We start from the raw sequence: 72089 nt of genomic DNA, 5'->3' as shown, positions 1-72089 counted from the left end.
GGCTTGTGTGAGGCTCGTGAGGGAGTCTTCAACTCGAGGCAACGGGAAAGCATCTCTTTTGGTTACTTGGTTCAGCCTTCGGTAATCCACACAAAACCTCCAGGAACCCGTTTTCTTTCGAACCAGTACTATCGGGGCGGCCCAAGGGCTACTGCTCTCTCGAATAATTCCCTTGTCAAGCATCCCTCGCAAAAGGGTGCGGACCTCCGAGTACAGGGTCGGGGGCACGGGTCGATAGCGCTCTCGGCTGGGTGCAGCGTCCCCAGTTGGGATTTGATGTCGTACTACATCCGTGCGGCCGTAGTCCTCATCGTGAGTGGAAAACAAGTGCTGCCATTCCCTCAGGAACTCTTGGAGTTGTCCCAATTGCTCTTCCCCCAGTCCTTCACCCCGTAATGACTCCCCCGTCAGGTGGGCAGGCAATCCTCTTCCTGCCTCTCCTACCCCCGGACTCGCTCGTGCCAGGGCCACCTCGACCACTGTTGGGCTCACTTGATTGAAGTTAACTTCACCCTGTTCACGAATCTGTTGGGGCCTCACTGAGGTCACTCGGGCCAAACGCTGATGACGGTACAAGTGAACAGGGAAGGGGTTCGTGTTCCTGACTCGCACTAATACCCGGCCTCCCTGAGCAGTCGCCAATCCCCGTGCGACTTCCACCTTGGGACCATCCTCATGGGGTTCCACCATGACCCAATCTTCCGGACTATAAAGTCGAGGAGGCAACCTGACCCAGACCACCGCCTCGCTCTGAGCTGGGATGGACAAGGCGTAACGGCAGACTACTCTTCCCGTGCTTTCCCGGTCCCCCTGTTGTTCAGCCAGACATACCCGGCGGCAATCGGCCCTGATGCGATCCCACTCCTGTCCGGCCGAGGTTGCAGCTGCTCGAGCCGGTCTACCCCGGAATAGCTCTTCCCAACAGTCCGAAATGACATTCATCCCAAGCAGGGCACGATGAGACCCCAGGCATGTATCTCGTACGACCACCACTCCTTTCTGAGGCACTACGACTCCATGAATCTTGAGATCGGTCACCAGATATCCCACATACGGGATGTCGAGACCATTCGCCCCACGTAGCGTCAACCAGGGGGCTTCCGCAGGCGGTCGACCTTCGGCGCCAAACAACTCATGGGCCAAGCTTTCGGAAAATAGGGTCACTTGGGAGCCTGTATCCAAAAGGCACTGCACTTCCTGTTCATTGACCTGAACCACCACCACCGGGCAACAGCCCACCAGGCGGCTCCTAGAAGATGTAAGCAGGGAGGGGTCTGACAAGGGGGTCCCGACCACTTGACCCACAGTGGCCGGAAACTCTAAAAACCCCCTTGCGATGCACGTCGAGCAGGACACTGACGGAAGTAATGTCCCGGCTCTCCACAGCCATTGCAGATGGGACGCCCATGCTCATCCCACTGGAATCGAGAGCCCGAAGGTCGGGATGGGCGGCGGTCGGGGGGACGATTCCCATCGGAGTAAGCCCGCTCCCGGGGTAAAGAGGACAACTGGAGGCGTTCTCGACGAAGCTCCTCCATAAAAGATTTCGACAGGTCAGACATTTGTTCCCGCACATCTCTCTTCAGCTCTTCCCGGAGGGCCTCCTTCCAATCGGGTGCCGTAGTAGCCGAAGGGGTGCCAACAACATTCGTGGCTAAACAGCTGGGAGGATCCACACTCTCCGTGAGATCATGCTCAAGGGCCAGTGCTTCTCGTCGAAGCTCTTCAAAGGTCAGATTCGGAGTTCGTCGAAATTGCACCCGCAGACTCTGACGCACAGGGCCTTCCCGTAGCCCCAATAAGAATTGATCTCGTAGTAGAACCTCTCCTCCCTCCAGGCCATGATCCTGTCTCCCCGAAAGTCTAGAAAACTGCTCTCGTAGTTGCAAGGTAAATGCTCGAACAGATTGGCGAGGGCCTTGCCGAGAATTGAAGAACTGCGTCCTCAGAACAGCTACCGGGGTGGTGTCTCCATATTGTCCCGTGAGAAAGTCAAAAATGGCCTGGACAGTCGCTCGAGTTGCTTCCGGTGCTGCCTGAACTTCTCTTCCCGCTTCCCCTTCCAAGGAGTTTAAAACAAACTGAACCTTCTGCAGGGCACTCAGACCTTGGAGCCCTGCCAAGTACTCCACCTGGATCTTCCACATCGACAAGCTCATTTCAGATCCCGGGCCTCCATACTTCGGAGTCCACGGGGAACCCATGAAAATCGGCATGACAGGTTGCCGAGCCCCAGGCTCTTCCTCCTCCGCCATCTCAACCTCTGATCGCTCAACTCAAGGTGAACCCTGCCGACTACGCCAGAATATGTCACAGGTCGAGGTGGGCCAAGCCAGACTGCACCCACCCCTAGACCAGGATCACCCTGAGGAGCGTGTCAAAGGAGGAGGCAGGAGACAGGAATAAAAAGAATGACAGGCTTTATTAAATATAAAAACAATTTGAAAATCCTAATCTAAAATTCCCCTTCCTTCCTCTTCCCAGGAATCCAAGGCAAGTGGGGGGTCAGGCTCACTTCCTTCTGGCGCTGGTGCCAACTCGCAGTGGCAGGTACTGAACAGGTGGGTATCGCCGGTGAGTAAATGAGTCAGGCTTACTTCCTTCTGGCGCTGGTGCCAACTCACAGTGGTAGGTACTGCACAGGTGGGTATCGCAGGTAAGTAAATGAGTCAGGCTTACTTCCTTCTGGCGCTGGTGCCAACTCACAGTGGTAGGTACTGAACGGGTGGGTATCACAGGTGAGTGGGGGGTCAGACTTACTTCCTTCTGGCGCTGGTGCCAACTCACTGAACAGGTGAGTATCACAGGTGAGTATCGCAGGTGAGTAGGTGGATCAGGGCTCACAGGAGTTGTAAAGGGCGGGCACTTCGCACCATACAGGCGGGTTTCAGGGCTACAGCAGACTCAAGTCGCCAGCGGAGCGGGGCTTTGGCTGGCCCAGACAGAGTCAACACTTCAAATAGAGGTGAATAGCTCTCACATGGGTGGCAGGAGACAGAGTCAATAGCTGAACAGGGCTTTCACTGGGACAGACAGCATTCAAACTTCAAGCAGAGGTAAACAGTTCTCACGTGTGTTGCAGGGGACAAAGTCACAAGCTGGGCGGGCGTTCACTGGAACAGACGGAGTCAACACTTCAAATAGAGGTGAACAGCTCTCACGTTGGTGGCAGGAGACAGAGTCATAAGCTGAACAGGGCTTTCACTGGGGCAGACAGCATTCAAACTTCAAGCAGAGGTGAACAGTTCTCACGTGTGTGGCAGGGGACAAAGTCACACGCTGAGCGGGCGTTCACTGGAACAGACGGAATCAACACTTCAAATAGAGGTGAACAGCTCTCACATGGGTGGCAGGAGACAGAGTCATAAGCTGAGCAGGGCTTTCACTGGGGCAGACAGCACACAGACTTCAAGCAGAGGTAAACAGTTCTCACGTGTGTTGCAGGGGACAAAGTCACAAGCTGAGCGACGTTCGCTGGAACAGACGGAATCAACACTTCGAATAGAGGTGAACAGCTCTCACAAGGGTGGCAGGAGACAGAGTCATAAGCTGAGCCGGGCTCTCACTGGGACAGGCAGCATAAACTTCAAACAGAGGTAAGCAGTTCTCACGTGTGTGGCAGGGGACAAAGTCACAAGCTGAGCGACATTCGCTGGAACAGACGGAATCAACACTTCAAATAGAGGTGAACAGCTCTCACATGGGTGGCAGGAGACAGAGTCATAAGCTGAGCAGGGCTTTCACTGGGGCAGACAGCACACAGACTTCAAGCAGAGGTAAACAGTTCTCACGTGTAGTGGGCGCACGGGGGCTTTTCCTTCTGACATCCAACAGGTGACTGCAATCGATCTTGCTAGACTCTTATGATGGACGGTAGACCAGCATAACACATGGGGAGTGCACGGCGATAAAAGGTAAATCTTCCACACACACACGACAGTCCAATTCCAAACATGCAACGTGATGGGAAACGTCAATTTCAGCACTACAAATCCACTCTTCAAGTGCAAAGTAAGGCCAACACTCACCCAGAGGTCTCGATCTGAAGAGCCAATGATAGTCAGAGTTGGGACAGATGCAGTGAATAATTTCCTCACCACTACAAGCGGCTTCACTTCGCTGGTTTCAATGGCCGAGGGGGAGGCTAGAGATCGACAAGGAATCAGTATATTTCACTCAGTGCGATGTATACAACGTGATCCAAGCACTTCAAACCAGTATCCAATTTAGTGTAGAAAACATGCGTTTATGAGATTCAATTTGTCAATCACTCATCTCACTCTTTCCCAGTCCAGACGACGAATTCCACTCTTCACAACTGCCCTCGGATCCCACAAGCGACAATCCTCTTCTTTCACGATGATCCTTCAGCTGCAACACTCTACAAACATTTCCCAACAGGAGAGAACCACACCAGATCGCCGGGGGAAGACAAAGAAACAACCACACAACGCGGAGGGAGAACACCCAGCCTTCTCTTTCTCTTGTCTTTTATCCTCTCCAAACACTGGTGCCACCTCAATCAGGTAATCAAAGTGAAGTCCCCGCACCTGTGTCAATCTGCCGTTTAGTTGTCATGACGACAGACACACACACAAGCCCGGGGACAGTGTTACACTAAAAGTGTCCCGGCGGGAACACTTCTCTGATGGGATTAGTTCCGGGGATTATTTGTCACCCCGTGACAATTACATGATATTTTGTACTACTGAAATTCCCACAATAATTTCAGCAACATTTTTTGAAATGCATCATAGATACATTTTCCAATAGGTCTGGATAGGTGGATAGGTCTGCTATGCTTTTGCTAATATGACTTGCACGTGTAATACTGACGTTAAGCGCTGTAACATGATGCTGACACTGAATTCTAGCAACTTCTGCACTGTCAAAGTCTAAAGTCTTTGATAAATCTGTTTAAAATCTGTGTGGAGACATGTATCTGTCTTAAAATAACTACACAACATTGTCCAATGCATCTGCAAAAAAATGAATTAGTTATTATAATATGTACATCATTATATTAATATAATTTTTATTTGCTAAATGAAGCTGTGTATTTATTTCTGATTTCCTGAAGAATTTGGCTTCATTGTTTTGTTATGATGTAAATTAGCTTTAAAAAGTTTGAAAAAACATGTTATGAATATAGTTTGTCTTGAGCTGACCAACCAATAAGGGTAGTTTGTGTTGATTGGTGTTTATATTTGTTCAAGCTTGACAACCTTATTGCCTTTTTGATTACTTTCTAATATGTATTTCTAATTACAAATAAGTACAAAGATTAAATTGTTAAAAGGGATGCTTATAAGCAGTGGTGGGCCGTCAGGGCCAGCAAGGCCTTCTCTGCTGGCCTAAACATTATCAGAATCACTGACTTGAACTTTAATATATATTTTTTATGAATGAGTATTTAATTATTCCCAATAGTCCATTCTCGTAATTGCATAGCTTTTCTCTTGGTTGCGCTGCTTCCAGTAGTGTATGATTATTTTAGCGCTTTTATCCAATCATATTTCAGCCATCATGTGTTGCCAGGGTCAAATATATCTGCCTCGAGGCCTTCAGAATCGATAGTGCGGGCGCCTGACGCTTAAAATGAATGGCAATGAAACTGTTTCTTTAACCAATCAGATAATCAGTCAGATTTAATAAGCCAATCAGATTTCGAGTTGACTGCACCGGGGCCATCTAGCAGGCGGACAAAAACGTAAGCATTTTCACGCCCTTTGATTGGATGGTCAGAGCGTGTACTATTATTACTGGTAGTCAGAGATAGCTAACCGCATCAGTAGCGAACTGTGTAAACTAAAATATATTCCTGTAGATTTAATAGTTTTTCAACCCACAAATTAATGTTTCTTTCCTTCCTCGACCACCAGCAGGTTTAAACCTACCGGAAAAAATCCCTTATCCATTACGCAGAGTCTCGGAACTCTATCGATCTGTCCGGGTAAAAACAGAACTGACTGCAATGTAACGTTATGCCAGGACTGATTTTGAAGGCATAAGTCCCGCTGATCTCATTGATATCGTTCAAAAATCTGTGTGAGAGCTCGTGTCGGCTGTAACGTTACACATCGTCTTGTTTTGCGGTGTTTTCCCGGTTTACTGCTTCTGTCGAGCAGACACTCGCAGCACTAAAGCGAATTAAAACTTATGACAGAAATACGACGGGACAGACTGGACTTTCAGCACATTATAGCCTCGATGGCGATAGAAAAGGTTGTTGGGACTGAAACGCACAGACAACCTGTACATCCAAGTAATTTAAGTCTTTTTGAGGAAAGAAATTAGGATGGATTTTGTATAAAAAAAATAGTCAGTAGTTTTGGTGAGTACAATGCATTGTTTGCCCCCGTTTTTGTCTGTGCATAATATTTTCTTCCTAATTTTTCTTGTAAATTTATGATCGAAGCAACTTATTTTTTCAAACATTTATACTTTTGTAACCATTGAAGGATAAGACAAGGGAGGATCCGTTTCCGAATTTAGAATCGGAACGCAAGAACCACTGTACACAAAAGCCGAACTCACTCGCTCGTTTCTCTCTACCCGGCCTTTCCCGAACTCACCGCATTAACCCTATAACTGCCGGTGCAAAATAAAAACAGGAATTTCACTGTTTTTCGTTATTAATTCAGGTTCATCACTGAAGGCCTAGGTGTGAAATGCACGGCCCGCCACTGCTTATAAGAGAGCATACATCTGAAACTGCTGAGTCTGTGAAGGTTTTTTTTTATTATATTACCCACCAAGTACATTGTACTCCGCATACTGTCATTCTTAAAAACAAAACAAATCATTCTTCATAATTTGCCTGCCTTATATATTTGTGTGTATGTGTATATACATATATATATGTATAAATCTCTCTTTTTTTATTTGTTGTTTTTCAGACTAGCTGCTATAGAAGAAAAACAGAAATCTGAGTGCAGAGACAAGCGAAGAAGAGAGTAGTAAGTAGTGATGCACCGATTGATTGGCTGGTGACCGGAATTGGCCGATTTTCACGTGATCGGCCATGACCTCGGGCGCCATATGATTAAAATCGCACAACATCAGCAATCACATGTGCACACGGACCGCACATGTAGGAAACCTCGTGAATTACGGCCGTTTCACACCGCAAGCGTGAGCAGCGTAGTTTTATTTTTTGTGTGTGAATGCTCTCATTGATTGACATTCACGCCGAAAAAAATACGCGGAGCAGGAGCAGTGCGTGAGCGTCAAGCAGGAGCGTCGCGTAATTAAAGCAGGAGCTCACGCTCAATTAAAGTGAAAACATGCTTTTGATGGACAAAATAAATATGATTTCACACAAAAAAATGCCCAAAATTGACATGTCTAGTGTGTTTAACAAGAACTGGAGTAGGCAAGAAAATAAACACAAAAATATTTGTAGATAATGTACACATTTAAACTTTTAATTATTCAGTTTGGGTGAAAGTATATGGTGTTTTATTTAAGAAAATAAATGAAGAGTTCAGATGCAATTTAAGCCTCTAAGTGCCATCTGAAATTTTCTTCTAGAATGATCATTTTTATCAAGCTTGAATATTTAAGTTCAGTAGTTTATCTTAAATGGCAATGAAAATTACCTATTATTTGTCATTTAAGTGAAATTACTGAACTTAAATATATGAGCTTGATAAAAATTATAATTTTAGAATAAAATTTCAGATGGCACTTAAAAGCGTTTGCATCTGAACTCCTCAAATATTTGTGTGTGCTGTAAAGTGGTTGGAAAAAATTTAATCGGAATCGGCTAAAATCGGTATCGGCAGGTCAAACTCAGTGAAGAATCGAAACCGGCCTAGAAAATTGTAATCGGTCCATCTCTAGTATGGGTTTCTGTACATCACTTTTTTTTGCTCTCGAAGTCAAAGACTAAAACAAATAATAATGCTAAAAATAAAGATTAGCATTTGTTATACATTATAATTATTATACTTGTTGGCTGGGTACTTTTTCAGTTAAACAGTTACATTTTTTTTTTTTTTGCTGTGATAGTGTCATGTATACATGTAGACCTCACTGTTGTTCAGAAAGACTTAATGTTTGTACTATTTGATGTAAAAAAACTCCTTTTTTGCATTATATTAACATTTTATATTGAATGTCTTCTGTTAAAATATATGAACTAAGCATTACATGCCATTTAAAAAAATCGTCTAGGTTGGCTGTAACCTCTGTTCCCTGAGAAAAGGGAATGAGACAGTGCATGATGGCGCTTTGGGGAATGCCCTTTGAGGAATGCCTTTGGGAAATCACGGCAATCGAATTTGGCGACAACCTATGACACTATTAGTGCGACCCAGAATTATAAAAGGGGCGTCTAGATACACAGTGCAAGTTCCCTTCGAAAGGGAACAGTGATTTTATTAACGGATGTTAATTTTGCTTTTAATATAAAAAATAAAAAATAATAATCTTTCCCTTTTCATAGATACTGTGATCAAACAGTTTCCGACCACGACAGTGTCTGAGGTTCGAGCACTGATCAGAAGAAAATGCAACAATGAGGCAAACTCCAAGACCAATCACTTCAATTCGCTTGTTTGCAGCTATTGTATTTCACTTTGTTTGACTTAAAGGAATAGTTCACTTTAAAATGAAAATTCGGTCATCATATTCACCCTCATGTTGTTTCAAACCTGTATGAATTTCTTTCCTCTGCTGAACACAAAGGAAGATATTTAGAAGAATGTCAGTAACCAGACAGTTTCTGGGTCCCATTGACTTCCATCGTATAATTTTTCCTACTATGGAAGTCAATGGGACCCAGAAACTGTCTGGTTACTGACATTCTTCTAAATATCTTCCTTTGTGTTCAGCAGTACGCAAAGGCGCGTAGTAACACAAGTGGCATTGTGTGCAAGTGGGTGTGTGTGTGTTTTTGACACCCTGAGCAACGCGGTAGGCGATGGCTGCTGGTGGGATAGGTGTGGTAACAGCTCTCCTGTTATACACTCTGATTGTGGGTCTCATACCATCTAATGTTGACCTCAAACTTGCTGATAACAAGCAACAACTTATATTCTATGGGAAAAGGTTCTTCAACAGTTTGGATCTACTTTACAAACAAACAAACAAACAATAACGTCAAGCCAAGCATTGGTTATGGAAAATACCTTGTGGCTATGACTTTCATTTATCCTCATCTCTATAAACAAATCCAAAAAAAACAAACAAAGACAACTTCACGCCTACAATGGACAAATGCACTGGTCATCTCAATCTGTCTGATATTATCTGGAGACATACATCCATGCCCAGGACCGCACTGCGTTACACTGGAGGAGCGCACCACTACAGTCCTACAGGTATGCCCTTTGTATGATGCACCACAATGTAATCCTGTACATTCTAACCTTCCGTGTCCGTCGTCTTCCCTTGGTGCTGGGACGCTGGGGAGACGTGCTGGTGCTGAGGCGGAGATGATGGATCGGCGCGAGCGGGTTTCTCATGCCGGTGACGGCGTGGGTGGAGTGCGGCGTGTCCTCGGGGGGTCACGGAGGTCGAGCCTGCAAATTGATGACTTCGCGGGGACATCGGGTGGATCCTGTTTCTCCCCGGGGCTTGAGGTACATGCTGGGCTGTCTAGAACCCAAAGTTCTGCGACCACTTCAAAAAAGGGCACTTTGCGCGTCCCAACGCAGAATGTAAACAGGAAACGTCTAAATCCTGGGATTGCGAAGAACAGGAAATGGGAGGTGTTTCAGACTGTCAACCATTCGCGAACAATGTGGGACCCTAGGGCTAAACCAAAGGGTCTTCTAGGTGGACATCTAAACGTTAGAAGCATACTGTCTAAAAGTGAGCAAATACAGCATCTTTTATCGGACTCAAACCTGGACTTTTTATGTTTATCTGAAACCTGGCTTAATCAAACTGCTCCGTCGGCAGCTCTGAATATTCCTGGTTATAGCATCTACAGGAAAGACAGGGAGGGATCAAAAAGGGGGGGAGGAGTGATGTTTTATATAAAAAGCACATTACAGTGTCACAAAATCAAATGGTCACACAATTTATTAGAATGTTTAGGTCTCAATATCACCCTTTCACCACAAATGTCATTTGTCCTTGTTGTAATGTATAGGCCTCCCTCTGCAGATAACAGTTTTTATGAAAACTTTGAGCAGCTGCTAAAAGAAAGCAACCTTGATAAAGAATTTATCATTATGGGGGATTTTAACATCAACTGGGAGGACAAATCCTGTAGAAAAAAGCTTAAACATATCACTGACAGATATGATCTAACACAAGTTGTATGTGGGCCAACTAGAATAACTAACTCTACCAAGACAAAAATCGATCTCATATTTACCAATAGACCGGAAAGAATTATAAAATCATTTAATATGTTGACAGGTTTATCAGATCACAATCTAATCCTTATCACAAGAAAGCTTGCCAAAACACGTTTTCACCCTTGCGCTAGAGGGGAAAAAAAAGAAACTATTACAATTCCTAAAAATAATTATCGAAACTTTGTAGCTGCAGCTAACCAAATTCAATGGGATGACATTTTATCTTTAGTTGATTGCGAAAAAGACAGCCAAATATTTCTAAAAACACTTGAGAGAACTATTAAAGAATTCTCACAAAAAATCAAGTACAAACAACACAAAAACACTGTACCCTGGATAAATCCAGACATCATAAAAATCATGAAAGAACGAGACCAAGCCCTAAAACAAGCAAATAAAACTAAATCAAGTCATGACAGAGGACGTTTCGCCATGTTGAGAAATAAAGTTGTAAGATCATTAAGAAAAGCAAAGGCAGATTTCTTTCTCACTATAATTGAAAAATCCAATGGAAATACTAAAATAATATGGAATCAGCTAAGAAAAATGATGGGTGATTGCCCCAAAGAACAAAACACTCCAGAAATCATAATAAATGGAAAACCGACAAACAATCTTCCGGTTATAGCAGAAGCATTTAATCATTATTTCATGGATTCTGTGGCTAACATAGCGAACTGTTTTACACTTGAGAACATATACACTCCGTCAATAGACACAAATCAATCAGTTTTTAGTTTAATTAACATCACAGAATCAGAGGTATCACAGACCATTAAATCACTCAAACCATCAAAATGTAAAGATATTTTTGATATGGATACGGTAATGCTCAAGGCACTAAGTATATCAATCATATCCCCCATCACCAAAATAATCAACATGTCTATTTCACAAAATATTTTCCCAAGCATGTGGAAACCAGCTGTTGTTGCTCCAATCTTCAAAAGTGGAGATCCTCATTCCATGTCAAACTACAGACCCATCAGTATATTGCCTGCAGTGTCTAAGATTGCGGAGAAACTAATAGCAAAACAAATTATTAACCATCTAAATTCCACACCCTTTGCCCTCCACCCTATGCAGTTTGGCTTCAGAGCCAATTATTCCACCGAGACTGCGACCTGCTTCTTTACTGAAAACATCAGAGCTCTGTTGGACCGAGGTGGGGTTGTTGGTGCGGTGTTCCTGGATCTCCGCAAGGCTTTTGACACTTAATTATTCAATTTTGCTGGCAAAATTATGCAGTTATAACTTTTCCTCGGATGCGCTTAAATGGATTGAGTCTTACCTCACTGACCGTCTCCAACATGTTAGAGTCCAGTCTTTTAAATCAGCCGCTCTTAGTCTGTCCACCGGTCTTCCTCAAGGATCTATTTTAGGGCCTCTATTGTTCTCACTTTATATAAATGACCTTCCGTCCGTCTGTTCTGATGTCTCTATGCAGATGTATGCTGATGACACTGTAGTCTATGTTCATGGTAAGAATATCTCTCAAGTTGGTGATAAGCTCACTAAATCCATGGATAACATTACAGCTTGGTTGAAACAATCCTGCCTGCAGCTGAATACATCAAAAACAGTAGCAATGTTTTTCACAAAGTCCCACAAAAACTTTAGTGTTGAGCCAGATATTATGGTTTCTGGGGAAAGGCTGCAGATCGTGTCAGAATACAAATATCTGGGGGTTTTGATTGATTCAAAATTGTCGTTTACATCGCATGTAAAAAGGGTCTGTAATCGCATCAAATTTAACCTCATGAATTTTAGACACATTCGCCATCAAATGTCCACACAGGCAGCAAAAATGTACGTGCACTCTATGATCTTATCACATATCACTTACTGTTTACCCATCTGGTCACAAGCTGGTGTTACGTCACTGAAACCCCTGCAGTCACTTTATAAACGATCAGTTAAAATTTTGGATAAGAGATCAATTACTTCTCACCATTGTCCAATATTACTAAAACATAGATTACTCAGCTGGGAAAACATGGTCAAATACTCAAATCTATGTCTTCTATACAAAATTATTCATGGTTTATCATCCCCTCCACTCCATCAGTTTGTTAACATCCGTACAGCTGATCATAGTAGAACCAGAGGTGCAGCGAGGGGAGATTGTGTCATTCCCTTTAGAAAAAGTGTATTTGGTCATACTTCTTTTTCTGTTCGAGCTGCTACTGAATGGAACCGCATTCCTTTAATCATCAGAAATCAAAACACATATTGTACATTTAAGAACCATTTAAAGAAATGGCTTCTTGAATTTCAGAGCTGTCAACATTAACACATTTCTATATGTGCTCTATCCATTGCTGGCTTCTTGCCTTGTGTGTGTGTATATGTTATGTCTTTGTCAGATGTTTGTTTGATTGTTGGTTTGCTGTATTTCGATTTCTTACTAAGGCCACATTTACACATAGCCGGGTATTTAGAGAAACGAATATTTCTCCCCCTCCGTTTTCAATAATAACATCGTGCACACAACCCGCATAAATACGCCGTCGAGCGCCTTTATAACTATGCTAAACCTATGGGCGGCAGTGTAGGGAGAAGGATAAAGCCATGCAAGCCAATCAGAATCCTCAGAATCGACAAGAGAGAACCTAAAACCCCGTTTCTCCCAGTTGACACGACAACATATAACCGGCGTTTTCAGAAATCTCCACTTTGGCCGGAGTTTTTAGAAATAATCGTTTTCTGGGATAAAAACGGCGTTTTCGTGTAAATGACAGGCCAAAACGCAGAGAAATATCTGCGTTTTCCCATCGTGTAAACGGGGCCTAAATGTATTGTACACATTTTTTTATATATTTTTTATATGTAATTTTATTCTCCTTTAGGGTGACTTTTAACATCTGTCCGGGGACTGCAGATGAAAAATAGCCTTCTGGCTAATTCTGGCATATTGGCAGAAATGTTTATTAATATGCACTGTCCCTGTAATAATAAATAAATAAATATAAATAAATAAATGCATACAGGTTTGAAACAACTTAAGGGTGAGTATATGATGACAGAATTTTCATTTTAAAGTGAACTATTCCTTTTAAGTTAGTTTTTTGTTGTTGTTGTTCTGTTGAATACTTATTATATAATTTTATGTTAATGTATTTTGTTTCATTTTCATATGTTGCTGTACTAATGTAGTGCATTAATGTTTACTATCTTTCAAAGAGCATTTGTGTGTGTTTTATACTATTGTTTTTACTGTTTAACTGAATTATAATTTTTAACTGTTTTTTTTATACATTAAAATATATTTTAATGTATTAAATACATTAATAATGTGTGTTTTATACTATTGTTTTTACTGTGTTAAACTGATTTATAATTTTTAACTGTATTTTTAATACATTAAAATATTTTTTTTTCATACTGAATGGTTTTGTAAAAATATATTTTTAATATACTAATAGTGGGTCTTATAGTGTTCTACTAATACATTATTAATAAGCTGATATTATATTTAAAATATACTTGGAACACATTAATGTGAAGTTAAAAATATACTTAAGCTGTATTTCTAAAGTACATTTAAAATGTATTAAAAATACAATTTAAAGAAGTGCTATTAAATTACACTAAATGTACTTAAAATAGTTCCATTTTAACACAATTAAGTATATTAAAATATATTACTAATACCTTAAAATTTAACTTAAATACATATAAAAGTACATTTAGTATACTTGAAGTTGTCTCAAAATAACACATTTAATACATAATTAATACAATACACATATTAATACAATATGACAATGCCCCCTTAGACAGGCTTTTTAATCACACAGGTGTGATCAATGTCAAGCCACGGTTCAACACCAGTGGGCATATCTTGCAATTTGAAATATACGCTACCACTAACAATTAACCACTTCTAAAGAGCCAACGCAAATTTTAAAGATTCTCTACCAGTCACATATGCATACTGTATTTCCTCATTGAAAAACTGTTACATTTAAAAAACATACATTCCTCTTCATCTTCTACACTTGGTTTCTCCCAACTTCTAAGATGCACCTGTCATGAAAACGAAGGAGTCACGCAGGTAAAGTAATCAACAGGTTTATTTGCAGAAGTATGTGATCGCAACGATGGAAGCAGGTGAGTAACTGAGGAATATAGTGTTCAGGATGGATATCTGGATGAGTAATGGTCTTATCTGTTGCAGGTTCTGAAATGGAGATCGAGGCAGATGACTGAAGACAAGTCGTTAATAAGTATCGTCCAGGTAATGCCTAGTTCACACTACAGGATTTTAAGCTCGATTTGCTAATCGTTGAGCTCGCCGACAGGTCGGGTTGTTATCGCGTGCAAATCACGGGGGATTAGCGGCCGATGAACGCTCGCCAATCTGTTAGTATGAAAGAGCCAACAACGCATCAAAGACGCTCGCAGACCCGTCGCCGAGCCCAGAAAAATATCTAGCATGCTAGATTTACGGAGCTGTCGCACGACTCAACCACATGTGATGTCATGAGCTACAGCCAATCAAAGCATGGCATGGGTTGAGGTCACCGGGAAAATAAGTTTTTTTTTTTTTTAGAGCAAATCATCGCGCAAACAGTTTGCAGCACTAATTTCTGTCTGACGTCCATATTCAAACAAAGACTCGCGTGTTGTGTACTTGTGTTCTTCTTCGCTGGGTAGTGCCGCGCGTGCTGTATTGCGTAATTTCCGGTTCGTTTTATCGCGTGATTTTTCGTGATAAAACGTGGTTTGTAGACAAGATATAATCGTTGGATGACAGAGTTGTCATCTACTCTTGTAGTGAGTTACCTCCTGTTGCGGATCAATCACGCTGTGTCGTGTGTTGTGAATAGCTCAACTTGAACACTCCTGATTTCACAGAGAGCGAGTCATGTAGTGTGAACCGCACAGTTCAGCCCGACGTTTTAAAATCCTGTAGTGTGAACTTGCCTTAAGGAGTCAGGTAAGTGTTCTTTGAGGGAACGACAAGACCAGACAAAGGTAAACTGCAGTGGAAAGAGTTATATATTGCTGGGTAGGGCTCGGCGATATGGCCTAATAAAAAAATCCCTGATTTTTTCACAAAAAAAATCCAATTTGCGATTTAAATCGAATAACAAATTTCACTTCAATTCTTGTGATTTGATTCTGATCTTGATTCAATATTGATTCCTTTGGATAAATATTAGGTACAGTAGATACGTTAATGTGTTATGTTAATTTTTCTCCCAAAAAAAAAACAACTCACCTAATGCTGTATACATACAGAGCCCTGTAAGCTGCTATTATTATTAAAGGTTAAAAATAACATCTCAGATTTATTTTAATGCGTTTTTTATAATGACAACGTTATAATATTTTAATGATATAGGTACAAATATAATAAATGAATTATATCATGTAACAGTTATCATATTTAGCAAAATACTCCTCTCTATAGCCATTTTTTAAAGTCCAACTAACGTGCTTATGGTCATTAAATGGCTGTCCTGAGGTAAACGTAACATTGACTGTTCTCCTGCTGTTTATGGACTTCGTTCCGCGGTTGAAAAACACTTGATCGATCAATTTTATTACATTTCGGTAAGTTGAACTGTATCTTTCAAATTACCTATTGATCATTTGTGTTTATTTACTATTAACTAAGTTAGTAGTAATAGATGATCAGTTCACGTGCCGCTTGAACTGAGATCTGTCAGCGATCTGTCACGTCACATTTACAAGCGCCAAAACTGTTTATTGTTTGAATTTTGTAATTAAATTGACAGAAGCTGAGAGCTGAGAATTTGTTTCATATCAATAGTACCGTAACCTTCTCTGTCGGTGTCAGTTTGCTTCGCGATTTTCTCTGCGTGAGAAAATATATGTGTGGCGTGAGAACGAGTGGAAAGTGAAAACTGCGGCTGAGCAGAGTCTGAACTACAACTGAGTCTCACGTGAATTTGTGAGAGTTGGCAGCGCTGCAGATTCAGTTTGTAAATGTTTTTGGCGGGTGTGCTTGTGCAGCCGCGGTCTTGTTCATCTGCCATGTTGTTTGTGTAGCTCTATGGCAAACACGCTGAGCGCGTCAGGAACTACAGGAACCCAGAGGGGAGCGTCGGCGGATATTAAAGAGAAAACCAATTTTCATTAAAACAGACGTAAACTACACATTCGAGTTAATCGATAAAATCTATTTATCGCCCAGCCCTATTGCTATGTGATGATCAGTGAAGATTGGTGACAGGTGACGGTGATCTCTGTGATTGGGAAGTGCAGGCGATCAACTGGCCACCCATATCAAACTAAGAGCTTGACCAGTCTTTACTGACAAGTGGTTAATCAAAACATTAATCAAAAAGTGGTTAATCAAAACACAACTCACTCTCTTCCTGTGTCTCACATGGCCTTCAGGGCGCCATTTGATGATGTCACAGAATGATGAATGACTATCAGGTTTTATATATAATATATATATAGTGTGTGTGTGTGTGTGTGTGTGTGTGTGTGTGTGTGTGTGTGTGTGTGTGTGTGTGTTCTTTGATATATAATTATGTACAATCCTAACCCTCATTTTTATTTTTATTTTACTTTATTTTATGTTTATCTAAAGATGCAATGGTAAAATCAAAGTCCAGACCATTATCTAACTGCACACGCTCCAACAGGACCAACAGCAACTCCTGATTGGCTCAAGCCATTTACTCAAACTACATACATTGCATTGGTTAGAGGTTTCAAAACAGAAATAGATTCAAATAAACACAAACAGGGCAAATATTTCAAAGAAAAATTAAGATAGGGTGTAAATAAATACCTTTTGATTAACTTTTCCCAATAAAAATCCATCTGCTTTCAATCAGTCTCATCCAGCAACCGTATTCAACTACTGACAAAGTGCAGCCAAACTGTGAACATTTATACCCATGGGCACAACCATTAGACTAATATTCAAGTAGGTAACCCGAAATTACCTCCACCAAACAAATTCACCTCAATTTTATTAGATTTTTATACTTACTCATATCAATATAAATTATTTGTAATATATTATATACATTTACCAATCATGTAAACTGTACATATTTAACCTTTGAACAACTGTTCAATTTTAAAACAACAAATGATCCCCTTCATCCTCCATACTTGGTTTTTCCCACCCTACCCATGATGCACAACTGCACAGATATCAAATTTAATTCCAGAATTTGCTCTGGGTTTTTAACTGGATCCAGCAAGTCCTAATCTCTAGAATATTACTATATAGTTATGGGAGAAAAAAGCTTTTCTAAACTCTGAATCAATTTAACCAAATGCTTCACAAAATAAACCACTGTTGTAAAGTTCTCAGAACCTCCACAAGATGGCCTGATGGTCAAAATGGTTTATGCAATGAAAACGAAGAACAAATAATTAAATACCATTAAATATGATATATTCTCTGAAATGTGTGTTCTTTAATTAATGAGACATGCTTGTTTTATGTGTTATTAGGCACGACTTGAAAACTAGGTCAATCAGATGAGTGAAATATCATTCTCAATTTTTTTTATTAATTATGTATAAGTATTAAAATACATTAAATTCACTAAAAATGAACCTTCATTACTTTTAGTAAGGATCCTACACAGTTGTATAAATGGGGGCGTGGCTTTAGCATAGCATTAGCTATTCTTTGAAGCAGGGGAGTCTCAAGAGAAGTGAGCTATCCCAGTATATATTTTCTGTTGATGTGAAAAATTTGGTACATTTAGCAATATAGCAGGTGAATTATGAATATGATGTATATTAGGACGTTATGATAAACAATAATATTGATCTGCCTGCACTGACACCATTATATGAGAACTGAGCTGGACGATGACATCACGTTTTCTCCAGAGCGGCTATATATATAAATTAACTAAATTATTAACTTTTTAACAACAAAATGAAACATCACTGAACTTACTTAAGCTGAACTGTGACGCTATTTTCTTCTGGAAACAAACTTTGTTGCATTTTCCTATTATCTCTGTAAAGCTGTTCGAAGCAATCTGTGTGGTAAAAAGTGCTATAGAAATAAATGTGACTTGACTTGACTGTAAAAAATCCCGGAGAAATATGCTGACGAGCAGTTGTGTAAGTCAGTATGTGTGCAGCTGAATTTTTTATATATTGAAGTTTCTTAATAGACTTATCAGGGAGACCAGAATAAAGTGAATTGCAGTAATCAAGCCTCGACGTAATAAAGGCATGGATCAGCCTTTCTGCTTCAGGCACTGATAGAGAGGGTCGAAGTCTGGCAATATTCCTGAGGTGGAAAATCTCAGCTTTCGAGACCATTTTAATATGGGCATCAAATGTCGGCTGTGAATCAAAAATAAAGCCAAGATTACACACTAGAGATAATGGAGACACTAAGTCAGAGTCAGTAAACAGATTGTAATATTTAAGAGCATTTCTGAGAAGTGTTATACAATGTTTAACTTATTTTGTTACCTTTCATTATACATGGCATTTTACATTTTTAATGTAATACTTGTTACTGTTCTGTTGGCCTATTGGTAAAAAAATATTCAATTCAATTCAAATTTTGTTTTTGTTTTATTATTTTTGCAAAGTGTACTATTTTCTAACTGTTTTATGGGTTGGATCTCTAACTAGAACCAGTGGCGCCTCCAGAAATTTTTCATAGGGGTGGCCAGATGGGGCCACTTAAAATCTTGGGGTGGCACACCAAAACTATAAACCATAATTTCAGAATTTTATTCTACTGTTGTAGTAAACCGGCCTGAAGAAAACTATCAGAAAGACTTAAGGAAACTCCTACTGATATACTGTGGTTTATTGTGTTATATTTAACGGACAGTGCATCACGTTGCATGAATTTCTTAAATGAAATAAACAGAGTTCACAAGCAGGTTAATACATACACACACTCCATTTCATCATTGCAAATAACACATATGACTCGACTGACAGAACTAGGAACTAACAGACACATGAAGTAAACTTGTGTGTAGTTTATAAAGTCCAACCTTGCACTTGAAAACAATCTAAACTCTGTTTTTATAACGCACCTCTTATTGATGCGACTTACCAGCACGAGAGATGTGACTCTGCTGGTGGTGACGTAGCTCCGCCCGCAATATCACGCACACAAATGCGAGTGATGCAACAGCCAATGTCGAGTTTTCCCAATTAATGCATGAATTTAACAGCATTATTTAAACTCCGTTACACATATACATGCACCAGCTAACGACGTTAGCTAGGTAACTCTTGTCAAAACGTGTCAAAGACGCATCAAAAAGCTGCTGTAACAGTATACTGTAACCATTTGGCACTTAAAAAGCATGTCACGACACATAATTCCCCGTCTTCTTTTACTAAAGAATATTTTTTACTTATTTACTTACTGGTAGTCTTCGTCTTCTTTCTTAACTTCTTTTAAAATTGTTGACCGACGGGCACGCGCTGAGCTGTTGCTGTCTGAGCGCGCAACAGCGGCATGTACGGAGGGGCGGGGGAGGGGCGGGCTACTGTGTGCGATCGAAGGTCTAGAGTGGCTTGCCTGCTTGGCTGTGCATTAGGGATGAAATGCATAACTGATGCTACTAAAATTTATACTGGCCAGTGGGGTGGCCAGGAGTCGGCCAAGGGTGGCCACGGCCACCCCTGGCCACCCCCTGGTGGCGCCACTGACTAGAACTAACAAATGTGCAAGTGACTGAATGTACCCAAACAAAATTCTTCATCAGTACACAATAATATATTACATACCAATATGGTATATTTTATTATTCAATAAATAGTGTCAAAAAGACAACAAATAAATTGCATTTCGTATGTTTTATTAATCTGGGAACAGTGTGCATTCAACACTTTTGTTTATTTAATTCAATCCAAAATATTATGAGCAAGGTCTTTGGCTGGATTCAAAGCCACGTGTTGAAGAGTACAATAGGAAATAGTGTAATATAAATGCAGGATTAATCAGCACATAAACTTGTATCACCAAGCAAACATTAGGAAAGTAGTCTCTCTGAAAGTCCCTTCCTATTTTTTCTCCTCTCTCTTTTTCTTCACCTTCATCCACGTATTTAATGGACTATTGTTCCCCAGTTTATGATCTGAAAGTAACTGCAGTCATGAGATCGCACACAAAAGGACTCTTATTTTGAAAGATTGACAGACTGACGCCATTTTTGAGGAAGTGCTCCAGCTGCATCACACAGTTCAATGACAGGAGATCACCGGGGACTGCACGTGCCGGTTTTCCTGCTAGGTATTTGGTCAATAATGGCATAGATATTTACATGTGAGCTACTTCTTTCTTTTGACTATATAAATAAGAATTTATTTATTTATTTATTTTAAAAATGAATGAAACTACGAAGCAAGGAGGATGTACACGAACTCTTGCATTAACTGTGTGCTCAGCAGCCATTGGTGGCACTTTTCAGTATGGTTATAATATTTCTATCATTAATGCACCCACATCTTATGTTCAGAAGTTCATCAATGAGACCTGTATGAAGAGATGGGGTACAGCTCTTGAGCCGAGTCAGGTGACACTGATATGGAGCTTTATTGTTTCCACTTACTCACTCGGAGGACTTTTGGGATCCCTGCTTGCTGGCCCAATGGCTATTAAGTTTGGACGGAAGGGTTCCCTGCTGCTGAACAACAGCTTTCTCTTTCTGAGTGCCGTCCTGGCTCTGACCAGTCGCTCGGCTGGGTCCTTTGAGATGATCATTCTGGCCCGTGTGCTTGTGGGGGTAAATGCTGGTGTCAGTATGAACGTCCAGCCCATGTACTTCGGAGAAAGTGCACCTAAGAACCTGAGAGGTGCCGTTGCCTTTTCTTCTGCTGTTTTCACTGCTCTAGGGATCCTGATGGGCCAGATAATGGGTCTGACTGAAGTTCTGGGGAGTGAGTTTCTCTGGCCTTTTCTACTGGCAAGCAATGCTCTCCCCGGACTAGTACAGCTGATCACCTTGCCCTGGTTTCCAGAGAGCCCACGTTACTTGCTCATTGACCGAGGGGACAGAGAGGCGTGCGGTCAGGCCCTGAAGCGCCTCAGAGCGTGCAGTGTTTTCACTGAAGAGATGGAAGAGATTCTCCAGGAGCGGGCAGAAGCGGGTGATGCCCATGCCAAGACGCTGTGGGAACTGATCCGAGACAGAAGTCTTCGCAGGCAGCTCTGCATTGTAATGGCTGCCAGCAGTGCCATGATGCTGTGTGGAAATGACTCCATTTACTTCTATGCCTCCTATATCTTTCAGGAAGCCGGTATTCCGACGGACAAGATTCAGTATGTCACAATCGGCACGGGTGCCTGTGAGTTCACTGCTGCGTTGGCCTGTAATCTGCTGGTGGAGCGCGTTGGACGCAGGTTGCTCCTCGCAGGCGGGTATCTGTTCATGGCTTGCTGGGCGGTGGTCTTCACTGTTGCTCTCTCGCTGGAGGGAAAAGTGGCCGGCATGCCGTATCTGAGTATGGCCTGCGTGTTCGCCTACATCTTCAGCTTTGGCATGGGTCCCGCAGGAGTCACCGGGATCCTCCCAGCCGAACTCTTTGACCAGCTGACTCGTCCCGCAGCTTACATGGTTGCCGGATCCATGATGTGGCTTAATCTCTTCATCATAGGAATGGCGTTTCCATTCATAGTTAATGGCCTGGGACAGTTCTGCTTCGTTCCCTTCTGCGCTGTTTGTGTGGCTGCTTGTCTTTTTATCAGCTTCACTTTACCTGAAACCAAAGGGAGGACACTGGCAGAGATCACTGAGGAGTGGAATAAGAAAGACACAGCTAATGGACGTCCTAAATATAGTCAACAATCACAAGGTCTGACTGATCCACCAGAATGCCTAGAGATTGAGAAGATCTGAGTGAAATCTGGCTCAATTCTGCTTTTACTTTTATCAGTTTGACTCGGTAATTGTTTTCCTAACTTGTTTCTATTTTGACACTCATTTTTTGGCTATTAATTTATACGTAATTTATTCAAAATGAGTGATAATGGCATAAGTTTCTCAGAACTATATGAAACCTGCATGAATACAAAAAAGTATCAACTTTTGTTTTTTGTTTTTACATCAAGGTAATGTCACTGTCCCTATCTCTTTTTGATGTTTTTACTTTCTGCCGTGACGCACTTTGAGCTGGATTTGATGTAAAAATTTTGCACTTATAGTCCTTATTTAATCAAAAAAAGTTAGATTTTATATTAGTTTACCTTTATAACTTATTCTATCAGTATTTCCACTTCCTCCTTCCTATTTGAATGTTGAGAAATACAATCAATGCAATTGTAAAAAACAAAACAGGTGCATGTTGGAAATGTATGTAGAATTTGATTCTCTATTTCAGGGATACAGTTTTGCGTTGTTTGGTTGTTATTATTTTTTTACTATTTCACAGAATACTTGAATCTTCATGCCTGCAAAAGTGAAATGCAATTTGCACTTATGTATTTACCTTATTCTTACATTGTGTCTCCAATGTAACATTGTTTATTATTTATAAAAGAGTTACTTCTTTTAAAGCCACACCCAAAGAGCAGTGCACTATATTACCCTGCTGTGTAAAGATCAAGACAGTATGAGATCTCTGTATGAGAGATTGCAAGTTATTTGCTTGCTGTACCAGCAGATGGCACTATATCACCATCATTGTTTTCTTCTGTCTGTACTGTTTGTCTTCTCAATCAACCAAAACAAGCATATTCACAGCATGTCATTGTGTGTAGATGTAAAAGACAATCAGTATCAACACAAAATAACCTTCATTTGTGCCTTAGAGTTTCACATATTTTCTGCCTACTAACCTGCCTATGCAATATACAAAGTAATATAACCTATATTCAACCAAATGAAATGGAATATTCTATCCAAACGTTTTGAATGAATTGCATGATGATTAATCAGTTGTCCTAATTCTTATAATTCATGTGTAAGAACTTTGCTGAATCAAAATGCTGTTTTATGAGGGAAATATCTACTCAGTTTGTAACTAGTAAAAAAATAAGTTGCTTGATGAAAGAGTCTCACTGTTCCTTCCATTGATGATTGATATGATTAAGCTAGACCTTTTTTTGCACATGATAAATGATACTTTGCATGTAATTGCATTAGATGTGTAATATTGAATTCACACTGGTGCCTTCTTTGACAGCTAATGAACTACTTCCGTGTTCTACTTATTATGTGACCATATGTGAAGCGCTTTGAGGTCCCAGAAAAAGCGCTATATAAATGTAACAAATGATTATAATTATTATTATTATTACATCTCGGGAGTTTCCGGTAACAGCGTTCAGCTGTTCAGAAGGTGCCTGTAACTATGTAAAATAGGCTAGATTATTTTAATTAATCTTTAACAGTAACGCACACAGCGTAGAGGAGAATGACTTTGAATCTTAATTAAGCATTTTGGGCAGAAACATGTAAATAGTAAAAAGATTGACAATAAAATATTAGACAGAATAGTGATTCAAATAAATAAATGTTCGTACTGATGTTATTCTTCTGTTCTCACACACTTCACTAGTTTAGACGAGCACTGACACCCTGTGGTGAAATAATGGCGGATGTTTTACACCCGCCGCTTTCTCAGATCAGCTTGGGTTGGATTAAAACTTCATGTTACGATGAGTTTGGAAAATCCTGTACACAGTAAACATCAGAATATACCTTCTCCTGTCTATAAAAATGAAAATAAAAAATAATCTTCTTGCGGACACACATTTTAGGTGGTGTTTAGTCACCTCAATGACTAAATATACATAACCAGAAATAAGTGAGATGTTCTATTTCAAAATGGAAGTGCGTCACGAAGCTCAGTGCAAGTGGTCCATTGATGTGTATCCATGAGGATCCCCTTTCTGCTGGCAGGTAATGAGGCTACATCTTGCTGTAGGCACGGGCCTGACTCGTACTCGTACTGTATTCTCATGCCTGACTCGTACTCGTACTGTATTCTCATGCCTGACTCGTACTGTATTCTCATGCCTGACTCGTGTACTGTATTCTCATGCCTGACTCGTACTCGTACTGTATTCTCATGCCTGACTCGTACTCGTACTGTATTCTCATGCCTGACTCGTACTGTATTCTCATGCCTGACTCGTGTACTGTATTCTCATGCCTGACTCGTGTACTGTATTCTCATGCCTGACTCGTACTCGTACTGTATTCTCATGCCTGACTCGTGTACTGTATTCTCATGCCTGACTCGTGTACTGTATTCTCATGCCTGACTCGTGTACTGTATTCTCATGCCTGACTCGTGTACTGTATTCTCATGCCTGACTCGTGTACTGTATTCTCATGCCTGACTCGTACTCGTACTGTATTCTCATGCCTGACTCGTACTCGTACTGTATTCTCATGCCTGACTCGTGTACTGTATTCTCATGCCTGACTCGTGTACTGTATTCTCATGCCTGACTCGTACTCGTACTGTATTCTCATGCCTGACTCGTACTCGTACTGTATTCTCATGCCTGACTCGTACTCGTACTGTATTCTCATGCCTGACTCGTGTACTGTATTCTCATGCCTGACTCATGTACTGTATTCTCATGCCTGACTCGTACTCGTACTGTATTCACACATTGTGACTGTGGTGGCTTAGTTGTCACATTTATGTGCCAGTGTTTTCCTTCAGCAATAAAAAAGGTGGACATCTTCAACCGCTTTTCATAGCCAAGACTTTGAGGTAAAATATGAGAAATCATCATTGCTGTCAAAGTGGGACATTTTGCCCCACTTTCCCCAATTAGATATGTGATTAACATATTTAACTGATTATAGCTGAACTATAGTCACACATCAAGTCTTGTGTTGGTCGTGGCCGATATCCCTTGCCAGCTATTATGCACACAGCAAATCTCCTTTTATGAATATAGTCAATTTCAAAGTAAATATGTAGATTTACCGATCTTACGTTTTTTTCCTATGCTTGTACAGCGTCACACAATCGTGCTGGTTCCGTGGCTTACATTGTTTATCAAAAATAATCTTCCGATGAATTATATCATTTTTTTTATTACTTTATGTAGCGGCACGAGCATAGGTGGAATGGTTTTAAGCATAAATTATCTCTGCTAACGACTACGCCACCCTGGAATCTTGCCAGGGACAATAAAATACAATTTGTTATTTAAGGAAAGACAGGTTCGTCCACAGTAAGACGGCAGGAGACGTGGGTACAAAAATATAAAATTTGTTTTATTATAGATAAATAATCAATATAAAAATGCACATACATCAACAGCACTCAATGTAGACAATTTTGTGGTTCAACAAACACACATGGAGCGACCTGAGTCAGCGGGACAGGAGCCGAGGCAGAGCAGTGGATAAGGGCACGTAAGGCCTCCACAACAAGTCACCTTTTGGTGTACACCTGTGCATATACACTCACACCAGTACACACACTCACAACACTCAGCACACAACACTCGTGAGGGAGACCACCACCAACAATCCGCCCCTGCTTTGTGCACTCAGCTCCTGGAACAGAAATGTCACTGTTGAAACACACTCAGAATTGTCACTGTTGAAACACACTCAGAATTGTCACTCCAAGAGACAGAAATTGAAGTAGAGATATTCACAGTTTTAAGGTTACCATGTTACATTCTGAGTCAAAATACAAAAGAAAAACTAATACAAAAGAAAAAGGAAACTTTCCTGGTGTCACACAAGACACAGAAACATCCCTGAAATAAAGGGCTCACAGGGCTGCACACACACTAAAATTAACACAAAGGATAGCGATTTCAGTCCTTTGTCCACAGCAGAACAAATGGAGAAAAACAAAAACAAAAGCAGCAAAGCCTCCGGAAGTAGTCCCACGCAGTCAACCGCACGGAAACTAATCGGTGGTGCAGACGCGACCAATCGGTCCTTATTACATCTATTAAGTTAAAAAATAAACATTCAGAAACTCTGTGATTTAACTGCTAACAATTAATAAAATCGAGTTTCTCTCAACAGATCGCCATTTAACCCAGGCAAACATTTACAACACATACCTTATAAGTGCAATCTCTGGGAACCAACTCAGTCAGGCAACAAACACGCATGTGGGCTGAAAACTCATCTCGTCTATCAGATGGACAGCAAGCATGCACATCGGCGATAACTAAACATTACTGGCGGGAAGCATCAACACCCATGCTTTGACCATCCAGGGTAGGCTACAACCTCAGCCGAATGCCAGCCGTGATAACTTGCATGTCGCCCTGGAAATAAGCTAATGTTAGCTACAGTATGCCATTGATCGACCAGCTTACAACATCCAACATACCTGAATGACGACGGAAAATGACGACACGGGAAGGGGCGGTGCCTCGTGACACCAAACACTCTAACCAGCTGGTTTATATGCGCTACTACAGTTCACTGATAGGACAAGCTCAAATTAATCAGCCACCTGCAGGCAGGATAAATGTAATTGACCTGCCACATTTAGTTGTTATAAAGTCATTATAGAGTCATGCAGTTCAAGTCAAGTCAAGTCTCGAGTCAATGGATCTCAAGTCAATCAAGTCAAGTCATTTGCGTCATTTACTCAAGCATGTCTCAAGTCCTTAAATTTGCAGCTCGAGTCAAGTCATGTGACTCGAGTCCCCTACCTCTGGTATACACTGCACCATATACAATATAGTATAATTTTATAGTTTTTTCTTTCAATTGTACAATTGAATTGTAGAATTTTGAGTTTTTAATTAATTTATTACATTTAGAACAACTCTTTTTTTTTATATACCAAACTATAAAATACACTCTCGTGACTAAAATTAAATTTACAAAATTCATTTAAATCTTTTTATTTTTGGTCTCAATGCTTAAATAAAAGTATCTGCCAAACGATAAACGATAAACTGCCTAAATATGAATATGTTTCATAGTCTGTCTTACTTTCCTTTTAAGCACAATGGTTACATCTAAATACAATCATGTGAAGTCAAAAGTTTCACTATATGTGATTCTAATAAGCTTCAATCATTTTCAATGAGTAAACTATACATAAAATAGATGAGTGGCAACTACTAAAAAAGAGTTGTAGTCTAAACTTAAAATAAATATCTAAACGCAGATGTTTTCATAGTGTGCAACCACTTACTTTAAAAGAAGTGAATAGAGACAGAGCACATTTAGGCCACGCCCACACCGGGGGGGAAACAATCCAACCGTCTCCATTGACTTTGCATTGTGTCAAGCTTCCTCCTTGTCATTTCTGTCTTATAACAAAAAACAAAACAATGTTTAAAAGCTGCTATGTGACAAGGTGTACAGCCAACAAGCTAAAAAAAAAACATAAATAATTTTTTTAACCTGTCGACCCCCCAAAAAACAAGCGTTTTAAGGACACAAAAGTGGATACAGGCCCTTGAGACGGAGCTCAGCGTGTCGTATTACTCGGAGAACTAGCTTACGCACACTGGAGGGGAACGTAATCAGCGACAGGATAGCTTAGCTTACAGAAGTAGAATATATAAAACTGACATTTAGATATTTGACTTACCAGTGACTAAATGTTTACTGCACTCGTAGTGTATTTTGTAACAGGATCCCACAATTTACCCATTCGTTGAAGCCTGTGTTCTCTTTTGTGTCCTTAAAAGGATACTTCACCAATTAGCATTTAGCTTTGTATAAGTAGAATACCTGTAGTATTTTCGAATTACCGTACTTCCCTGACTCATGTCCCCCTGAGATGAGAGATTTATGTATTTTTTGTCTGGAAAAAATCCTCCGATGACGCAAAATTAAAGATTTTTTTACGACTTAGGCTTTCCTGGCCAAAGGCTAAAAACTACAGCCAGTAGAAGGAGCTAGTTCCTCATGTTTTCAACCAGCCCATAGCAGGATCTCGCTCACAGAATGTACAAATTGTGTCAGCCAAGTTTTTTTTTTAGCTAATCTAACAGGCTTTTGCTCTGTGGAGAAAGCTGAGTAGCAGGGACCATACGCCCTCTTTTTCTCGGATATGTCCGGTCGGGACTGCCCGGGCTCTTCCTCCTGACCGCCGGGCGGGTCTCGCTCCTCGACCGCCTCCCGCTCCCCCACCATCCGCATCTCCTCCTGCTGTAGTGCGGCTCGTACACGTAGCGTCGGATTCGCGCGATCGCACAACCCATTCCGCTTTTGCATTTTACAGTCGCCATTCTAACCACGATGGCGGAAGGTAGTTTTGAAGTTGATATGGCAAAAGGGGATTTCGAAGATCTGGTGCGAGTATCCGATGCTCGTGGCTATGTACGAGCCGCACTACAGCGAGGAGCAGCCGCAGCGAGAGCAAGACGGCGGCCGGGAGGAAGAGGCAGACTCGAGCTGGGCGGACTGGTGGGGTCAGTGCTCTCGCTGTGCGCCTATGGACACAGATAGAGAGTCCTATTGCTGTCGCGAACTCGTCACGGAGAATCACGATAAAACAGCGTCTTTTCAGTTTCGCGTCAGCTAGTACTTCCGATACCGCACCCTGTTACCTAGTAGGCGTGGCTTGCGAGTGGCCTCATAGGGCAGCGAAGCAAGTGCATTCTGGGAGTTCTTGTCTTTCATCCACATGAGCCAAAAATAAATTTTCTAGCTTTTCTCAGTCTAGAAGGCAGCAACTTCTAAAATAATTTCACATTTCTACTACATACAAAACCCAATTTAAATACACATTCATCTTTCCAGCTGGGAAGTATCCCTTTAAACGCTTGTTTTTTTGGGGTCGACGGGTTATAAAAACGTATTTCTGTTTTTTTTAGCTTGTTTGCTGTACACCTTGTCACATAGCAGCTTTTAAAAATTGTTTTATTTTTTTGTTATAAGTCAGAAATGAGGCAGCTTCTCACAATGCAAAGTATTGGAGGCGGCTGGATTGTTTCCCCCCGGGGTGGGTGTGTTTTCAGATTATGACGCGTGTCGCTCTGTCTCTACTTCAGTGTGTGTCGCATGAAACATTCAGCCAGGGGCCTTTGCAAAGGTCAGCGGGGTTGAGGAGCAGACAGAAATAAAGCAGCACTGATTGGAAGCATGTGGAAATGGAAATGCATACACACACACACACACACACACACACACACACACACACACGCACACTTTATTATCTCTTGCTTTTTGGTTGTTTTCTGTGGATGTTAAGTTGGAGTAATTTCCCCTCGCTGAGAGCTGCCTTTCTTTGTGTTTTATTACAGAAATATGGAGTTACTGATACACTAAGAGCACTTTGCAGAAATCCATTGCGAGCTGTGACCTTTTGCTAACCTATTTTGAAACATTTCACGAGTTCACACTTACAAATGATCAGAGAATGAATGGTTATGCGTATTTGGCGTGCTGTCCGGGGGGAGGGCTCCGAGCTCGGAAATTGGGCCCGAACCCAGAGTACTCCCCCCGTATCTCTGTTTAGGAGGATAACTAGGCAAGTGTGAGGAGATGGGGTGGTGGAGGGATGCTGAAAACTGTCGAGGAATATGAGTGAAACCACTGAGTATATTTATAGGCTTTACTCGTGCTGATTGAGTGGATCTGTTGATTACTGATTGCTGACAGCTGGCTGGAATGACTTGATTGTTTGATCATTAGAACGTGTTCCTCCCGAACCTTGTTAATAAAACATCAATAAAAGAGCACAAAGCAAGTAAAGCCTTGGTTGGGTTTATGTGTGACCTTGAGTCGCTGTTATTATGCTAATATCATGGTGACCTTGATGTATCGATGTATTATTACAGTTAGTGTATAACTGAGCAAGATTATTACAGTGTGTGTGTCTGTGTGTGCGTGCGTGCGTGCGTGCGTGCGTGTGTGTGCGTGCGTGCGTGCGTGTGTGTGTGTGCGTGTGTGTGTGCGTGTGTGTGTGCGTGCGTGTGTGTGTGCGTGTGTGTGTGTATGTGTGTGTGTGTGTGTGTGTGCGCGTGCGTGCGTGCGTGCGTGCGTGCGTGTGTGTGTGTGTGTACGCGCGGTGAGCACACTGGTGCTGTTGTACTGTGGCTGCCCTCGCATCATCCCAGTGGAGCTCACACTGGTGGTGTTGAGGAGATATCCCCTGATATGATTGTAAAACGTTTTGGGTGTACAGTAGTACATGAAAGCACTATATAAATGTTTCATTCATTAATTCATTCATACACTGCTGAATAAAAATATATTAAATAAATAAATATTTTTCCATAAATGCAACATAAGAGTTATAGATGAAATGGGAATTCTCAAAATCTAGCACAATAAGGAAATATAAAGACTGAGATTTGAGGGATGGAAAAGACAATATTGAGCACATAATGCTTCAATAGCGTATTGTTGAGATCTGTTCACCCATCAGGATTTGACAGCTGCAGTTTGTCACAGTATAGAGACAAAAAGGCAATTAAACCATGAGCAATGGGTAACAAATGCAGGGTCCACTTATTATGCATCTCCTGAATAATGAGATGCGCAGAGGATGAATCTGTGAGAATGAGAAAAGATTTTGTTGTTAAAATATTTTTTCTTCTCCCAGTTTGCTATGCAGAGGACATTATAAGTAAACCATCTGTTGGTTGGTTTCTCTGAAAATAAACTCTGGTTCTGTAAGCCTGTCATACATTGCTGTTTGTTCTGAGCATCAACATTAACTCAACCAATGGCTTGGACCAGAGGTCGTGTTAGACTTCAGGGACAGGGTTGTAAAAATGACGTCATAATCTATTATTACCTGTCATTTTAAAGTTCATATTTTAATGATAATAACCCATTTATTAAAAGTTTAACTATGATTTACTCATTTTTTTTGGTGAAACATTTTCAGTACATTTTAGAGCTGTGAAATCAATGAGATATACTGTATGTGTTACAGGTACCGGCTGGTATCATGTATACAGCTTATATGCTCTCGCTCTGAAACAGGAGAAATAAGTGAGACAGGGCAAAGTCTGCGTCCGTTTCTCATCTCGCTCAGCAGAAAGAGAAAGACCGCAAAGCGGGACAAACTGACCTAACGCCCCGGGAGCACAATAAACGCCACACTGCCCACTGCTGATGAACTCCACAATTACTCCTGACCTCTATATAAAATATATTAGTGAATGGTAGAAACAGGTTAATTACCCCTGAACAAAATTCAAAAACATTTCTTTATAAAATTACAAAACCTACCACAAATGTGATAACAATTTACTGGGCATCACACGCTCCCTGACAAAAAAAGAATGGCTCCTGACATTTCCAAAAATCTTTATCTCAAAACTGTTTAACCCTTTAAACTCTTAAGTTTGATTCTCAAATCTCTATTCAATGAACAAGCATAGTAGGTGGAATGTATGTGGCTGGAGCTTGGTAAGGATATGGTAAGTATGGTGTCTGAGGGTAATGGAGTGGATACGGATATGGCATACAATAAGGCGGTATGTATGGAAAGAGAGAGTGCGCAGGTGTAGTGTGATGAGATGCTTCTATTACAGGTACATAAGGTGCTGTGTAACCAGTCATTGAATTAACTGTGGCGTGTGCCTGAAGGTTCACCTAATGACTCCTATGTGAGGAAACGGCGTGGCCTTCTCTAACGGGCGGACCTTCTAACGTCTGACTGAGTGTTTTCTACGAAAGGGGTCAAAGGTCGAACTTCTGAGTCAGAGCCTTGGTGTCCATTGTTTTCTTCTTCCTCCACAGGTTCAGTGCATAAAGGTAGGTTTTCATCACCGTTGTGTCTTGTCTCAGTAGGGTTTGGTAAGTGTTCAGGTACAGTATGACTTTCTCTTCTTGCAGGTGTTGGTCCTGACCCCCGAATCTCTGGATACCTGGTGAGTTGCTCCTGGTAGATAACAGGTCTTTCCTCTGTTCTTACGATTGGTCTCCGTAACCAGTATCCCGAGCCAGAATCATCATCTGAATCATTTTCACTATCCTCACTCATGTCTGCTTGTCTTTGAATGTCTGTCATTCTGTCTTGGTTTTGTCTGTTATGCGTTTTCTTCTCAGGGATAGGTCTGGTGTCAGATGGAGTAACATCGACAGGTAAGTCGTTCACCAGCAACAGGAGATTACGGTGCAGTGTCCTGCTTTTCTGTTTGTTTCCGGTTTCAGGGCAGACAACGTACACTGGGTTCTCGTCAAGTTGACGTTCGACTATGTATATAGTCTTCTCCCAGTACGCCCTTAGTTTCCCTGGTCCTCCACGTTCACTAAGGTTCCGGACCAGAACTCTGTCCCCTGGTTGCAGTACCACCCCTCTTGTCTTCTTGTCATATGCCACTTTTCCCCTTGCACTGGACTTTCTACTATTCTCGCTAGCAATGCGGTAGGCGTCTGTCATCTTTTCAGCCCATTTCTCTGCAAATCCTCTAGGTGAGTATGGTTCCCTTTCTCCAACCAATCCAAACAGCAAGTCGAATGGGAGATGTGGGTGACGGCCGTAGAGGAGGGAAAAAATAGTGAGTAGCCGGTGGATTCATATCTGGTGCAATTGTATGCGTGTATAACATGCGGGAGGTGGTCCTTCCACCGCAGTTTCTCACTATCAGCCAATGTTTTTAACATCTGGGGGATGGTGCGGTTCAACCGCGCAGCTGGATTGCCTTGTGGGTGGTAGGGCGACGTCCACGAGTGGCCAACCCCTGCCAACCGCTGTAATGATTGGAAAAGCTTGTTCCTAAATTCACGACCCTGGTCATGATGTAGTTTGGATGGATATCCCAACTGGGGTATGAAATCATTAAAGATGCGCTCAGCAGCTGTTTTCCCGCTCTTGTTCTTCGTCTGAGCAAATCTAGTGAAATGGTTAATTATTACTAGGATATATTCATATCCTCCACAACTGGTTTCCAGATGCAAGCAATCAATACACACAAGCTCTAAAGGGAAATTAGATGTGATACTGCCCATAGGAGCTCGAGTGTGTGTTGTGGGTTTCTTAGATCTGATACAGGGACATTTTCGGGTGACATGGTCTTCAATTTCTTTCGCCATAAAGGGCCAGTAAAACCTTTCCCCAGCAAGATGGAGTATTCTTTCTGTGCCTACATGACCCATCTCATTGTGTAGGTACTTCAGAGCTATTGACCTGTGTTTCAGAGGGAGGACTTACTGCTTGTGCTGGGTCGTCCTTCTGTACAGGAGGCCGTCTTCAAGGTGCAACTTACTCCACTCATGCAGCAGCTTTCAGATGGCTCCACTTACAGTTTGGCATATGTCATCCGTCAGTTTTGTGTTTGACTCCTTTAACTCAATAATCTTGCCTATTGCTTGATCCTCTCTTTGAGCTTTAACAAGATCATCATGGCTGATAGTTGGCAGGTGACAATGAGGTGGCGGAGGAGGATCCGGGGAACGCATGTTAAGTGCTGCAACCCAGGCCACATCCTTCCGTTCTGCTGCCTGACCCCCTTCCCATGTAGCACGTACTGCCTCATTCGAGAGCTTCTCTGTACAAACCACCTCATATTTCCCCATGTCCAACGGGAGCCGAGACAGTGTGTCTCCATCTCCATTTGATTTTCCAGGCCTGTACCTGATGTCGAACCGGAAGTCTGAGAGTTCTCCCACCCACCGATGACCAACAGAGTTTGGCTGTACTCAAGATATAGGTCAGGGGTTGTTGTCCGTGTACACAGTGAAATGGGGAGCGTAGTACAGGTAGTCCCGGAACTTTACACACACAGCCCATTTCACTGCGAGAAACTCCAGTTTTCTACTGTGCAGGTGATAATTACGTTCAGCCGGTGTCAACGTTCTCGAGCCATAGCCAATGACTCTCAACTTTCCATTCTGGCGCTGATAGAGGACAGCCCCCAGGTCCTGGTCTGAGGCGTCTGTATGCAGCGTGAAAGGTAGGTTGAAGTCAGGATAGGCTAAAACAGGTGGAGTTATAAGGAGATCTGCCAGTTGCTCTAAGGCTTCCTGATGTTGAGGAGTCCAGTCAACGGGCTCTCGGGAAGACAGCTGTGGGTGTTTGGTGGTTTTTCCACGTTTTGGACTCTGGGCTTTCCCTGGCTTGATTTTGAGCAACTCATAGATTGGCTTTACAATCCTGGAAAAATCTTGGATGTAGGAGCGATAATATCCTAAGAAACCCTTCAGTTTCCTTACCTAACCAACTGTCTGTGGTGTCTTGCTTGTCAAGGTTTTTACTGCCTCAAAGTCCCTTGGGTCTGTCTTGACACCATCAGCTGACACAAGGCGCCCGACGTACCTGACTTCTTGTCTGAACAGTTCACATTTTTCAGGCCTCAGTTTTACTCTGTGCTGTTGAAGAGCCTGGAGCACTTTACAGAGAGCCTCCACATGCCCATCGAATGTTCTGGCATAACAGAGCACGTCATCCAGATCTGGGATGCAGCATTCATCTCTGAGTGTGCCTAGCACCTCCTCCATGCTCCACTGGAATGCTGCTGGGGCGTTTGAGAGTCCGAATGGGATATGGACCCATTCGTAGAGGCCCCCACGGGGTGATGAAGGCAGTCAAGTGACGTGAACCCTCGGCTATGAACCCTGATGCTAAGCTTTTCCCTGGTCGAGGATGCTAAACCAGGTATAGCCCACCAGTGTATCTGTCAGGTCTTGTATTCTGGGCAGCGGAAGTCTTTTTGTTCAGGAGGCGATAATCAATACAAAGCCGTAGGCTGCCATCTTTCTTCCTAACACAGACAACTGGGGCAGCATATGGGGACTTGAACTTAACTATCCAGCCTTTCATCAGCAACTCCTGCACATATTCCTTTACCTCTTTAAACAGTGGCTTCGGGACTGCTGAGTATGCTCTCTGCACAGGAATTTCATCTGTGAGGGTGATCGACATTTTTAGGCTTGGTAAGCATCCTATATCATTACTGTCACGTGCGAACGCTCCGGCTTCTTCACACAGCATTTTGTTGACTTTTTCCCTTCGTGTCTGATCAAGGTGACTGAGGTCAATGGAAGGTTGCCATGACGATGGACGGGCGTCCACAGGTGTTGATACAGCACTGTTAAAAGTCACTGTGGGCTTGGGCGTTTCAGGTGAGTCTATGACGATCACTTTTTCAACACAGTGGATGCTACCAAGTGCTGTCTTTCTCGGCAGAGATACTGTATATTTAGTGTTGTTACCCACAGGTACAGCTACATAGGGTTTTCTTGGATTTTGTACCTCCAACAGACCTTCACCCAAGTCCAGTTCTGTCAACTGCACATTGTTGTCATCAGGCTCAAATAGGAAGACTGTGTCAGATGTACTCATGTGAGGAGGAAGTTGGCACTTGACCCAGGCTACCTGACCTGATGGGATAACAGTGTCCTGTCTGCCTGTCCGTAGGTGCCCGTACTGCACAGAGGGTTTGCTAGCTTGGATGAAGTTCACCATTAGCTCTACTTTCTCTGCTGGTATGCAAAAGGCATTACAGAGTAGGACGACTAGAGTTCAAATCAGCTTTTCAGGTTGTTCTTGTATCATCTCTTCCAGCATGTTGAAACCTAACAGTGGTCTCTCCAGAGCAAGACTGCTGACAAGAAAAGACACAGTGATTGACAGATTAGGGTCTTTATTCCCCATCAAATTGACTGTAAGGGCAACCCAACCATCAAACGTCACCGTTCACCGCATACACTATTAACTCGTCTTCTTCGCCAATTATTTCACTGATTGGTCTGACAGGAGTGTCAGGTAAATATCCACTCTTCCAGTCTCTATCAATCATGCTTACTTGAGCACCAGTGTCTAGCAGGGCACTGACTGCTAATCCATTTAGGTTACAATGGGTGAGAGCACTCCTTCCAATGAGTTTGGCTAGGCGTTCCCTTTTGCTGTGAGGTAAGTCTTGAGTGAATGGATTGGTTGTCTTGTTTGGTTGTTTCTGTTTCTTTTCCGTGATTTTATCTTTTGTGTGAGTGTTTGAGTCTTTTGTCAGTCTTTCATTTTCAGGTTGATCAGTATGACAAGTGTCAGGTTGGGACAATCGCGGAGACCGGGTCACTGTTTGTCCCTTGGCAGAGACCGGTTCCAGTTTCCCTGACGTGTTGGTCTCTTTAGACACCCCACTGCCCGGTGGCCTTCTTCACCACAGTGAAAACAATGAGGACAGTCGGGACGATTTTGTTCCACACACTTGTCACAGCCATATGGTTTCTCTCTCCTGCGGTCTCCTCTGCCTTTCCCATTGTAGCTGAACTGTCCTGCCACCGGTGTCTGCATTGACTGTCTCATGAGCTCAACCATACCTGTAAGCTGTTTTTCTGTTAACTGCTGGATCACACCTGGTTTCGGCACCTTATCATTTACACTAGAACTCTGGGCAGCGATGACTTCAGACTGAGCACTATGCACATTTGTTAGCCTTTGGCGGGTGGCTGGACCTAGCCTTTCACTTTCATTGCACATTATTTTCTTCATCTGCTTCAGGATTGCCTCATCCGATACTCCGGTGTCCCCAAGCAATTACTTCAGCTCTCTGCGAACATCATCATGTTTATGACCTAGGCCCTGATACACGGTATGAAGAAACACATCTTCATATGTTTACCATAGCCTTCTCTGTCGGCAATATAGGATTCATATGTGATAAATGCAAGGAGACAGTCAGGCTGACAGAGAAGATTTCAGAACTAGAGACACGCATCCAAACTTTAATCGAGAATAGTAAGAAGAGTGCTAGAGCTTTAGATACTATTTTGGATGCGCCTAGTCTAGTGAACTCCTTACATGAGTCGGTTCCGGCTGAAGTAGAGCCCGTGCAGCAGGGCAGATGGGTGACAGTGAGAGATCGCTCTAGTCGCGGATCAAAAAACCACTTTTCCGTTCCGATAACAAATCGATTTGCCCCGCTCAGTGAAACACCCACTGAGAATTATTCTGATTGTGCCCTAGTTATTGGCGATTCTATTACACGGAACGTGAAAATAGAGACACCAGCCACCATAGTCACATGTTTGCCGGGAGCCAGAGCGCCTGACATCAAAGCAAATTTGAAAGTGCTGGCTAATGCTAAACGTAAATTCTCTAAGATTATTATTCACGTCGGCACTAATGATGTTCGACTCCGCCAGTCGGAGATCACCAAAATTAATATTAAAGAGGTGTGTGAACTTGCAAGTACGATGTCAAGCACTGTAATTTGCTCTGGCCCCCTTCCTGTTCGCCGGAGTGATGAGATAGTTAGTAGATTGTGTTCACTCAATGGCTGGCTGTCTGGGTGGTGTCCACGAAATAATATAGAATTCATAGACAATTGGAAAAGTTTTTGGGGCAAACCTGACCTGTTGAAAAGAGATGGTATTCATCCCTCCTGGGATGGTGTTGCTCTTCTCTCTAGTAATTTGGCTCATAGTCTTAGAGATAAAACATGACAATCTGGGCCTCAGGTCAGGAAGCAGACAGACTGGCTTAACCGACCGTCTGCTAGCGGCCTCACGTCACCAAGGTCAGATAAATCTCATCACATAGAGCCTCTTTCACCTAGATATCATCATATAGAGACTGTGTCTGTTCCCCGAACTTGGAAATCCAAAATACGTTCAAACCCATCTAAGGTTAAAAATTTAATTAATCTTCAACAAATAAAAAACAGATATAATACAAATGAGCAAATGATAAAGCTTGGGTTGCTGAATATTCGATCTCTTACTTCAAAAGCGCTAATAGTTAATGATATGATTACAGATTATAACCTAGATGTGCTGTGTTTAACAGAAACCTGGCTAAAACCAAACGATTACATTGCTTTAAATGAGTCAACCCCACAAGATTACGGTTATAAACATGAACCTCGTCTGAAACGCAAAGGAGGAGGTGTTGCTGTAATTTATAGTAATATTTTCAAAACCACTAAGAAATCTAGTTGTAAATATAATTCTTTTGAAGTGTTGGTGCTTAATGTAAAAATATATAGTGTAACCGATAAATCACGTTTGAGAATTCTGCTGGCTACTGTATACAGGCCACCAGGGCACCATACAGACTTTATCAAAGAATTTGCGGACTTTCTATCAGAATTAGTATTGGCTGCAGATAAAGTACTAATTGTTGGTGACTTTAATATACACATAGATAATGAAAAAGATGCATTGGGATTGGCATTTAAAGACATTATAAACTCAATTGGAGTTAGACAACACGTGTCAGGACCGACTCATTGCCGTAATCATACTCTAGATCTAATACTATCACATGGAATAGATGTTGATGCCGTTGAAATACTGCAGCAGAGCGATGACATCTCAGATCATTATCTAGTCTCGTGTAAATTACATTTAGCCAAGGCTGCAAAGCCGACTCCGTGTTATAAATATGTTAGACCGATCACTTCTGCCACTAAAGATTGCTTTATCAATAATCTTCCTAATCAGTTTCATCATCTCAGCATCCCGGATAGCTTAGAAGAACTTGATATTGCAACAGAAACTTTTAACTCTCTCTTTTCCAGCACTTTAGACACAGTTGCTCCGCTGCGCTTAAAGAAGATTAAAGAACATAGTCCAACACCGTGGCACAACGAGCACACTCAGGCCCTTAAGAGAGCAGCCAGAAACATGGAGCGCAACTGGAAGAAAACAAAACTAGAGGTGTTTCGGATTTCATGGAAGGAGAGCTCGATTGCTTACAGAGAGGCTTTAAAAGCTGCTAGATGAAATGACTTTATGAACTTCTTCACTTATAAGATCGATAATATCAGGGACAAAATTATAACTATGCAACCGTCTAATACAGTATCGCATCAGGAAGTGCATTGTAGTCTCCCTGAAGGAAAATTTGATTCATTCATTGCTATAGGAGAGGAAGAATTTTGCAAACTCGTCAAATCATCTAAATCGACAACGTGCATGTTAGACCCTATACCGACTAAGCTGCTGAAAGAAATGCTTCCAGATGTCATAGATCCTCTTCTTAATATCATTAATTCATCTTTGTCTCTAGGATACGTACCAAAAACCTTTAAGCTAGCTATGATTAAACCGCTTGTTAAAAAACAGCAACTTGATCCTACAAAACTAGTCAATTACAGGCCGATCTCTAATCTGCCATTTCTGTCAAAGATATTAGAAAAAGCAGTATCCTCACAACTGTGTTCTTTTCTTGAAAGAAATGATATCTGCGAGGATTTTCAGTCCGGATTTAGACCGTACCATAGTACCGAGACAGCTCTCGTTAGAGTCACAAATGATTTGCTCTTATCATCCGATCGTGGTTGTATCTCTCTATTAGTATTACTGGATCTTAGTGCTGCATTTGACACCATTGACCACAACATCCTTTTAAATAGACTCGAACATTATGTTGGCATAAGTGGAATTGCACTAGCATGGTTTAAATCATACTTATCTGACCGTTATCAGTTTGTAGCAGTAAATGAAGAGATGTCCTATCAATCACAAGTTCAGTATGGCGTACCACAAGGCTCAGTACTAGGACCGCTGCTGTTCACTCTGTATATGCTACCTTTAGGAGATATCATTAGGAAACATGGAATTAGCTTTCACTGTTATGCCGACGATACTCAGCTGTATATTTCTTCAAAACCTAACGAAACCTACCAATTCACAAAATTAACGGAATGCATAGCTGATATAAAAAATTGGATGACTAGTAATTTCCTACTACTAAATTCAGAAAAAACAGAGATTCTAATTATTGGACAAAAAACTTCCACACGTAATAACCTAGAGTACTGTCTAACACTTGATGGCTGCTCTGTTAAGTCTTCGTCGTCGGTTAGGAACCTGGGTGTGCTCTTTGATACCAATCTTTCATTTGAAAGTCATGTGTCTAGTATCTGTAAAACCGCTTTCTTCCATCTTAAAAATATATCTAAATTACGTCATATGCTCTCAATGAATAATGCAGAACAATTAGTTCATGCGTTTATGACCTCAAGGCTAGATTATTGTAATGCTCTACTGGGGGGCTGCCCTGCACGCTTAATAAACAAACTACAGCTAGTTCAAAACGCAGCAGCTCGAGTTCTTACTAGAACCAGGAAGTATGACCATATTAGCCCCGTTCTGTCAACACTGCATTGGCTGCCTATTAAACATCGTATAAATTTTAAAATATTGCTGATCACTTACAAAGCACTAAATGGTTTAGCTCCGCAGTACTTGAGCGAGCTCTTAACGCATTATCGTCCTTCGCGTCTACTGCGATCTCAAAATTCCGGCCAGTTAATAATACCTAGAATATCAAAATCGACTGCCGGCGGTAGATCCTTTTCCTACTTAGCACCAAAACTTTGGAACAGTCTTCCTACCATTGTCCGGGAAGCAGACACACTCTGTCAGTTCAAATCTAGACTAAAAACACATCTCTTCGGCCTTGCATACACATAACACATTATAGACTTATATAATTAGGCTGCATAGTTTAGAACAGCCGGGACCGGGAACACTTCCCGTAAATCCTGATGTACTTGGTACATCATAAGAAGGATGGCGTCTACGCTAATATTAGTCTCTCTGTCTATCCCGAGGTTTACTGCTGTCCACCGGAACCAGGCCGTATCCAGATCTGATGAAGGACCAGCGCCAGGACACGACGACGACGCCGCTGACCTGAAGTGTCAACCAGTCTCTCCTCCTCTCCACTCCGACTTCAACCAACCGGAACTGGACAAATACTCTGATTCATTCTGAACTTCATACACTGTTCACTCATTGGCCAGAGGAGAACTGGCCCCCGACTGAGCCTGGGTTCTCCCAAGGTTTTTTTCTCCATTCTGTCACCTGATGGAGTTTTGGTTCCTTGCCGCTGTTGCCTTACCTTCTGGCTTGCTTAGTTGGGGACATTTAATATTCAACAATATTATAGATCTGCCTTAAAGGTGGATGATGATGAAATTGTTTTTTTGTATTATTTTCATGTTATCACTGTGAAGCTGCTTTGATACAATCTGTATTGTAAAAAGCGCTATATAAATAAAGATGACTTGACTTGACTTGACATCCTGCACTGTACTTGCACTGTACTTGACACCTGTGTCAGCATGTTTTGAAGCTAGCATGATCTTCTGTTTAAGTGCAATGACTATAGGAACTGTTGGGGTGTCTCACTGTCTTTTTGTTTGGTGCACATGAGTTCCTGGAACAGCTCGGTGTTGCTTTGCTCACCCAAGTGGGAATGGAGAAAGGCTTTCAGTTCTTCTACAGTCAGATCATCCTTATTCATCAACATGTCTTTAAAAGTTCCTGGCTTGATGACTTTGAGGACAGCTCTTACAACTTCTGCATCACTGAACTGCTCCTTTAAACCGTCTCCCATCTGCTGACATACACTGTTGTAGCTAAGATCTGACCCCTGGTCCCCAATCTGACCCCCTTGAATCTTCAGTTCTCTGCGATGAAGGTACGACAACTCTCTTAAGGAGAGCAACTTGTCATGTGTTAGTGGTGTCGAGTTTTCACTTAAACCCCTGGTGACTGTTATATTACTACTCTGTGAGGTGTGTCCTATCTTTACAGATAAATAAATATATTTTGTTTAATATATTTTTGGACTCTGAACCCTTTCTTTTGATACTATTGCATTAACCATACAATCGCCATTTTGAGTGCTTTGCGCACACGCTTAATGTGTGACACGGGGCAATGAGGGTGACGTGTATGTGGAATGGCGGTAGGGTTTTAGATATATTATTTGTTTATGTATTTCTCATATTATGTGTGTTTGAGCGACACATTTGAGTTTGGGAATGCTTTGGTTATGCGAGTAACATAAGACTGACATTCATGTGAATCTTTATTGCTTTATTCTGTACACATTCTTTACATATAATAAGTAATTCAAACGGTATATTGCCTTTATGTGAAACAGGCTATGGATTACAGGTGTGTATGTATTCATAAACCTTATGTGTATGACTCATATCACATGTCAGTTAATGTGCAGATGAAGTTAATTTTGTATGTAACTCAAGAAATGTTGACAGTTGCTAAAGTTTTATGATCTCAGAAATCTCTGACGCACCAAGGGAACGACACTCATTTTGTCTGTCTCTTTATTATTTCACAGTGCTTCACTGCCTGTGTGTCCTTTGCTGCCAGCCCAGATATCCCCTAGGTCTGAGGCCGGTATGCCATTTGGCCTTTATTGTCGATGAGTACAGAAATACAGCATATTTTACACTGTTTTAACAGTGGGCCTATACAATATTGCCTACATTCAAACTCATTTCACAAACTGTCACGGCTTAGCAGAAGGAACAGACAGACGAAGGTAATTCCAATCGAAGATAAGCTTTAATATAACAGCGTGTAACATGAACATGAACACACAAACAATAACCGGCATGGGACAGAACTGAACGGGAGAATATATACACAGGGTAAACAAGGGAACTAACTAGACACAGGTAGATGAAGGTTAACTAATCAAGGATAAACAAGAACAGGTGCATGACAGAACATGATAGTGACACAAACATTTTAGAAGTAAAAATGAAACATTTAAAGTAACATTCAGGTAGCCTAATCCAAGAGTAATGAACCGGTCTGTTATCCAATATCCACTGTTTCAGCGCTGGTTCTCGTGCCGGAGATGGACTCGCGCTCTGCGGGTGAACTTCGGACATCAGACCCAGAAAGATGCTGCAACACGACTGATTCCACAACCAATAAACAAACAGTGCACAGTTCTGAGGACATTTCATCATCCAAATTAATTATATTCATTATCATTAGGAATAAAGTTGTGCGTTTTATGCAAGGTGTTTCAATCACGCGAAAAGACAAGCACGACTCTCGTTTAGGTGTAACATTACGCCATGTTGTTTTGCATTAAATAAAATGATTTAAAGCAGAGTAATGATTTTCTAGATCAAATAAAACATACACAAACCTGAATTTCACAGAGGAAATGCACCAATTCTGCGACGCTGGCAAGAAAAGAGGAGAACTGTTCTTCTGGAGACTGAAGAGTTCACACAGCCCGCGCTCACTCAACCGCTGAGTTGTCATCACGTCAGAGGCTGGGGGAGGGGTGCATTGTTCAGAAAGACGTCAATAAATCAGCTTGTAAACAATGTCACGTGACTCAGATAAGCCATTCGTTCACCATTAACTTGACAGTCAGCAAGAGCGCACCTGCCGCCAAGTGGACAGGGGTGAGAATTACACTTACAAGGTACAATCACTCTCAGTGTAATGACAGAATGACAGACGGCAGATTTTTCCGTCACTGCTCAAAAAAATCAGACAAATTTCGGTTAACGCGACCTCTGGGGAGGACAATCTTTTGCTCGACAAATCACAGATGAGGTGGATGTTGGAGGAAACGTGTTTGGAAACTCATTATTTTTGCAGTTGGGTTTGTTGATGCTATGTAGAACAGAAATTACACGTCTCATAGTTTGGGATTGTTCTAGCAGGTCTGTATGGTCCGGAGAATTAGAAGACGCTTTTCACAGTTAATTCTTATTTGTATCTATAGCTTTTAAAAAAGCTACTAAAATGCATCCTGCCTATGATATAAGGATAGTACATAGTATATAAAAGTACACAGCACAATCTGTAGCTAACCATGTGAATGTCCATAATTCAAACTCATGGCATGCAGAAAAAAATATTTAGAATTTAAAGCATAGTTGAACATTCCTAAAATAGCATGTGTGATTGTATGTGAAATAGCCTAATTCAAAAGCTCCACGAGAAGAGTGTGGAGCAAATAATGTAATGAAACTAAACTAAGGTGAGCTTTTGAATTTCAGCTAATGGCGCAGGTCTATGAAAATAATAACCAACACTAATAGGGTCAGAGCCCCTGCAGATGTACCATGCTTTGTTTTCTGACAATGATAATGAAAGCTTATCTGTAATATTTGCATTAGTCTAAGCAGTGAGAGCCAAATGTAGAGAGCATGTATTACGTGACCGGCACAAGTGCAATTGCAGGAATAATAGAAGGCTCATTATGTTGTATGATGGATAATGTGGGAAATTTGGTCTATAGTTTCACTAATGATGGATGAAGCATCCAGGTCACAATACAGCATAAAATCATGAGAAACCAAATAAAAATAATGTACATTTTTTAAGCACAAATTTCCCCATATTCGTATTACTGTAATGGGTTTTTAACAGCATTATAAATCATGTATGCATGATGTGTAAGTACTATTTATCATTTAAATTGAATATCATTGTATCAAATATCATAATGTTGGATTGTGGTGCGAGATCGGGTGTGAAGGCAAGAGAACGCAGACAGTAACAAAAACAAGTGTGAAATCTGAGCCAGATGTGAATTACTTTTATATTCAGCTGATTTGTAAATGCAATCTGTTGCTTTACTGATTCAAAGAGATGTCTTCAGAAGTATAGGGACTCACTTAAAAACCTTTTAATCTAATTGGCTAATTAGCTTTTGTGGCTCTGCTAGAGACTAGACTCTTCTTCCGTTCACTCTTCTTCCTCCGTTCAATAGGCCTGTAGTAGAGATCGGGACAGAAGGAAAAAAAGAGGAGATAATCCAATCCAGCAGCTCCATATATCGGCTCAGGCCTGACAGGAGCTGTAAGTGAGGAGACCGACTGCTGACCCTGAGGCTGGGCTGATTAGATCAGGACTCGTATTCACTGAGAGTGGAAGCGTTCATCCTTGTTTAACCTGTGAGAAATCACTACAGCAGCACGGGGAAATCATCGTCTATTTCTGATGCAAGTGAGAACCCGACACATTACACACGACTTACAGTTCTGTCAGGACCCCTATCATCAAATACGATGGACAATTAGCATACAGTTAGGACGAGATCTGCGCATCCATGCAGCCAAGCATGTATGAGAGCAGCAATAACCCCCCAAAACACAACCATAAGCCAATATCCCTCAACACAAACTGACAGCGTCTTTTACACACTACTCCCAAACAAGACTGATGCTGATAGAATGGTTAATACATCCTGATGTTAGTATGCATATGCATAGGATAGTGGCACTATAGATCCAATCTAATGGGGGAAGTTCACCCCAAGCTGGAGCAAGCAAGGACACATTGCAACAAGCATGTTGTATAATCACAGAACCATTGCTAAAACTAGTGGCAGGGGAAGCATACACCCTACAGCAATAGCTTAGACTAGTGGCAACAAAATCTGATACAACAAGCATGTTGTATAGCCAAGGGACTAGTATTAAAACTAGTGTCGGGGAAGCATACACCCTGCAGCTCTGAGGACCATGCAGTGCGCAGAAGCAATGAAGTACAGAGTGCTTCCTCATTCATGAACTTGATTTCTGCTTCCGTCGTACTGAAATCCATTGTTGTGGAGGTGAAGATGACGACTCCCATGATTCCACACTCATTTATGGGATCATCAAGCTACGATGTTGCTAGTGTTGAATGACAGACCTCTGCGGTGAACATACCTAATGTGTATTTGCACAGTATGTTAATAATAATAATCGAAATAAGCTTAAGCCACAAGCATGTGCTAACTTTAACACAGCAAGTGCAATAAACTGATTGGAAAAAAAGCTCATTCTTTATTCCATGCAACCAGGTAAGGCTAAAACATAGCTTTGATTACCACAGCATATCGCTTAGTACAGTATGCTCAATAATACTAGAAGTAAGTACTAAGTAATGAGCATAAATTCAAAAACATTTGCATTGCATTGCATTGCAAATGGTGGATGCTGCACATTGGTGGTGGTTGAGGAGATTCCCCCTTCCATATGTAAAGCACTTTGAGTGCTAAGAAATATAAATTTAACAAATTATTATTATTATTATTGGTCCCACTTTATATTAGGTGGCGTTAAGTACTATGTACTTGCATAGAAAAATAAGTACAATGTACTTATTGGGCCCTATCTTGCACCCAGCGCAATTGACTTTGAACACCGACGCATGTATCATTCCTATTCTGCACCCGCGCACAGCAGACTTTTCCCTCCACAGACGCACGTCGGTAAATTAGGAAATGAACTTGTGCTCGCGGGGGCGGTTCAGCGCAAAGTAGTGAGTAGTGAAGTGTGTGTGTGTGCCAACAGCCTGACTAACAGCCCGAGAGGAGGACACACTGATCTAAACACCCTAGAGGACTATACGAGTCCGGCCTGTGAAAGATTTTCAGGGTCAAATGTTGAGAATAATAAACTGTTGCGGTACAGAAAGAGCCTGTGTGTGATAGGAGTGTGAGGGCCCTATTGTAACGTTCTGAAACGCAAGTATCAAACGCGAAACGCAAGTTAGTTTGTGGGCGGATCCCGGCGCTGTTGCTATTATACCGGCGGGATAAACGACAAATCTAAAATGTGTTGGTCTGAAGTCGCTTCATTATTCATAGGTGTGGTTTGGGCGTAACGTGAAATAAACCAATCAGAGCGTCCTCTCACGTTCCCTTTAAGAGCCGGCGCGCTTGTTTCATGGCGGATTGCTATTATAACGGCGGATTTGCCTGGCGCGCACAACTAACATGTGTCACAGTGTCTGGTTTGTGTTTCCATGGGTAACCACTAGAGGTCCTCTTCCCCACGGTGTCATTCACTCTTTACTACATTTCCCATCATCCTTGTCTGTCTCATCATTGATCATCGCACGCAGCTGCTTCCCCTCACCTTGTTAGTATCTGTGTATTCATACCCTGCCTGGTCAGTCATTGTCACGGAGTCCTTCTGTCACGATACACACACAGGAAAAGGTACGATCTAAAAGCAGTATTTATTTGGATAATCCGTAAATCGTTATCCAGTCCAGGCAAGGGTCAAAATCCATACAAGTAAGTCCAAGAACAAAACAAGAAACGAGCAAAGCAGACCTTCAGAAGTGTTGTGACATATAACAAGGACTCCGTGACAATGAGTGATTGAGTGATGAGTGACAATGATGGGAAATGTAGTAAAGAGTGAATGACACCGTGGGGAAGAGGACCTCTACTCGTTACCCATGGAAACACAAACCAGACACTGTGACAGTTTTTATTTTATTTTTTCTTAATTGTTTTAAATGAATGATGGCCAAAACAGGACAAATAAACTGCATATCTCTAAATGTGAAAGGAATTAATAATCCAACGAAAAGGAACAATTATAACAGATTTTTTTTAAAAGACAGATATTGCATTCATCCAAGAAACACATCTTCCTGACATTAAGCATACAAAATTGAAACATGATTGGATTGGTAAAGTCTATTACTCCTCCTTTTCATCAAGTGCTAGAGGTGTAGCGTTGCTCATAAACAAAAACCTTAGATTTCATTTAAATACAGTACAAAAGGATACCTCAGGTAGATTTAGATTAGTTGGCTGTATAATTAACAGGAACAGGTTTACACTGGCATTAATATACGATCCCAAAATAGATGATCCAACCTTGCATCATAGCAACCTTGAGACCCCGGGGAAGACCTAGGACACGCTGGAGAGACTATGTCTCTCGGCTGGCCTGGGAACGCCTCGGTGTCCCCCCGGAAGAGCTGGAGGAAGTGTCTAGGGAGAGGGAAGTCTGGGCATCTCTGCTTAGACTGCTGCCCCCGCGACCCGACCCCGGATAAGCGGAAGAAGATGGATGGATGGATGGATGGATGGACAATTCTTTAGTTCAAAACTGAAAGTATAAATATATCTATTTACAATAAGATTCACACGAAACTTCCACACGTAATAACCTAGAGTACTGTCTAACACTTGATGGCTGCTCTGTTAAGTCTTCGTCGTCGGTTAGGAACCTGGGTGTGCTCTTTGATACCAATCTTTCATTTGAAAGTCATGTGTCTAGTATCTGTAAAACCGCTTTCTTCCATCTTAAAAATATATCTAAATTACGTCATATGCTCTCAATGAATAATGCAGAACAATTAGTTCATGCGTTTATGACCTCAAGGCTAGATTATTGTAATGCTCTACTGGGTGGTTGCCCTGCACGCTTAATAAACAAACTACAGCTAGTTCAAAACGCAGCAGCTCGAGTTCTTACTAGAACCAGGAAGTATGACCATATTAGCCCTGTTCTGTCAACACTGCATTGGCTGCCTATTAAACATCGGATAAATTTTAAAATATTGCTGATCACTTACAAAGCACTAAATGGTTTAGCTCCGCAGTACTTGAGCGAGCTCTTAACGCATTATAGTCCTTCACGTCTACTGCGATCTCAAAATTCCGGTCAGTTAATAATACCTAGAATATCAAAATCGACTGCCGGCGGTAGATCCTTTTCCTATTTAGCACCAAAACTTTGGAACAGTCTTCCTACCATTGTCCGGGAAGCAGACACACTCTGTCAGTTCAAATCTAGACTAAAAACACATCTCTTCGGCCTTGCATACACATAACACATTATAGACTTATATAATTAGGCTGCATAGTTTAGAACAGCCGGGACCGGGAACACTTCCCGTAATCCTGATGTACTTGGTACATCATAAGAAGGACGGCGTCTACGCTAATATTAGTCTCTCTGTCTATCCCGAGGTTTACCGCTGTCCACTGGAACCAGGCCGTATCCAGATCTGATGAAGGACCAGCGCCAGGACACGACGACGATGCCGCTGACCTGAAGTGTCAACCAGTCTCTCCTCCTCTCCACTCTGACTTCAAACAACCGGAACTGGACAAATACTCTGATTCATTCTGAACTTCATACACTGTTTACTCATTGGCCAGAGGAGAACTGGCCCCCGACTGAGCCTGGGTTCTCCCAAGGTTTTTTTCTCCCTTCTGTCACCTGATGGAGTTTTGGTTCCTTGCCGCTGTTGCCTTACCTTCTGGCTTGCTTAGTTGGGGACATTCAATATTCAACAATATTATAGATCTGCCTTAAAGGTGGATGATGATGAAATTATTTTTTGTATTATTTTCATGTTATCACTGTGAAGCTGCTTTGATACAATCTGTATTGTAAAAAGCGCTATATAAATAAAGATGACTTGACTTGACTTGACGAACAATATGTATAACTCTAATGTATATCTGCCCCAAAAATAAAGGGCTGAAGCAGAATAGAAAGTGAAAAATGGAGTGTCATTTCAATCATTAGCGTTTTAGCCTACATGTAAATATGTGATATTGTGGGGTTTTTTATGTTTGTCTGTTTATCATTTGTGTTTTGGATTATGTGTGTCCTTAATAAAAGCTTTGATAATCTATGAGAATTAATCTTAGTGAGAAAGATGTTGAAGCAAATGTACAGTCTCATAATTAAAAATGTCTTGCATACTTTCAGCTGGATGAGAAGAAATCGTGTTAACATCAGAGGGCTGGGCTGGTGTATCATGGACGAGGTAGATCTGTCTCTAAAAGCCTCAACGAGAGAGTGAATGCTAATTATTCCAGAATCATAATCTGTATCACAGCGTCTCTCATAATGAGTCATACTACAAAGTTTTTTTTTTTTTTAGATGCCTAGTATTTCACAGTCAAATATGCTACACCAAATGCAAGGGTTGAAAATGGGTGGATGTTGAAAACTGTTCCTCACATGAGTCATACGCCACACGGCAGCTTCTCTGAGGCTGCTTTCTGACGTCGCCGCTTCTCACTCCTCTTTCATTCTGAGCACGTAGTGCAGCTTCCTGACGTTTTTCTTAATGAATCCTCCTTTCTCTAACCCACCCAACCACTACTTTTCCTCCCTCACTCTCACCACTGTTTTTTTCTCTTTGTCTCTCTCACTCTATTCCCTCTTGTAATGGTAAAACCACAGACATTGTCACATCAGCCTCACGACTGCCGAAACATGAGCCGCTTCTGTTTTAGAAGGCAGAAATATTTTCTCTTACAGGGATTTTATGGTATCTGTTACCATGCACGTAAAACGTCTGTTGGACAGAAAATGTATAAGGCTTTTTAAAAATAAAAACAGTTTTTCTTCACAAAACCTAGAGGTGGATGATACAAAAATATCTACTGTTAAAATACAGGCACTCAGAGAACACATACAAACAGCTGGCGATTTTTCTCACAGAGAAATATACAAAAAATACATATCATACAAATATATAACATATATAAGACCAAAAGCATTAATACAGTACCTAGCAAAAAGTACTCCTTAAACACTCCAAAGCTGAAGTACATAAACAGTGCAAATAGATCCGAAGTATTGAACCGAAATACTGATCATTTTCACATAAGCAGAATATTCGAATTGTACCACTTTTCACATGCCGGGTCCATGTTTAGGTTTCTCTACGACACATTCGGTTGACTGACACTGGTTTGCTGCTAAGATGTCAGTAGATATGAAGACTCATGTCCTGCTCTGTGCTTGAGATACAGTGTGCAGGTGACATCATGTATTACTCACACTGGTTTACAGAAATACATGCATGTTTAGGAACATTTTCATGTGTACATACACTGTCCCCGGATTTCACTTTGCAGTCACTTGACAGACAAAGCATTAGGCAATATCAAAGTAACAGTCTGGAACTTCAAAAACACTTCTGTGATGCAACACACATATGTAAGCGTGCACAAATTTCACTCCAATCATAAATATGAAAAAATAAATTCTGTTCATTTGTCATGCAAAACATAAGTTCACATTATCTTGTCCTTATACATTTGACCTGAAATAAATAAATAAATAAATAATATTATAAAAGTAAGTAAGTCCTGGCACTCACTGCAAGCTGCATGTGATTTAATCATACATGATGTACATGTATTAAGTAGCTGTCATTCTTTTATCAATGTTCATATTTCTTTCATAAAGCCTTCCTTTTCTAATCTGCAGACAGTTGTACAGAGATTTACATGATTTTCTTTTGCTTCCTCCTTTCATTAAAACGCTCAAGATGAAAGCAGGGAAAGTTGCAGCATTATCAGGGACTCTCCGGTTTCTCCAATCCATAAACTGACACACACACACAGATTCTCCATGGTGCTCGTTCCTTTGTGATGTTTACCTAATCGAAACATAGAGTCTTCCAATATATCTACCAGTGTACTGTCACAAAAATGTTTCCACAGGCCGTCAGTGAAAGTGAGGAGATGTTACAGACAACTTACCATCAAGCACAGGCCAGCGGATTACAGAACAGCAGAACGGCTCACAGCGTGTACAGCTCTGAGCCGAAGATGCCGGCCTCCTTCTTCTCTCTCCTCCGGGACCGATGAGCCCTCCAGCACGCGGCCGCTACCAGCAGCAGGACGAAGCCCAGCACCAGCAGAACCAGCGACAGCACTCGAGTCTGGGGCAGCGTGTTGAAGCTGAAGGTGACGCCACTGCCCGCCACACCGATGACCAGCGAGATCACCCCGAACGGGAACACACACCGGTACCAGGACTCCTCCGTGCCCCCGGTGGCCTGGGCCAAGCGCTCCAGAGTGGACAGATCCTCCGGCTCTCTGGCTCCAGCCGCGGGGATCGAGCCGTCGCGGGACAGGCTGCGTTCGGGGCCCGATGAGCAGCCCATCTCACTGAAGTGTCCTCTGGGTGCTGATCCTCCTCCTGCCGGCTGCTTCGGGAGTGAGCATTTGCCTGGGAAGAGGGATATTTCTGGCTGTGATCTATATATAGAGCTGGATGAGGACGGGAAGAGTCATGCAGTCGTTATATGCTGAGAAGACAGGTTTACTCACTCCCTCTCTCAGGCTGCGATGTGTACCTGGTTCCGGTGCATTTGTTGAGTCTCCTCTGCTTGTAACAGCAACACATTGTCTGTTTTGCTAGCAGAGCTGACAGAGTCTATAGAGCAGAGGGGCTGGGAGGAGCCAATGAGAGCAGAGGGGCTGGGAGGAGCCAATGAGAGCAGAGGGGCTGGGTGGAGCCAATGAGAGCAGAGGGGCTGGGAGGAGCCAATGAGAGCAGAGGGGCTGGGAGGAGCCAATGAGAGCAGAGGGGCTGGGAGGAGCCATCTGATTGGCTGCTTTTCTCCTGATGGCAGATGGTTTGAGAGAGCTCCAAACACGATTGTTATTGATGATGCTGATATATCCACAGCGTATGCCACCTACATTCATGTCCATCTCCTGCCCTCTCATGCTTTTGCTCATTATTATTCTATAAATACATATAAAAGGTTTGAATTCACTGAATTCAAAAGACAAAACAGCAAGACCTTAAATGAATGAATGAATGCATGGTGTAAGTTTGTTTATAAACACACAGTAGAATAGTATTTTTGCAAAGCCACATTTTCAGTAGCCATGTCTCCAGTCTACTGTTCTACATCATTCTTCATCTTAATCATCTTCATTATAAAGTAGTTTGGTAATTGATTGACATTTCTTATTATTAAGTAATTTTTTACTACATTAGCCCATCATGTATCCAACCATCCAAGAGCACCGCCATACTGGCAAGACTGGATATGTTTACATGCACAACTTTTGTTTCAATCGGACTGAATTCATTCCGATTGATGAATCTGAATGTATTGTTTACATGAACGCTAAACATCGTGTTGTGATACATGATCGGGTTGATGTGCGCGTTTATAAGTCAAAAGATTAAAATCGGAATAGATTGTTTGACATGCGCACACTGCACACATATACAACGTTTCCCGCTGTTGTCGCTTAATAACCAGTCTCCTACATTGGTTCTTTATTTGTTTTAAACAGCAGTCTTAATATTTATCCAATTCTGGTCATAATTTGGAGACTATGATCATATGAACCGTTGTGCTGTGCTGTTTGTATTTATCACGCAGTAAAAATGCCCCAAATCAGTCGTCTGTGGATGAGAATCTGAAAGCCGTTGTCCTGCTTCACTTCACAGATGCTGAGTGAAGGGAGAGTTGTAGAATGACAGGACACTCATTTATATATGACACTTTATTCATCAGGAGAACAGCGCGTCATACGTCGTCCTTTCAGTGTCGGTTTTCAATCGATCAAGTGTTTACATGTTCTCTCGTTAAACCAGCCCTTTCAATCCGATCGAAATGATTTGTAATAGAGCTGACACTGAGTTTTTAATGGGTTATGTTATAGCCCTACTTGTTTTTAATGTTTTTATGTGTTTAATGTTTAATGTTTTATATCTGTAGTGACTGCATGATCATATCACCATATTATTTACCGCCATGCGAGCCACAAATTAAAGCTTGGCGAGCCACGCAATGAGTAACACTGATCTAGAGTTTCATGACAGAACTTGGTATATGTGATTGATTACAGTATATACAGAACTCATGATTAATGTAATAGTTTCATTCTTACATCTACTATATCTACAATACTATATATTGTTAGTCCAGAGATTCTTCATGTTAGTGAATAAATACATAGATCTAGATCAGCATTAAGTAATTGTATTCCCTAATGATCGAAATTTTGTTAAGCGAATCAGAGTTCTGGGTTTCTAATCCGCACTTCTCTAGTTCTGTTAACACAATCGCTACTGTTAACACAAATTAATGTCAGCTGGATATGTTTAATTTGCATTAGGTATATCCAGATGTTTCAAAAAAGTGGTGGGGACAACATCGACCCTGGCAAAAAGTGGTGGGGACATGTAAATCCTATGATTATATACAGTATATATGCACTATATCAGGGGTTTTCAAAGTCTAAGACAGTGACTGCTCCCCAACTTACCCAATGCCCCCCCCCCCCCCCTCCTCCTCCAAAAAAACAACAACACACACACACACAGCAATGTCAGACTCTTAACTCATCACTTTTATCATTGTTTGTGTTAACATGAAGTGCTGAAATGTTGGCCCGTTTACACTGTCAGTGAAATGTGACCCAATTCCGAATTTTTGCTCATATGTGACAGATCAGATGTGTTCTATTACCGTGTAAACAGGAAAAAAACGCATGCATTTGGAAATGTCGAGATTGGTTTCAAGCCTCATTCATATGTGGAAATAAATCAGATATGTGCCAATGCGACTGTCATATGATGTAAACAGGCAGATCGGATTTCCTGAGGCATTACGTCTCCGCGGTTAAATGATGAGAGAAACCCCGACGCGCATCTGCAAAGGGACGGATGGCCCGACAAAACATCGTAGGAGAGGAATGTGGACAAACGTTGACACATATATCAACATATCAGAGGTTGGCTTGCTCATCCTTAAATTTCGGACCCACTGCTCCCCGTTAAAGCCAATATTTAAACACAATATGCTCCCGCCAGTCCTGAGATCTCTCTCGCACACAATGACTAAAGCAAATTATGCGCAGGCTGCAATGATGGCACTTTTCTTTCGTCCTCCTCCACCTCAAAATCATGGTTAAGTTTGGGGAACTTTGCATATCACAGAGCTAGCATCAAGCATATTTCGCGTTCGTCCATCTGTGCAAGAGAATTTAACTCTTTAAGCATGCACAGAATTTGGCATCAAGACCTGCAGTGTAAACGAGGCCTTATTTTCAGAATAACAAATTTAAATGTATTAATTTAAACTAATATTTAGGCTATACTTTTTACCACTCTCCGCGCCTCCCCTGGCTTGCTCTGGCGCCCCACACTTTGAAAACCCCTGCACTATGTATACAGAGGGGAGAACAAGTATTTGATACACTGCCGATTTTGCAGGTTTTCCCACTTACAAAGCATGTAGAAGTCTGTCATTTTTATCATAGGAACTCTTCAACTGTGAGTGGCGGAATCTAAAACAAAAATCCAGAAAATCACATTGTATGATTTTTAAGTAATTAATTTGCATTTTATTGCATGACATGATTATTTGATAGATCAGAAAAGCAGAACTTAATATTTGGTACAGAAACCTTTGTTTGCAGTTACAGAGATCATACGTTTCCTGTAGTTCTGGACCAGGTTTGCACACACTGGGGATTCTGGCCCACTCCTCCACACACACCTTCTCCAGATCCTCCAGGTTTGCACACACACTCCTCCACACACACCTTCTCCAGATCCTCCAGGTTTGCACACACACTCCTCCACACACACCTTCTCCAGATCCTCCAGGTTTGCACACACACTCCTCCACACACACCTTCTCCAGATCCTCCAGGTTTCGGGCTGTCGCTGGGCAGTACGGACTCTCAGCTCCTCCACAGATCTTCTATTGGGTTCAGGGTTAGACTGGCTAGGCCACTCCAGGACCTTGAGATGCTTCTTGCGGAGCCGATCCTCAGTTGCCCTGGCTGTGTTTCGGGTCGTTGTCCTGCTGGAAGATCCAGCCATGACCCATCTTCAGTGCTCTTACTGAGGGACGGAGGTTGTTGGCCCAGATCTGGCGATACACGGCCCCATCCATCCTCCCCTCAGTACGGTGCAGTCGTCCGGTCCCCTTTGCAGAAGAGCATCCCCAGAGAATGATGTCCACCTCCATGCTTCACGGTTGGGATGGTGGTCTTGGGGTTGTACTCATCCTTCTTCTTCCTCCAAACAAGGCGAGTGGAGTTTAGACCAAAAAGCTCTATTTTTGTCTCATCAGACCACATGACCTTCTCCCATTCCTCCTCTGGATCATCCAAATGGTCATTGGCAGACTTCAGACGGGCTGGACATGCGCTGGCTTGAGCAGGGGGACCTTGTGTGCGCTGCAGGAGTTTAATCCATGACGGCGTAGTGTGTTACTAATGGTTTTCTGTGAGACTGTGGTCCCAGCTCTCTTCAGGTCATTGGCCAGGTCCTGCCGTGTAGTTCTGGGCTGACCCCTCTCCTTCCTCATGATCACTGATGCCCCACGAGGTGAGATCTTGCATGCTGCCCCAGACCGAGGGAGATTGACCGTCATCTTGAACTTCGTCCATTTTCTAATAATTGCTCCAACAGTCGTTGCCTTCTCACCAAGCTGATGCCTATTGTCCTGTAGCCCATCCCAGCCTTGTGCAGGTCTACAGTTTTACACAGCTCTCTGGTCTCGGCCATTGTGGAGAGGTTGGAGTCTGTTTGATTGAGTGTGTGGACAGGTGTACAGGTAACGAGTTCAAACAGGTGCAGTTAATACAGGTAATGAGTGGAGAACAGGAGGGCTTCTTAAAGAAAAATGAACAGGTCTGTGAGAGCCGGAATTCTTACTGGTTGGTAAGTGATCAAATACTTATGTCATGCTATAAAATGCTAATTTATTATTTAAAAATCATACAATGTGATTTTCTGGATTTTTGTTTTATATTCCATCTCTCGCAGTTGAAGAGTACCTATGATAAAAATGACAGACTTCTACATGCTTTGTAAGTATGAAAACCTGCAAAATCGGCAGTGTATCAAATACTTGTTCTCCCCTCTGTATATTGAGAAAATAGTTTTGAATTTGTTTCTATTTGTTTCTATCTTCAGATCTATTCACGTTAATGTATAGTAAAAATAGCATGTTCCCCACATTAATAATCGAAGAAAGCCCAATTCATACTAGAAACAAAGCAACAGAACACACATGGAACATGATGCTCAAAAAGAGAGCTATTTATCTGTGAGAAGCTTTTGATGCAGATGTTCAACATCTGCAGTCCATGTGGCTAATTATATGCTTGTTTCTATTTATACAGCCATGGGTACCGAACTGGGGGATTCAACAAGCACAGAGTAAGAACAATGTAATCTGATTTTCTGGATCACATTCTGCACAAATAGAGAAATTTAACAAATTACAAGAACATTTGGTCAAAGGAGCATTTCTGGAAGAAGCAGCTGGTACATACAGGTACATACAGGGCTTCTTGTGTGAGCTCTGCATGCATTCAACGTGTGATGCTGTCTATATGCACCGTATGAGTTCATGCATAGTTTGCTCTATTAGCTGTATGTATTTTATCTCTGTCCAATGTGGGGTCATAGGTCCATGTCATGGGAAGCAAAGTGTAGCCTGCGAGGTCCCATCCAGTCCCCCTGTAATGTATGTTGTAGGTGACTCGACAAAGGGAAAATGCTCAATAGGACGAGTGAGAGAACGAGAGAAATGAAGAGTACCACCTAACACATGAAAACCAGCACTTGGACCTATACAAACTTATTTTAGTGATAAATTGTGTGAATCGAGCATAGGAAATTACTGTTGACTATCAGATGAACCCGAGGAGTGCGTGAGAAGATGCCATATGTCTGGTCACCTGAGGTTAGTGCCCTGACTCTCTAATGCCCAGCGAGGCACGAGTGGCACACTGAGCTCTGCCTATCTCCAACTGCCGCCCGATCTGCTGCTGTTTGTGCCAAATATCTCAGCCACTGAACAAGCCTACAGCGATAGATGCACTATAAGGGGAAATTTACATTTATGCATTTCGGCAGACGCTTTTACCCAAAGTGACTTACATTGCATTTCAAGATACAAATTTACATTCTTATCAGTTCTTGCTTTCCCTGGGAATCGAACCCGTTACCTTGGCGTTGCAAACGTCAACGCTCTACTGTTTGAGCTACAGGAAAGAAATGTCCTTTTCATCAGCTTATAGCCGTAGCCGTGTGGAGTGTGAGAGTCCTCGGTTCTCCACAGCACAATAGTCACGAGCTGGAGGATTGGATGCTCCTGATGGGTAATTAACCCAGTTCTGTAGGAGCACGTGGGCGAGAACTATCATGGCATGAGGAGCTCTGATAGATTGATTTGAAAGTAGAGGAAAAGAGCTAGGAGGATCTCTTTTGTTGCATCTTATCGATATTGTATGAAGTGATAGGGGGGCTGACAGAGGCATGCTTTCAGAAAAGATAAAACACACTCTAGGGAAAATCTGAGGAATTAATCATCTAAATCCAGGAATTTCATTCAAAGTGCTGTGAAGAGACTGAGCGAGGTCAGTGGAGAAAATATACAGTATAAAAAAGCCTGTCAAATTTTCAGTAACACTTAAAAGATTCTTCACATGAACATAAATTAAGGGGATAGTTCACCCAAAAATAAAAATTCTAATCCTTTACTCATGTCATTCCAAACCTAAGATATTTTGATAAATGTCTCAAAAAGTGTTTTTGGTCTATTCAATGAAAGTCAATGCATGAGCTCTAATGTTGTTTGGGCTGCAAAATTCTACAAAATCTCTTCTTTTGTGTTCCACAGATGAAAGTCAGTCCGTCACGAACTGGCGGTGAGGATAAACACAAAGAAGGCTAATTAGGTCAGACATGATTTGATAATTCACTAGATACACAACGAAGAAGGCAGGAGGAAGTACACCACATCTATTCACAGACAAGACGAACAATGCAACACAAATAGAACAGTACTTAAGTACACGTGATAATAAGGGAGATAATGAGTGCACAGCTGAACATAATGAGTAACCAAGACAACCAATGACTAACTCAGGCAGAAGGTGGTGAGACACAGAAAGTCCAAACCAACAGAACTGAGAAAGAGTCATACGGGTTTGGAAAACCATGGGGCGAGTAAATGATGACAAATGATTTTTGGGTGGTTATCCCTTTAATGCATTTGCTAACCAGAAGTAACAACAAACAATATTTTGACAGCCTTTATTGATCTTGATTAATGTTCATGCCTACATATACTAATACATTTTTAATGTTTCAAGTTTATTTAAATTAGATAAAGTGTAATGAACAAACATGAAATAGGAATGAACAATAGTATATTTAAAAAAACAACAACATACTATTATTGTCACGCTGTGGTTGACGCAGGAATGAAAAAAATCAGGATTTAAGAGAGTCAAGTCAAATCAAGTCACCTTCATTTATACAGCGCTTTTAACAATATAGATTTACAGTGATAATAGCTGTAACAGAGATTGTTTTGGCTTTACAGTAGCTCTAGAAAAAAAGTTATATTCCAGCTAAAGTTAGATTTTATTAATTCACTTCCGTCGCAACGATCATTAGTTATTAACTTAACACGACAGCGCTCTAACAGAAAACCCTTAATGCGATCCGGCCGCTCATTTGCACAAAACAGTGCCTGGTGTCTCGAGAAGTCAAACCATGAAATAATTCCAAGGTACGAGCCTTGAAAAATGTATAATACAGAATTTTTTTATCGCTTCCGCATAGCCACGTGGACAAAATTCACGGTTCGGTTCGATACGTACACTTGTGTCACGGTTCGTTACGGTTCGTTACGATACAGCAAAAAGATAGCCTGGGAAAACCCAGACCACTCTCAGTTGTAACCGAGTTAGGGTCTGGCAAAGCTCCATAGACAATTCATTTCCACAGGGGCGTCACCAACGGACGTCGCTCAAATGGCTCTGGGCGCAATTGACTAGATCTAAAACCAATCAGAGCGATGAAGGACATGACGTATGCAGAGCCCATTCGTTTAGCCACCAACGGGGCAAGCTGGTATATCAGACTTTTTCCGAATCCAGTTGGTAAGACAGCAAACACATCTTTTTTAGATATGAAGGCTTCGAGTGCTGTTTTTTGCTCGGGTTTTAACGAAAATGACAATTTTAAATCGCTTGAAACAGACGCGATAGCTGATTCGAACGAGTGATGTTCCACGGCGGCATCCATCTCTGTAATGTACAAAATCTGCGTCACCGTCGCTGCTCTGTCGTCACTGTGTAAAGCCCGCCCCAACGTTTCTGATTGGTGCCGCGATTTCGACGGATTGGAAATGGGTTTCAATGGGCTCTTTGCCAGACCCACTTGCAGAGCAAATATAAATTTGTCGGAAGGGAAGTGGTCTGGGTTTTCCCAGGCTAGCAAAAAGAAAGAAATGCCAAAGAAATTTCCTTGATTAAATTTTTTTAATTATATTTTTATCAAAACTAAAATCATAAAGTATGATATTTTTTTTTACTTTGAGCAATGATGGAGCTATACTTGACTTTTCTTAGGAGCATATAAAACAAAACAGCTCCTTGGACAAAATGAAATGTAATATTGTAGTAGTTATAAACAGGTTTATTTTAGTTCAGATTAACATTTGAGAGCAGCAATTGTATTCATAATAGCAAAATAAAACCGACGTAATGTTACTTGAAAGCATTATAGCCTAATGTTACTATTCCTGCCACACTTCCATGGTTACAGTGAGTAGTGTTCCTACATCAGTAAATCATGGTGAATGTTGCTGATCTGTGGACACTGAATAGTTCATTCATGGCACAATGTGTCTCCTGGTTTCCACGTCAGCGCTGTTTGATCCGTTAATAACGGAGAAATGTGAATGTTTCTCACTAGATCTCGCAGCGATGTTATTACTTCAGTGGCGAATTCAAATGCTTTCTTTACTGGATCTCGCTGTGTAGTAACAGTGCAATCAAGATCGGCTCGCGCTGCATTGGTCCAAACTGATAAACGGTCCGTCAACCACACAATAACGAGTAGCTCAGTTTCGTTCCGCTTGCACTACATTTGCCATTTGATGTTGGCCAATGTTGTGGTCGCGCCAGCGTCTCTTACATTATGAGCACGCTTGCCACGCGCCTACATTTGAAATAACAAAATTTTGGTCGGCAGGAAAAATGGTCCAATAACTATGTTCGGTTTGAAAATGCGTACCGAAAACCGAACCGAAAGCCTCGTGCCGAACAGTTTGATACGAATACGTGTATCGTTACACCCCTAATGAATACCATCTCTTTTCAACAGGTCAGGTCTGCCCCAATAACTTTTCCAATTGTCTATGAATTCTATATTATTTTGCGGACACCAATTAGACAGCCAGCCATCGAGTGATGACAATCTGCTAACTATCTCATCACTCCTGCGGACAGGAAGGGGGCCAGAGCAGATTACAGAGCAGCACTCTTTATTAATCCCAAATATCAAAATAACTAAATATTTGAAACTCTCAACACAAGAACAGAACAACCACAATAAAAATGATGAGAACGGACAACCAAGGCTACAAACTGGGATATAAATACAAATGATTATCACTGAAAGACAAAAAAAAACAGGCGCAGATTGTAAACAAACAATGAGTAACCAAGGAAACAAAAGCAAAGGAAAAAAAAAAAAAAAAAAAAAAACTCAAAATCCAACTCAAACACAGACTTGTGACAATTATTCTGTAAAATATACAGTTGTAATCTAAATGATTCAACCCCCATTGCAAAGTTTGTTGTCAAAATGTACAGACTTTCGGCGATGTGCAATGAACAAATCAAACAAAAGTAATTTAAATAGGTCAACACAACAAATGTTTCCCCAAAAGTAGTTTCCCCAAATTTAACTTAAGATGCTACATTTAATGACTTTCGCAGTCTCAAAATTATTCAACGCCCTGAATAGAATGTTGAAAACAAAACAGGTGTTGTCTCACTAATCAAGGGCTTCATTAGTTGCACCAGGTGTGCTTGAGCTGGAACACATGAAATATCTAAACTGCATGGCGAGGTTTGTTGAGTGTCACGTTTGACTGCTATTAGAAATATGGCTAAGTCAAAAGATGGGTCCAAAAAGTTGAGAGAAAATATCAGCCCTTCACCAACAAGGAACAGGATGCAAAAAGACAGCGAAGGCACTAAATGTTCCTCGAGACTCTGTTGGAAGCATAGATGAAAGTTCAAAGTTAAAGGAACAGTGGTTACACTACCTGGACGGGGCAGAAGAGTAAGCTATCAACGGTTCAGAAAAACCCTTGAGTGACTGCAAAAGACCAGCAGCAAGACTTGATGGACACAGACACTGAGGGTTCAGCTGCACAGTGAGGCTCGCACTAAACGCATGCCAGAACTCCAGAACTACACCACTTATGACACAAAAGCTCAAGAAAAGTGCTCAAAATCATTTAAATATGCCACAGAAGTTTTGGGATTCTGTTCCGTGGGGCGATGAAACAAAACTGGATATGTTTGGCCCTCTGGATGAGCAGTGTGTCTGGAGGAAGGAGAATGAAGTATAAGCTGTAAAGAACACGTCTACAGTTCAGCATGGTGGGGCTCATAACGCTTAAGATGACTTGTTCAGAGCAGTTGGTAAAACATGTTTGGTCTTTTTTGAGCCTATAGACTTTCATAAATGCCTCAGAAAGCCTATTCATATTTGACTGGGTGATATGATTGTGATAAGTCAACCCACGGTTATGTGCTGGATGGATATGCATCTGTCGGTGTGGTGTAGGGAGAATAACCTTCTCCTTAACACTGTAAAGACCAAGGAGCTGGTGATTGATTACAGGAGGGAAAGACTGACATCGCACCACTCATCATCAGCGGGGATCGAGTGGAGCAGGTGTCGGACTTCCGTTTTCTGGGTGTGCACATTGAGGAGGGTCTGACATGGAGCGTAAACAGTGTGAAGGTGCTAAAAAAGGCCCAACAACGCATACACTTCCTGAGTGTCCTCAGGAGAAACGACATCTCTCAGAGACTGCTGTTATCCTTTTACAGGTGCTGCATAGAATCTATCTTAACATACTGCCTATGTGTGTGGTTTAGCAGCTGCACAGTAGTCCAGAAAAAGGCTTTCCAACGGGTCATTAATACAGCAGAGAAGATAGTCGGTTGCCCTCTCCCTACAATGGTTGACCTTCACAGTGCTCGCTGTGCCAAAAAAGCTCAGAGCATTATCAGAGACACTTTCCATCCCGGCCACTCCTTGTTTAAACTGTTGCCATCAGGCAGACGATACAGGACAATCAAATCAAGAACAAACAGACTTAAAAACAGTTGTTATCCAACAGCAATAACCACCCTTAATGCCATAAAAAAACATTCATAAAACAATACTATATAGTTAGATTGTGCAATAACTATGACAAAATGAATGGTGGTATGTGTGTGTATCTCCAATAAGATGGGGAGGATTTTTTTTTTTTATTGATATTGATTTACTGAACTGTTTGGCACTTTTAAAAAATTTCGTTGTACAGGTTACAATGACAATAAAGGACTACTACTAATAATAATTGCATCATTCTCTGTTAATCACAGCAATATCATTTCCCATTTTCCCAATAACGGTCAAGCTTCAGGGATTCAAAACAGGTTCTCTGATATTATTAATAGCAACATATATTTGTCTCTGTGGAAACTGAGCCATGATATATATGTATAAGAAAAGTCATCGGAGTGAGTCACAATGTGCCCACTCACATTCAACACATGATGTTCAAGGGACATTCGTGCTTCATTTCAGATTAACAAGTTACTTCTGTGTGTTTAATTTGGCCAGTGACGCAGTCAAGAACATCTGGGTGTAAACCAAAAACACAGAAAAAATGGGTTTAACAACTTAACCATGAAATAACCTTAAAAGTTTAATTGAAAAGAATAGCAGAGCAATTGAACCCGATATACTCCCGACAGACGCCTAGAGTGTCAGGTGCTGGTGTGAAGAGAGGACTCAAAAGTAGAGGATTCATGCAACAGTTTATTATATCCTCAAGGTAAAAGACAATCCATACTGTAGTGACACACACACACTTAACACAAAGAATGTGAGAGAGCTCCAGAGCAGTCCGTACAGAAACCTGCGGACACAGGCAGTGGAGACCCCCTCAGGGGCACACCCAACGGGACGGGACGCGAGACGAGAAGGATGACAGCAGCGCACGGACACCAGTGGACACAGGCTGTGGAGACCCCCTCAGGGGCACACCCAACGGGACGGGACGCGAGACGAGAAGGATGACAGCAGCGCACGGACACCAGTGGACACAGGCTGTGGAGACCCCCTCAGGGGCACACCCAACGGGACGGGACGCGAGACGAGAAGGATGACAGCAGCGCACGGACACCAGTGGACACAGGCTGTGGAGACCCCCTCAGGGGCACACCCAACGGGACGGGACGCGAGACGAGAAGGATGACAGCAGCGCACGGACACCAGTGGACACAGGCTGTGGAGACCCCCTCAGGGGCACACCCAACGGGACGGGACGCGAGACGAGAAGGATGACAGCAGCGCACGGACACCAGTGGACACAGGCTGTGGAGACCCCCTCAGGGGCACACCCAACGGGACGGGACGCGAGACGAGAAGGATGACAGCAGCGCACGGACACCAGTGGACACAGGCTGTGGAGACCCCCTCAGGGGCACACCCAACGGGACGGAAACACCTCTAGTTTTGTTTTCTTCCAGTTGCGCTCCATTGTTCTGGCTGCTCTCTTAAGGGCCTGAGTGTGTGTGTGTGAGTGTGTGTGAGTGTGTGTGTGTGTGTGAGTGTGAGTGTGTGAGTGTGTGTGTGTGCTCGTTGTGCCACGGCGCTGGACTATGTTCTTTAATCTTCTTTAAGCGCAGCGGAGCAACTGTGTCTAAAGTGCTGGAAAAGAGAGAGTTAAAAGTTTCTGTTGCAATATCAAGTTCTTCTAAGCTATCCGGGATGCTGAGATGATGAAACTGATTAGGAAGAATATTGATAAAGCAATCTTTAGTGGCAGAAGTGATCGGTCTAACATATTTATAACACGGAGTCGGCTTTGCAGCCTTGGCTAAATGTAATTTACACGAGACTAGATAGTGATCTGAGATGTCATCGCTCTGCTGCAGTATTTCAACGGCATCAACATCTATTCCATGTGATAGTATTAGATCTAGAGTATGATTACGGCAAGTCGGTCCTGACACGTGTTGTCTAACTCCAATTGAGTTTACAATGTGTTTAAATGCCAATCCCAATGCATCTTTTTCATTATCTATGTGTATATTAAAGTCACCAACAATTAGTACTTTATCTGCAGCCAATACTAATTCTGATAGAAAGTCAGCAAATTCTTTGATAAAGTCTGTATGGTGCCCTGGTGGCCTGTATACAGTAGCCAGCAGAATTCTCAAACGTGATTTATCGTTTACACGAGATATTTTTACATTAAGGACCAACACTTCAAAAGAATTATATTTACAACTAGATTTCTTATATGAGCTCTATACTAGAGCTCTATATGATGATATCTAGGTGAAAGAGTCTCTATATGATGATATCTAGGTGAAAGAGGCTCTATATGATGATATCTAGGGGAAAGAGTCTCTATATGATGATATCTAGGTGAAAGAGGCTCTATATGATGATATCTAGGGGAAAGAGTCTCTATATGATGATATCTAGGGGAAAGAGTCTCTATATGATGATATCTAGGTGAAAGAGGCTCTATATGATGATATCTAGGGGAAAGAGTCTCTATATGATGATATCTAGGGGAAAGAGTCTCTATATGATGATATCTAGGTGAAAGAGTCTCTATATGATGATATCTAGGTGAAAGAGGCTCTATATGATGATATCTAGGGGAAAGAGTCTCTATATGATGATATCTAGGTGAAAGAGTCTCTATATGACGATATCTAGGGGAAAGAGTCTCTATATGATGATATCTAGGTGAAAGAGGCTCTATATGATGATATCTAGGGGAAAGAGGCTCTATATGATGATATCTAGGTGAAAGAGGCTCTATATGATGATATCTAGATAAAAGAGGCTCTATATGATGATATCTAGGTGAAAGAGTCTCTATATGATGATATCTAGGTGAAAGAGTCTCTATATGATGATATCTAGGGGAAAGAGTCTCTATATGATGATATCTAGGTGAAAGAGTCTCTATATGACGATATCTAGGGGAAAGAGTCTCTATATGATGATATCTAGGTGAAAGAGGCTCTATATGATGATATCTAGGTGAGAGTCTCTATATGATGATATCTAGGTGAAAGAGTCTCTATATGATGATATCTAGGTGAAAGAGTCTCTATATGATGATATCTAGGGGAAAGAGTCTCTATATGATGATATCTAGGTGAAAGAGTCTCTATATGATGATATCTAGGTGAAAGAGTCTCTATATGATGATATCTAGGTGAAAGAGGCTCTATATGATGATATCTAGGTGAAAGAGTCTCTATATGATGATATCTAGGTGAAAGAGGCTCTATATGATGATATCTAGGTGAAAGAGGCTCTATATGATGATATCTAGGTGAAAGAGTCTCTATATGATGATATCTAGGTGAAAGAGGCTCTATATGATGATATCTAGGTGAAAGAGTCTCTATATGATGATATCTAGGTGAAAGAGTCTCTATATGATGATATCTAGGGGAAAGAGTCTCTATATGATGATATCTCGGTGAAAGAGGCTCTATATGATGATATCTAGGTGAAAGAGTCTCTATATGATGATATCTAGGTGAAAGAGGCTCTATATGATGATATCTAGGTGAAAGAGTCTCTATATGATGATATCTAGGTGAAAGAGGCTCTATATGATGATATCTAGGGGAAAGAGTCTCTATATGATGATATCTAGGGGAAAGAGTCTCTATATGATGATATCTCGGTGAAAGAGTCTCTATATGATGATATCTAGGTGAAAGAGGCTCTATATGATGGGATTTATCTGACCTTGGTGACGTGAGGCCGCTAGCAGACGGTCGGTTAAGCCAGTCTGTCTGCTTCCTGACCTGAGGCCCAGATTGTCATGTTTTATCTCTAAGACTATGAGCCAAATTACTAGAGAGAAGAGCAGCACCATCCCAGGAGGGATGAATACCATCTCTTTTCAACAGGTCAGGTTTGCCCCAAAAACTTTTCAAATTGTCTATGAATTCTATATTATTTTGCGGACACCACCCAGACAGCCAGCCATTGAGTGAACACAATCTACTAACTATCTCATCACTCCGGCGAACAGGAAGGGGGCCAGAGCAAATTACAGTGCTTGACATCGTACTTGCGAGTTCACACACCTCTTTAAAGGTGTTCTAAGCGATCTCGTGCGTTTTTTAGGCCAAATTTTTTTTTTCACATACCGCAAACATCTCCTCACTAACCACTAGCTGCCTGTCCCCTGAACACACTGTAAAAAGAGAGCCCAAGCACCACAAACAGCAGCAAAAACAAACTGAGCAATAAACAGAGCGACCCGCAGCACGAAACATAACAAACTGTTCCAGCCAATAACCGACAAGAATGATGTGGGGTGGGGTTTGGGGGGTTATTGCGTGGATGAGGAGGAGGGAGGGTCTAGCTAGCCTCCGTTTTGTTTGATAATAATTCAAACATCAACAAGAGGTTACGCCAACCGAGATCGCATAGAGCACCTTTAATATTAATTTTGGTGATCTCCGACTGGCGGAGTCGAACATCATTAGTGCCGACGTGAATAATAATCTTAGAGAATTTACGTTTAGCATTAGCCAGCACTTTTAAATTTGCTTTGATGTCAGGCGCTCCCGGCAAACATGTGACTATGGTGGCTGGTGTCTCTATTTTCACGTTCCGTGTAATAGAATCGCCAATAACTAGGGCACAATCAGAATAATTCTCAGTGGGTGTTTCACTGAGCGGGGCAAATCGATTTGTTATCGGAACGGAAAAGTGGTTTTTTGATCCGCGACTAGAGCGATCCCTCACTGTCACCCATCTGCCCTGCTGCACGGGCTCTACTTCAGCCGGAACCGACTCATGTAAGGAGTTCACTAGACTAGGCGCATCCAAAATAGTATCTAAAGCTCTAGCACTCTTCTTACTATTCTCGATTAAAGTTTGGATGCGTGTCTCTAGTTCTGAAATCTTCTCTGTCAGCCTGACTGTCTCCTTGCATTTATCACATATAAATCCTATATTGCCGACAGAGAAGGCTATGGTAAACATGTGACATGAAGTGCAGGTGACAATAACAGGACAAGACATTACTCACCGTGTTTGTTGACTGATTCTTACTCACCTGGGCTTTTATGAACTCAAAGGCGCGGGCGCGCGAGAGAAAAATAAATAACTGAGCGCACGGGTGGTGCGTTAACAGGCTAGCGAGTTAGCGTGTTGTGCTAACAATAACGGAAGCTAGCAATGTCAGGTTAATCTGAGATGTTGGGTAAGCTGTATTTAGTAGTATTAACAACTAGAAATGATAATAAATGATGGTTCAAAACAGAAAGAAATACGAAGCTAATACGAGGCTTAGACGCAGCAAACAAACTCACAGCAGCAGCAGCAGTCACAGCGAGGCAGACAGGAGCAATCGATGTAGTTGTGTGAAAAACACAACTAGAAGTAGTTAGTACAGTAAATAATTATAATTGTATTGTGTAATTCCTATAGGATTTAGATATACAGTGCTTAACAAATGTATTAGACCAGCACCCAATGTGATGTTTGTGCCACAGCTGCCCTACACTGACCGTACTGGTGATTACTAAAATCATTTATTATGTTTTTGTAACAGTTAATCCACCAGTATGTGAAGCTCTTTGGTCACAGTTGGCCGTGTCAAAGTCCCGACTTGAATCCTATTGAACACATTTAAAGATAGATTGCAGAAAAGTTCCATCAAAAGCTAGTCTTTTGGAAAAACTAGAAACTATTTGGAAGTCAATAACAACAGAGTCTGTGGAAAAGTACTGTAAAACGATGCCAGCAAGAATGCAAGCTGTCATCAAGGCCAAAGGGTGCCATACAAAATATTATGTTTTTTGTTTTGTTATTATTAGGGCTGGGACGATACACCTATCTCCCGATTTGATACTATCACGTTACTTGGGTGCCAATACGATATGTATTGCGTTTTTTTTAAGAATTGCGATTCTACAAGTATTGTATCTTTAACACTAGACCATCTGGAAATGTTTAATCATACACTTATACAGACTGTACATGATGTATACGAGTCATATTTACAAAAATAAATCATCACATCTGTCTGACTTATATTTCAGAAGCATCAAACAATACTACATTCTCTTGAATAAATTATTAAATATCACATACATTTTTTAACAGTCATTTGTCGTCACCTAGTGGCGAAACAATATAATCGATAAATTATTTTAAGCAACAAGTTTCTATCAAAAGCTGATTTTGATCGCTATGGTAGACATCAGTGTTCATATTTGAACTTTAAACTTTTATCCAAGTACTTCTATGATCATTTTAACTCTTGCATCACAGAAATAATGTTTGTGAAGAGGTTTCATGACAGCTCTCTCCAGGCAGCGCCAACACAGCTTTGAATGTTGCGATATGATTTTGTTAATAGACACTCCCAGGCCTAGTTATTATGTGTGAATAAAGAGTATTGAGTTGGTTCAGTTTAAAAATTGCCTAAAAAATAACAAAAAAGTTTTTGACAGATTCCTATAAAATGTGTGTTTTCTGTTTATTATGACAGGTGGTCTACTAAATGGGTTAAGCACTGTAGATATAAAGCACAGCGCTACACATGGAAACGGGAACTTTAAACCTGGAAGTGACAGCAAACACAGAACGCTGGCACAACGCAACCTTCTAACAACGTGTCAACAACTTGGCCAAAATGTGCTATAACTACGTTGTGTGGTGACCGTGAAGGTTGTTACAGCGTTGTCACAATGTTGACATTGAACCACCGTTCAGGGCCATTGCGTAAGGTTGTGCCGAGGGTGTCTGGACAACCACTGGACAACATATGTACTCGTCACTCGCCACTGGCCGTCTCATTCATCATCCAGCACGGACACGTGAGAATTGCGTTTAATTTACCTCAGCTAAATAAGATACGGAATTATATAAACACAACCTACAACTTCCTTGTCTACTGACATTTATTTGAACATCTTTTGGTCAGGTATGACAAAGATATAACTTTATGCCAAAAGTTATAAGCCATAATGACTTTAATGATGAGTATTGATTCCAGCACTCCTTGAACATGCAGCGACTGAGGCCGTTTACACAAGAACGATCGCGGGTGAAAACGTAAAAATATTTGATCAGATGTGCCTTTCGTTTCCACGGCGACAGTGAACCCCCCTCCAGAGTGGAAATCTTAAAGACGCTCCACCGCCGCGTTCCCGTCTAAAGGGTAAATATGCAAAAAAGTCAGCTAGGGAGAGAAGTAGAAGGAAGGTTGTACCATAGACAGTATAAGATGGACACAGCGACCCCATAGAGTTCAACGGAGAAAAGTGAAGCCCATTAGAAGCATCACTTCCTGATCGCCAGGCGAACTGCGCCGGCTCAAACTGAGCTTGATGACGTAGATGTGACGTGTGTCTGACAGCTGTCAGTCTTCTAGTAGCTGTGCCGAGAGAAATCTGAATCATTCCCTTCCGAATCTCAGAGACGGAGAGCGTGAGCATTAGCTGTGCATGAGCGTGAGCATTAGCTGTCCATGAGCGTAAGCATTAGCTGTCCATGAGCGTGAGCATTAGCTGTCCATGAGCGTGAGCATTAGCTGTCCATGAGCGTGAGCATTAGCTGTCCATGAGCGTAAGCATTAGCTGTCCATGAGCGTGAGCATTAGCTGTCCATGAGCGTGAGCATTAGTTGTCCATGAGTGTGAGCATTAGCTGTCCATGAGCGTGAGCATTAGCTGTCCATGAGCGTGAGCATTAGCTGTCCATGAGCGTGAGCATTAGCTGTCCATGAGCGTGAGCATTAGCTGTCCATGAGCGTGAGCATTAGCTGTCCATGAGCGTGAGCATTAGTTGTCCATGAGCGTGAGCATTAGCTGTCCATGAGCGTGAGCATTAGCTGTCCATGAGCGTGAGCATTAGCTGTCCATGAGCGTGAGCATTAGCTGTCCATGAGCGTGAGCATTAGCTGTCCATGAGCGTGAGCATTAGCTGTTCATGAGCGTGAGCATTAGCTGTCCATGAGCGTGAGCATTAGCTGTCCATGAGCGTGAGCATTAGCTGTCCATGAGCGTGAGCATTAGCTGTCCATGAGCGTGAGCATTAGCTGTTCATGAGCGTGAGCATTAGCTGTCCATGAGCGTGAGCATTAGCTGTGCATGAGCGTGAGCATTAGCTGTCCATGAGCGTGAGCATTAGCTGTCCATGAGCGTGAGCATTAGCTGTCCATGAGCGTGAGCATTAGCTGTCCATGAGCGTGAGCATTAGCTGTCCATGAGCGTGAGCATTAGCTGTCCATGAGCGTGAGCATTAGCTGTCCATGAGCGTGAGCATTAGCTGTCCATGAGCGTGAGCATTAGCTGTCCATGAGCGTGAGCATTAGCTGTTCATGAGCGTGAGCATTAGCTGTCCATGAGCGTGAGCATTAGCTGTCCATGAGCGTGAGCATTAGCTGTCCATGAGCGTGAGCATTAGCTGTCCATGAGCGTGAGCATTAGCTGTCCATGAGCGTGAGCATTAGCTGTCCATGAGCGTGAGCATTAGCTGTCCATGAGCGTGAGCATTAGCTGTCCATGAGCGTGAGCATTAGCTGTCCGTGTGAGCATTAGCTGTCCGCGTGAGCATTAGCTGTTCATGAGCGTGAGCATTAGCTGTCCATGAGCGTGAGCATTAGCTGTCCATGAGCGTGAGCATTAGCGGTTCATGAGCGTGAGCATTAGCTGTCCATGAGCGTGAGCATTAGCTGTCCATGAGCGTGAGCATTAGCTGTCCATGAGCGTGAGCATTAGCTGTCCATGAGCGTGAGCATTAGCTGTCCATGAGCGTGAGCATTAGCTGTCCATGAGCGTGAGCATTAGCTGTCCATGAGCGTGAGCATTAGCTGTCCATGAGCGTGAGCATTAGCGGTTCATGAGCGTGAGCATTAGCTGTCCATGAGCGTGAGCATTAGCTGTCCATGAGCGTGAGCATTAGCTGTTCATGAGCGTGAGCATTAGCTGTCCATGAGCGTGAGCATTAGTTGTCCATGAGCGTGAGCATTAGCTGTCCATGAGCGTGAGCATTAGCTGTCCATGAGCGTGAGCATTAGCTGTCCATGAGCGTGAGCATTAGCTGTCCATGAGCGTGAGCATTAGCTGTCCATGAGCGTGAGCATTAGCTGTCCATGAGCGTGAGCATTAGCTGTCCATGAGCGTGAGCATTAGCTGTCCATGAGCGTGAGCATTAGCTGTCCATTAGCGTGAGCATTAGCTGTTCATGAGCGTGAGCATTAGCTGTCCATGAGCGTGAGCATTAGCTGTCCATGAGCGTGAGCATTAGCTGTCCATGAGCGTGAGCATTAGCTGTCCATGAGCGTGAGCATTAGCGGTTCATGAGCGTGAGCATTAGCTGTCCATGAGCGTGAGCATTAGCTGTCCATGAGCGTGAGCATTAGCTGTCCATGAGCGTGAGCATTAGCTGTCCATGAGCGTGAGCATTAGCTGTCCATGAGCGTGAGCATTAGCTGTTCATGAGCGTGAGCATTAGCTGTCCATGAGCGTGAGCATTAGCTGTGCATGAGCGTGAGCATTAGCTGTCCATGAGCGTGAGCATTAGCTGTTCATGAGCGTGAGCATTAGCTGTCCA

General features: G+C 42.0%; 2 protein-coding genes across 6 annotated transcripts; one reads left to right on the top strand and one right to left on the bottom strand.

The window, feature by feature from the left end:
• Window positions 1-20470: 20470 nt before the first annotated feature.
• On the top strand, window positions 20471-23296 carry LOC306989312 (solute carrier family 2, facilitated glucose transporter member 11). 3 transcript variants are annotated; one of them, XM_079594880.1, is made up of 2 exons: window positions 20471-20574; window positions 20768-23290. In XM_079594880.1, the coding sequence occupies exon 2, from the start codon at window positions 20789-20791 to the stop codon at window positions 22145-22147; it is 1359 nt and encodes a 452-aa protein (XP_079451006.1). In that variant the 5' UTR covers window positions 20471-20574; window positions 20768-20788; the 3' UTR covers window positions 22148-23290. The 3 variants fall into 3 exon arrangements, with proteins under 3 accessions (XP_079451006.1, XP_079451007.1, XP_079451008.1); XM_079594882.1 differs by having other exon boundaries at window positions 20490-20541; window positions 20768-23296; XM_079594881.1 differs by having other exon boundaries at window positions 20487-23290.
• Window positions 23297-42410: 19114 nt separating this feature from the next.
• LOC306989034 (uncharacterized protein) lies at window positions 42411-51802 on the bottom strand. Of its 3 annotated transcripts, XR_013795554.1 has the most exons (4): window positions 51723-51802; window positions 51150-51621; window positions 43032-43161; window positions 42411-42792 (listed from the first exon to the last, which is right to left on the bottom strand). XR_013795554.1 is itself a non-coding variant. In XM_079594353.1 (3 exons), exons 1-2 carry the CDS (start codon window positions 51796-51798, stop codon window positions 51191-51193), a joined length of 507 nt encoding a protein of 168 aa, XP_079450479.1. In that variant the 5' UTR covers window positions 51799-51802; the 3' UTR covers window positions 47619-47742; window positions 51150-51190. The 3 variants fall into 3 exon arrangements, 2 of the variants coding, with proteins under 2 accessions (XP_079450479.1, XP_079450478.1); XM_079594353.1 differs by lacking the exons at window positions 42411-42792; window positions 43032-43161 and adding an exon at window positions 47619-47742; XM_079594352.1 differs by lacking the exons at window positions 42411-42792; window positions 43032-43161 and having other exon boundaries at window positions 49533-51621.
• Between the last annotated feature and the right edge of the window lie 20287 nt (window positions 51803-72089).

Source organism: Phoxinus phoxinus (genome assembly GCF_949152265.1).
Source record: "Phoxinus phoxinus genome assembly, chromosome: 21".
NCBI lineage: Eukaryota > Metazoa > Chordata > Actinopteri > Cypriniformes > Leuciscidae > Phoxinus > Phoxinus phoxinus.
This window is presented reverse-complemented; position numbering and strand designations above follow the sequence as displayed.

What these genes read in the sequence shown, in the direction of transcription:
- LOC306989034 (XM_079594353.1), bottom strand. Translation starts at nt 51,798, where the DNA reads ATGTGTTGCTGTTACAAGCAGAGGAGACTCAACAAATGCACCGGAACC. An exon ending in ATCGCAGCCTGAGAGAGGGA is followed by an intron (nt 51,622 to 51,722) that starts GTGAGTAAACCT and finishes CCCTCTTCCCAG; the next exon opens with GCAAATGCTCACTCCCGAAG.
- LOC306989312 (XM_079594881.1), top strand. Translation starts at nt 20,636, where the DNA reads ATGAATGAAACTACGAAGCAAGGAGGATGTACACGAACTCTTGCATTA.